At 41.2% G+C, this 72089-nt stretch overlaps 4 protein-coding genes across 6 annotated transcripts; all 4 read left to right on the plus strand.

Moving 5' to 3' along the window:
- The first annotated feature begins 51923 nt into the window (after window positions 1–51923).
- Window positions 51924–52571, plus strand: LOC127694311 (keratin-associated protein 4-3-like). 2 transcript variants are annotated; one of them, XM_052195858.1, is made up of 2 exons: window positions 51924–52060; window positions 52121–52571. In XM_052195858.1, exons 1-2 carry the CDS (start codon window positions 51924–51926, stop codon window positions 52569–52571), a joined length of 588 nt encoding a protein of 195 aa, XP_052051818.1. The 2 variants fall into 2 exon arrangements, with proteins under 2 accessions (XP_052051818.1, XP_052051817.1); XM_052195857.1 differs by having other exon boundaries at window positions 51924–52571.
- A 6263-nt stretch (window positions 52572–58834) lies between these two features.
- On the plus strand, window positions 58835–59350 carry LOC127694587 (keratin-associated protein 4-11-like). Its single transcript, XM_052196100.1, has one exon. The coding sequence runs from the start codon at window positions 58835–58837 to the stop codon at window positions 59348–59350; it is 516 nt and encodes a 171-aa protein (XP_052052060.1).
- Window positions 59351–65561: 6211 nt separating this feature from the next.
- On the plus strand, window positions 65562–66008 carry LOC127693875 (keratin-associated protein 4-6-like). The gene has a single exon (XM_052195113.1). The coding sequence runs from the start codon at window positions 65562–65564 to the stop codon at window positions 66006–66008; it is 447 nt and encodes a 148-aa protein (XP_052051073.1).
- A 5482-nt stretch (window positions 66009–71490) lies between these two features.
- LOC127693873 (keratin-associated protein 4-6-like) lies at window positions 71491–72009 on the plus strand. 2 transcript variants are annotated; one of them, XM_052195109.1, is made up of 2 exons: window positions 71491–71782; window positions 71912–72009. In XM_052195109.1, exons 1-2 carry the CDS (start codon window positions 71491–71493, stop codon window positions 72007–72009), a joined length of 390 nt encoding a protein of 129 aa, XP_052051069.1. The 2 variants fall into 2 exon arrangements, with proteins under 2 accessions (XP_052051069.1, XP_052051068.1); XM_052195108.1 differs by having other exon boundaries at window positions 71491–72009.
- Window positions 72010–72089: the final 80 nt, after the last annotated feature.

Genomic DNA, 72089 nt, shown 5'->3' on the forward strand with positions numbered 1-72089 from the left:
ATTGATTCCTCACCCATCACGAGTAGCAACACAGAATTTGTGGTCACCTAGAATACTGACTCAAGGGGAGAATCTGGCCTCTTTTGATAATTTATTTACTAACAATCCATCAGGGGGAAGGAATGCTCCACATGAGGAGAGTGGACCATCAGCAGGGTATAAAAGCAAACTGAGCAGGGCGGCTTCCAAAGAATACAAACCTTAAAAACCAGACCTACGCTCCAGACTTTGACACCATGCAGTGTTGTTGTGGCCCATGCTGCTGCCAGCCATGTTGCTGCCAGCCATGCTGCTGCCAGACTACCTGCTGCAGGACCACCTGCTGCCACCCCTGCTGCTGCCAGCCCTGCTGCTGTGGGTCCAACTGCTGCCAGTCTGGGTGCTGCTAGACTTCCAACTGCAACAAGAGCTGCCATTGACACACCTGTTCCTGCCCAATCTGATCTCATAGGTCTCGGTCTGGAGCATGTTCAACCACTCTTGTCCCCTAGAGCATCAAATAGACCTCATGAATGTCACTTGTACCCCTGACTCAGAAATCACCTTTTACAGTCTGCTCCAAATGAAATTGCCTTGTTCCAAAAATGTTTTCATCGATTCTCTGAAATGTCTACATTTTCCAACCTTTCTCTGTACTCAGGAAATGCTAATCTGGAAGCTATAAATCATTGGGACAGTTGCCATGGCTTTCAAAACTGAGGATCTCTCCCTATATAAATAAATGTGAACTCAGTACTAACACCCAACTACATGTGTCATGAATCTTCATTTCGCCTTTATGTTAATACTGGGTCCTACATCTGATCAACAGTTACACCATCTCTGCACTATGAAAAGTACTGCAGCAGACTTTGTCAAAATGCCACTTCTGTTTGTTTAAAAGCACAAACATATTTGAATAAACAGATATATTGGAGTAACTTGAACTACAGTGATTGAATCATGTAAGAGGATTTGGAGGCAGATTATTTTTGGAGAGGTGCACAAGCAAAGCAGGCTTTAGTGTTTTGGATTTCCAGGACTTCTCAGTTGGCTTTCTTTTCTCATTGAGGTAGCTCCAGACTTTCCACCTCAACTCTGCAGCAGATCAGTGCATCCACTGCAACCAGCTTGAGTTACAAGCCATCCAATCCCCCCAAAGTGAATGTCATATACAATACATTCTTCTCTTAAGTGCTTTGATTATGACGCCTCAAATGAAGAATTATACAGTGATCGAGACCCCAGATATTCATGCTCTATTCTTCTTGAAGCCATGTGTGACATCAGGACCAGGCACACAATCACTCCTTGATTCCATTCCTGTACTATAGTGGAATACTTTAGGGTATAGTTGCAACTACTAGAAAGTGAAACTTAAGTTGAGAGAGGAGAGAAGGAGCAGCCATACTCGTCCCACTACTTGAATCCATTCTTGATCCCATGAACTTTCCTCACTCTTTTAATTAGCTCAAAGCACTGCTGAGCCTAGGGATGCCATGTTTCTCATTTCCCTCTCCTGTGGAGAACCTTCACCACTCCAGCCCTTATTTATCTCTCTACAAGTGTTTCTAAGTACTTTTCCCACTGTAGTAGATTTGATATCAACCCTAAGTGGCTGACTCCACACAGGAGGAGCTAACACTGTGTTCTGACACAGTGTTATTGGGCAATGAAACACATTTTCTGGCTTTAGTCTTTCATGATGAATTCCTGGGTATTGGTCCATCTAATTGGCCAAACATCCTGCTGATCAACAGGAAGATTAAATTTCGTGAAATAATGCTGGTGAATGAGTTACTGCTAGTATAGTCTCCAATAGTGATATTACATATTCCTGATTTGATTAAAATAAGTTTGTGACTTCAAAGAGTTGAGAGAACATTCTATGCTAAAATATAAAATAAAATGTTCCTCTTCCAGAAAAATAATAAAGATTGCATAGATTGAAACTTGGCTATAGTGAACTTTTAAGGTTTACAATCACATAAATTACATTAACAAGAAAAATTGCCTTGGGAAAATGAATAATCAAGGAAAACATTCATTCAAGTTTTGGTCTAAGGATGAGGCCACAGATCTCCATGTTCAACATGATATGAAGGGACATGAAAGAAGTACATGTTTCTGTTATGAATGTAAGAACCAAAAATGGGTGATTTGCTAGACTTCAAAAACAAAATGTATGATATGTGACTTGTTTCTTAGTAAGAATTTGTTAACATACAAGAAAAAGTACTGTTTTTAACTTACAATTAATACAAGATTCAAAAGATAGATAAAAGTATTGCTTTGGATTCAAAATGAGCATATAGAATAAAATAGAAAAAACTATTGTGTTGAATTTATACTGAACTTGTAAAATGAACGATACATTAAAAAACTAGTTAGGTAGGAGTTTAATAGGATAGAGTATACCATAAATTGTGCTCTACTTCCCTTCTGTGAAACCAGAATGAGGTGAACTTGTGAATGATATCACTGATAGTATATATACAAAGTTTTATAGAGTTTATAAATGGGATAAAAGAAAAAATAAGCCGGGTGGTTGTGGCACATGCCTGTAATCCCAGTACTCTGGGAAGCAGAGGCAGATTTCTGAGTTTGAAGCCAGCCTGGTCTACACAGGAGTCAGTGTCCTGAGTTCCAGGACAGCCAGGGCCATACAGAGAAATCCTGTCTCGAAAAAAGAAAACAAATCCCAAAAACCAAAAAACCAAAAAGAAAAGAAAAGAAAGGAAAGGAAAGGAAAAGAAAAGAGAAGAAAAGAAAAGAAAGGAAAGGAAAAGAAAGGAAAGGAAAAGAAAAGAAAAGAAAAGAAAAGAAAAAGAAAAAGAAAAAGAAAAAGAAAAAGAAAAAGAAAAAGAAAAAGAAAAAGAAAAAGAAAAAATAAACTTGGTAAGCCATTTAAATTACATCTTTGCTTTATTCACCATATGCATGTATATGTACAAATATAAAATGGTAAGAGATTGGTCACTAAACTTTTGTTCTTTCCACCCAATTTTTGAATGTCTATAAGTTTGCTGGTATGTCTTCTGTCTGTCTATTTTTCTGTTTCTATGTATGTGCATATGAATGTATTTAAGTGCCTATGTACCTATGCATGTATACATGTATGTATGCCTTATGTATGTGTGTATGTGTACATCCTGTAAATGAAGCTGTTGGAGCTTGTTCATGGGAGTTGGCTTCTATGAGAGTGCATTGCCTCATCCAGTAACTTTGTATGTGAATTTTTTCTCCTTGTTTTCTTCTCGGCATCTCTCAAAGATTTTAAGGAGTTCAGAGCTTATTGTCAGTCACAGAGAGATAATTAAGTTTGTTCATGTCAACATTACCAGCTCTGTCTTGGTAAATCCCTTCCACTATCAGAGGGGCATATGTAGTTTCCACCCAGCATTGACTCAAATTGCTTATTCCAACCTGGTTTCCCCTCAGTTTATCCTATAGAGATCCTGACCTTTGAGGCTCTCTCACAAAGATCAGAGCCAAGCATATAGATGATTCCAAAGACAAATGTCATCTGGTGGAAAAACAGATTTCATGGAAAAGAGAAGTCTTTAGAGATCCAGTCTTGATTCACTGAGGGCAGCTACTGCAGTCCACAGAGAACCTGCTAGTTTCCCCTAAGCTGGAATCTTTGCCAAAACACACTTAGAGCAAACTTGAGATTCTTTTACAGATTTTCCTGCTCTCTTTCAGTAACTGCACTTTGGGGACAACACTCCAGCATCTTGTTTAATAGAACTGAAGTAAATCATGTGCTTAGGGTCATTTGGCAAGAAGGGACGTTTCTTATTTTTCTGAAGTTAGGTCCCAATGAATTTCACATCCCTCAGAGGAACTAGAAGATATGTGGCACATCTCCATGAGAAGTCATAAAGTTTATAATTATGCATAAAAACACTCTAGATACACTGCCTCCAAATAATGACCAGAGATAAGAAAGAGTTATTTTAGGATTTCACTTGCCACACTCAACAGACTGATACTTAGGTATAAGACCAGAATGTTTGTCATTCACATAGGTGAGGAGATTAATAACAGTAGTATTTCAGTCTAGTCTATTATGTTCCTTGGAGTTTTGTTGGAAAGAATCCCAGTTATTCATAGTTCTGCCATATAGATTTTGTTTTAATGTATCCTTCTCATAACCATCATGCAAAGAAAGCTCTGCAGACCATCATAGATGTTACCCACAGCCATCCAGGACATAGCAAGTTCCTAAAGGTCTCTGTGTCCTCATGCTAACATCCTCATGGACGTTATACTCACATGGTTCACACTCTCTGAACCACCATGACCCATTATGTGTGAGCCATCAGACCCATGAGACCTTATAGTCCTGAAAGGATGCAAATTATTCTGCAAGCCAAAGTGCAAACATAGGATGTGAATACCAAGAATATCAGGTGTCATTTCCCATGGAAGCAAGAACAGGTCAAATCACTTCCCATAGTCTTCAACAACCATTGACACTGATTCCTGTCCCCTCCCAAGTAGCAACCCATGATTTGCATGATACTGACTCAGGAGCAGAATCTGGCCACTTTTGATAATTTATTCACTCACAATCCATCAGAAGGAAGAAATGCTGCACATGAAGACAGTGGACCCTCTGCAGGGTATAAAAGCACACCTGGGCAGAGAGACTTCCAAAGCATCCAAGCCACCTTCTTACAAGCCAGACTCACCATCCAGCCTCTGACACCATGCAGTGCTGTTGTGGCCCATGCTGCTGCCAGCCATGCTGCTGCCAGCCATGCTGCTGCCAGACCACCTGCTGCAGGACCACCTGCTGCCGCCCCTGCTGCTGCCAGCCCTGCTGCTGTGGGTCCAAGTGCTGCCAGTCTTGTAGCTGCTAGACCACCTGCTGCAACAACAGCTGCCATTTACACACCTGTTCCTGCCCAACCTGATCTAATAGTTCTTGCTCATGAGCATGCTCACCCACTCTTGTCCCCTAGAGCATCAAATAGACCTCATGTAGATCACTCAGACCAAGAACGTCCATTCCACAGAGTCTTATTCAACTGATTCTGCTTTGCTCCAACGAATATGCTGTCCCACTCTTTGCTTCTCTAAAACTTACATCCTTTCTCTGCACTTTGGAAACTCTCATTTGGGAATAAAGGAAATTTTCGGGACTTTTAACCTGGCCTGATACCTCAGGATTTCCCACTATATAAATAAATGTGACCTCAGGACAAACACCCAGCTTCCTGTGTCATGAATCTTCATTTCTTTTTTATGTCAATATTTGATCATAAATTTGAAAAACACTTACATCATCTCTCCACTTTGAAAAGAGCTGCAGCTGCATTTGCCATAAAGTCCATTCTTTTTCTTTGAATGCACAAATATATAGGTATGAATAGACCTATATGAATAGCTGTGACGTCCAGTGGAGGAATCATTTGGGAAAGATTATGAGGTAGGACCTTGTGAGAGAAGTGTACTTGAGGGACTGGTTTGGGTGTTTCAGGGACCCTAGACTTCCTCTGTTGGCTCTCTGTGGTTGCCTCAGATGTATGACTTCACCCTCCTACGCCAGAACTATACTCAGCTGCCTGCATCTATGGCCACTGCCATGAGGAGCGAGCAAACCATCCCTCCAAAGTATAAGTCACAATAAACAAATGTTCTCTTGGGTTTTTTGCAAAGAGTCTTCATTTCAGATGGAGAAAAGTGCTTGAATCACCAGATATAACTCCTGTATTCCTTTCTTTCTTCTTTTTTTCTTTTTTAGCTCCAGTGACATGAGGATCAGGCAAACAATCCATCCTTGATAAAATTCCTTTTCCATAGAAAATAATTTCAGGATAGATTTGGAACTACTAGGAAGTGAAACTCAGGCTGAGGTGGTTGGAGATGAAGAGCATTCACTCACCTTTCTCTACTATAACTCAATTGTGTCACCCAGCACTTTCCTCAACCTATTGAACTGCTGAAGCAGTGCTGGACCCAGGAAGGTCCTCTTTGGTATTTCCCTCTTCAATGGAGTACCTTCTTGCTTTCAAGACTTTATTCATCTTTCTAAAACCCTTTGCAAGTTGTTTCCCCTCATAATAGATTTGATATTAACGTTCATGGCAGAATCCATGCAAGAGAAGCTACAGTTTGCAAGTGACCTTCTTGGAGACTACAAATAGTTTACATGGCTGAAAAAGATGTGCACAGAAGAGGCACAGTCCAGTAGTTTCATCTTAGGATTGATTCTTTTTCTTTTTTTGCTTTTTAAAAAAGATTTATTTCTTTATTTATGTGAGTACACTGCAGCTGTCTTCAAACACAGCATAAGAGGGCATCAGATCCCATTACAGGTGGTTGTGAGCCACCATGTGGTTGCTGGAAATTGAACTCATGACCTTCGCAAGTACAGACAGTGTTCTTCACTGCTGAGCCATCTCTCCAGCCACTGCTAGGATTGATTCTTGCTGTTGGTGTGCCTGCTCATGTTTGTCATTGCTATATTCCTCTTTGTTCTGACATAATTTGATTGGGAAAAGGAGTATCCTTCCTTTTAATAGTCTGTTTTATTTTTCTGGGCACTGTCTCAACCTGTTTGACATATTTTTCTGCAATAAAACATGAAGATGAAATTTATGAAAAAATATTTTAATGGTATTGTGGAATTTATAGTTTCTCATAATGATTTCACTTAATTCCTGATTAGATTCAAGTGATTCTAAGACATTAACATAGTTGATAGAATAGGCTAATTTAAAAGCAAATACAGATCGTGCCTTCCCCTAAAAAAAAAAAAAATAACGTTTGCATAGGTTAGACAGGGGTGCAGTGAAGTCTATTTGGTATATGCACGTAAATTTTAATAAAAAGGAAATAGGCTTGGAACAATGAATAATCAAAGAATACATTTATTCAGCGCTAGGTAAAAGGGATGAGGCCACTGATCTTCATGTGCACCATGATAAATGAGGTCATAAACCAGAACTGGGCAACTCTTTTACTAGACTAAAGATAACACTTGAAGGATGAACTAGACATCAATAGGACATAAGAGAGATGACCTGTTTCTTGGTATGAACTTTGTTACCATATGATATACAAAAATATCTTGCATATCTTGCCATTGTCTAAACTGAGGGTGTTTTCCCAAAAAAATTGAGATCTAATAATGTGGAGAGCATGTCCACTGATGCTGAGCAGAATGTATGTCATTCATATAGGTAAGGAGAAAAAGGACTGTAGTGCTCCGGTCTACCTGTCATATTCTTTGTGCTTTGTTTGGGATGATTTGCTGTAATTACCAAGGCTCACATGGATTCTGTTTTAGTATACTTTTCTCATAACCATCAACCCTGAAAAGCTACAAAAAACAGCACTGGCGTTACCCACAGTCATCTGGGACAGAGCAAGCTACTAAAGACCTCTGTGTGCTTATACCAATGGCCTTTCACATTCCCACTCTCTGTACCGACCTGAGCCATTACACGTGAGCCATCAGACTAATGAGGCCTCGCACTTCTAAAGGGAGATAGTTATGCCATGAACTAAATTGGAAACACAGGGTGTGAATACCAAGAACATCAAGTGTCTGTCACTTCCCTTGGTAGCAATGATAGGCAAAATAACTTAGGCGTAACCGCTTTCCTCATCCCTGAGTTGCGTTATCCTTGTATACTGACTCAGGAGGAAAGATGGACCTCTTCTGATAATGTATTTACTCACAAACCTTAAGTAGGAAGGAATGCTGCACATGAGGACAATGGACTCTTGGCAGGGTATAAAAGCACACCTGGGCAGAGAGACTTCCAAAGCATCCAAGCCACCTTCTTACAAACCAGACCCACCCTTCAGCCTCTGACACCATGCAGTGTTGTTGTGGCCCATGCTGCTGCCAGCCATGCTGCTGCCAGCCATGGTGCTGCCAGACCACCTGCTGCAGAACCACCTGCTGCCGCCCCTGCTGCTGCCAGCCCTGCTGCTGTGGGTCCAACTGCTGCCAGTCCAGCTGCTGCTAGACCACCTACTGCAACAATGGCTGCAATTGACACACTTGTTCCTGCCCAACCTGTTCTCATAGGTCTTGGTCTGGACCATGCCCACCCACTCTTGTCCCCTAGAGCATCAAATAGACCTCGAGTAGGTTGCTTCTATCCCAGACCCAGAAATGCTGTTCCACAGAGTCTGTGCCAACTGATATACAATTAACACTGCTTTGGTCCAAGATATATTATATCCAACTCTTTGTCTGTCATCACTGAAACCTACACATCACTGAAATTTTCTGTGTACTGGGGAATCTCTGTTGTAATTATGAAACCTTACGAGTTTTGCTGATTTTGTGAACTGGGGATTTATCTTTTAATAAATAAATGTGACCTTGATACAGACACCCTACTATAAGTGTCTTGAATCTTCATTTCTCCTTTTGTCAAGTTGCCCTAAATTTGAGAAACAGTTACATCCCCATTCACTCACTGCTGAACCCAGGCATGTCCAGGTTGTCATTTCCCTCTCCTGTGGAGAATGTTCTTGCTCTCATGCCCTTATTTACCTCTCTACAACACTTTCCAAGACCTTTTCCCACCATGGTAGATTTGATATCAACCCTAAGTGGTTGACTTCATGCAGGAGGAGCTGCAGTGGGCAACTGGCCCCCTTGGACAATACCTACCATTTTCCCTGCTTGTGATGGGTGTGTCTTATATAGGCACAACCCCAGGGCTCTTGTCCTGGGACCACTTCTGTTTGCTGATGTACCTTCTCATGTTCATCATTGCTGTATTCCTCGTTCTTCTGACATGGTGTGATTGAGCAATGAAAGACTTTCTACCTTTCGTCTTTTATGGTTGATTCCTGGGTATTGGTCCACCATATTCGGCATCTTCATAGAGATCAATAGGAAGTGTCAATTCCGTGAAATAATTCTGGTTGCAAGAAATGTTGATTTTATAGTCTTTTGGACTGACAATACATAAATCTTATTTGATTCAAATAGTTTTATGACTTCAGATAGTTGAAAGAACTTTTTAGGTTAAAATCCAAAATGTGCCTCCCCCTGCAATATAGTAAAGATTGCATAGATTTTTAACTAGGGTTCACTAAACTTTTATGTTTTCTAACATGTAAATTGAATTAAAATTGAACATAAGATGTTGTAGAATAAAAGATGTATTAAAAAGTTCTCATAAGGTAGGAGTTTAAAGAAAACCATTTAACCAAAAGTTGTTCTGTACTTCATCTGGTAGGATAACATTATCTGTTTTTGAATGAAGTGATTTTGCTTGTTATGTAGAGAACTATTTCTTTTTTTTTTCATTAAAATAGCTTTATTGTTTTGGAAGACAAATAACAAATTATAAATTTAAACCAACACACAAACAAACATATCACTTAATTAGAAAGCTTTTTTTTTCTTTTTTTTATTCGATATAATTTTTTATTTACATTTCAAATGATTTCCCCTTTTCTAGCCTCCCACTCCCTGAAAGTCCCATGAGCCCCTTTCTCTTCCCCTGTCCTCCCACCCACCCTTTCCCACTTCCCCGTTCTGGTTTTGCCGAATACTGCTTCACTGAGTCTTTCCAGAACAAGGGGCCACTCCTCCGTTTTCTTGTACCTCATTTGATGTGTGGATTATGTTTTGGGTATTCCAGTTTTCTAGGTTAATATCCACTTATTAGTGAATGCATACCATGATTGATCTTTTGAGTCTGGGTTACCTCACTCAGTATGATGTTCTCCAGCTCCATCCATTTGCCTAAGAATTTCATGAATTCATTGTTTCTAATGGCTGAATAGCACTCCATTCTGTAGATATGCCACATTTTTTGCATCCACTCTTCTGTTGAGGGATACCTGAGTGATTTCCAGCATCTGGCAATTATAAATAGGGCTGCTATGAACATAGTAGAGCATGTAACCTTATTACATTTTGGGGAATCCTCTGGGTATATGCCCAGGAGTGGTATAGCAGGATCTTCTGGAAGTGAGGTGCCCAGTTTTCCGAGGAACCGCCAGACTGATTTCCAGAGTGGTTGTAACAATTTGCAACCCCACCAGCAGTGGAGGAGTATTCCTCTTTCTCCACACCCTCTCCAACACCTGCTGTCTCCTGAATTTTTAATCTTAGCCATTCTGTTGTAAGGTGAAATCTCAGGGTTGTTTTGATTTGCATTTCCCTAATGACTAATGAAGTTGAGCATTTTTTAAGATGCTTCTCTGCCATCCGAAGTTCTTCAGGTAAGAATTCTTCCTTTAACTCCATACCCCATTTTTTAATAGGGTTGTTTGGTTTTCTGGAGTCTAACTTCTTGATTTCTTTATATATATTGGATATTAGCCCTCTATCTGATGTAGGATTGGTGAAGATCTTTTCCCAATTTGTTGGTTGCCAATTTGTCTTCTTGATGGTGTCCTTTGCCTTACAGAAACTTTGTAATTTTATGAGGTCCCATTTGTCAATTCTTGATCTTAGAGCATATGCTATTGGTGTTCTGTTCATAAACTTTCTCCCTGTACCGATGTCCTCAAGGGTCGTCCCCAGTTTCTTTTCTATTAGCTTCAGAGTGTCTGGCTTTATGTGGAGGTCCTTGATCCATTTGGATTTCAGCTTAGTACAAGGAGACAAGGATGGATCAATTTGCATTCTTCTGTATGCTGACCTCCAGCTGAACCAGCACCATTTGTTGAAAAGGCTATCTTTTTTCCATTGGATGTTTTCAGCCTCATTGTCGAGGATCAAGTGGCCATAGGTGTGTGGGTTCATTTCTGGATCTTCAATCCTGTTCCATTGATCCTCCTGCCTGTCACTGTACCAATACCATGCAGTTTTTAACACTATTGCTCTGTAGTATAGCTTGAGGTCAGGGATACTGATTACCCCAGAATTTCTTTTGTTGCTGAGAATAGTCTTAGCTATCCTGGGTTTTTTGTTGTTCCAGATGAATTTGATAATTGCTCTTTCTAACTCTGTGAAGAATTGAGTTGGGATTTTGATGGGTATTGCATTGAATCTGTATGTTGCTTTTGGCAAAATGGCCATTTTAACTATATTGATTCTACCGATCCATGAGCATGGGAGGTTTTCCCATTTTTTGAGGTCTTCTTCCATTTCCTTCTTCAGAGTCTTGAAGTTCTTGTCATACAGATCTTTCACATGTTTGGTAAGAGTCACCCCAAGATACTTTATACTGTTTGTGGCTATTGTGAAGGGGGTCATTTCCCTAATTTCTTTCTCAGCCTGCTTATCCTTTGAGTATAGGAAGGCCACTGATTTGCTTGAGTTGATTTTATAACCTGCCACTTTGCTGAAGTTGTTTATCAGCTGTAGGAGCTCTCTAGTGGAGTTTTTTGGGTCACTTAGGTAGACTATCATGTCGTCTGCAAATAATGATAGTTTGACTTCTTCCTTTCCAATTTGTATCCCTTTGACCTCCTTATGTTGTCGAATTGCCCGAGCTAGTACCTCAAGTACAATATTGAAAAGATAAGGAGAAAGGGGGCAACCTTGTCTGGTCCCTGATTTCAGTGGGATTGCTTCAAGTTTCTCTCCATTTAGTTTGATGCTGGCTACCGGTTTGCTGTATTGCTTTTACTATGTTTAGGTATGGGCCTTGAATTCCTGTTCTCTCCAAGACTTTAAGCATGAAAGGATGCTGAATTTTGTCAAATGCTTTTTCAGTATCCAATGAAATGACCATGCGGTTTTTTTCTTTGAGTTTGTTTATGTATTGGATTGCATTGATGGATTTCCATATATTGAACCAACCCTGCATTCCTGGGATAAAGCCTCCTTGATCATGGTGGATGATCGTTTTGATGTGTTCTTGGATTTGGTTGGCAAGAATTTTATTGAGTATTTTTGCATCGATGTTCATAAGGGAGATTAGTCTGAAGTTCTCTTTCTTTGTTGGATCTTTGTGTGGTTTTGGTATCAGCGTAATTGTGGCTTCGTAGAAAGAATTGGGTAGTGTTCCTTCTGTTTCTATCTTGTGGAATAGTTTGAAGAGTATTGGTGTTAACTCTTCTTTGAAGGTCTGATAGAATTCTGCACTGAAACCATCTGGTCCTGTGCTCTTTTTGGTTGGAAGACTTTCTATGACTCCTTCTATTTCTTTAGGCATTATGGGACTGTTTAGATGGTCTAGTTGGTCCTGATTTAATTTTGGTATTTGGTATCTGTCAAGGAAATTGTCCATTTTCTCCAGATTCTCCAGTTGTGTTGAGTACAGGCTCTTGTAGTAGGATCTGATGATTTTTTGGATTTCCTCAGTTTCCGTTGTTATATCTCCCTTTTCATTTCTAAGTTTGTTAATTTGGATACTTTCTCTGTGCCCTTTGGTCAGTCTGGCTAAGGGTTTATCTATCTTGTTGATTTTCTCAAAGAACCAGCTCCTGGTTTTGTTGATTCTTTGTATGGTTCTCTTTGTTTCTACTTGATTGATTTCAGCCCTGAGTTTGATGATTTCCTGCCTTCTTCTCCTCCTGGGTGAAATAGCTTCTTTTTGTTCCAGGGCTTTCAGGTGTGTCATTAAGCTGGTAATGTATGCTCTCTCCATTTTCTTTTTGGAGGCACTCAGGGCTATGAGTTTTCCTATTAGGATGGCTTTCATTGTGTCCCATAGATTTGGGTATGTTGTGGCTTCATTTTCATTGTGTTCTAAAAAGTCTTTAATTTCTTTCCTTATTTCTTCCTTGACCAAGGTATCATTGAGTGTAATATTGTTCAGTTTCCACGTGTATGTGGATTTTCTGTTGTTTTTGTTGCTATTGAAGACCACTTTTACTCCATAGTGATCTGATAGGAGGCATGGGATTAGTTAGATCTTCTTATATTTGTTGAGGTCTGTCTTGTGACCAATTATATGGTCGATTTTGGAGAAGGTACCATGAGGTGCTGAGAAAAAGGTATATTCTTTTGCTTTAGGATAGAATGTTCTATATATATATATATCTGTTAAATCTAATTGGTCCAAAGCTTCAATTAGTTTCATTGTGTCCCTGTTTAGTTTCTGTTTTCCTGATCGGTCCATTGTGGAAAGTGCAGTGTTGAAGTCACCCACAATTAATGTGTTAAGTGCAATGTGTGCTTTGAGTTTCAATAAAGTTTCTTTTACGAAAGAGGGTGCCCTTGCATTTGGAGCATAGATGTTCAGGATTGAGAGTTCTTCTTGTTGTATTTTTCCTTTGACCAGCAAGAAGTGCCCCTCAGAGTCTCTTTTGATGACTTTGGGTTGAAAGTCAATTTTATCTGATATTAAAATGGCTACTCCAGCTTGTTTCCTGAGACCATTTGCTTGTAAAATTGTCTTCTAGCCTTTTACTCTAAGGTAGTGTTTGTCTTTGACCCTGAGGTGTGTTTCCTGTAAGCAGCAAAATGTAGGGTCCTGTTTACGTATCCAGTCAGTCTGTGTCTTTTTATTGGGGCATTAAGTCCATTGATGTTAAGAGATATTAAGGAATAGTGATTGTTACTACCTATCATTTTTGACGTTATTTTTAAAATTTGATTGCTTAACTTCTTTTGGGTTTGATGAAAGGTTACTATCTTGCTTTTTCCAGGGTGAAGTTTCCCTCCTTGTATTGGTGTTTTCCTCCTATTATCCTTTGTAGGGCTGGGTTTGTGGATAGATATTGGGTAAACTTGGTTTTGTCATGAAATATCTTAGTTTCTCCATCTACGGTGATTGAGAGTTTTGCTGGATATAGTAGTTTTGGCTGGCATTTGTGTTCTCTTAGAGTCTGCATGGGATCTGCCCAGGACCTTCTAGCCTTCATAGTCTCAGGTGAAAAGTCTGTTGTGATTCTGAAAGGTCTTCCTTTATATGTTACTTGGCCTTTTTCTCTTCCTGCCTTTAATATTCTTTCTTTGTTTAAAACATTTGGTGTTTTGATTATTATGTGACGGGAAGTATTTCTGTTCTGGTCCAGTCTGTTTGGAGTTCTGTAGGCTTCTTGTATATTCATGGGCATCTCTCCCTTTAGGTTAGGGAAGTTTTCTTCCATAATTTTATGGAAGATATTTGCTGGCCCTTTAATTTGTAAATCTTCACTCTCATCTATGCCTATAATCCTTAGGTTTGGTCTTCTCATTGTGTCCTGGATTTCCTGGATATTTTGGGTTACAAGCTTTTTGCATTTTGCATTTTCTTTAACTGTTGAGTCCATGGTTTCTAAGGAATCTTCAGCATCTGAGATTCTTTCTTCTATCTCTTGTATTCTGTTGTTGATATTTGCATCTCTGTCCCCTGATTTCTTCCCAAGGCTTTCTATCTCCAAAGTTGTCTCCCTTTGAGTTTTCTTAGTTGTTTCTACTTCTGATTTTAGATCCTGGATGGTTTTGCTTAGCTCCTTCACTTGCTTGTTTGTGCTTTCCTCTAATTCTTTAAGAGATTTTTGTGTTTCCTCTTTCATGACCTCAGCCTGTTGACCAAAGTTCTCCTGTATTTCTTTAAGTGTTTTTTGCGTTTCCTCATTATTGGCTTTTGTATTCTCCTGGATTTCTTTCAATGATTTTTGTGTTTCCCTTGCAAGGGCTTCTAACTTTTGATCCATTTTCTCCTGAATTTCTTTTTTTTTTTTCCCTAATGACAATTTGTTTTCTGAATTTCTTTAAGTATGTCCTTCATGTGTTCCTGTACCAGCATCATGACCAGTGATTTTAAATCCAAATCTTGTTTTACTGGTGTGATGGGGTATCCAGGACATGCTGGTAGAGGAGAATTGGGTTCAGATGTTGCCATATTGCCTTGGTTTCTGTTAGTGACATTCCTGCGTTTGCCTTTTGCCATCTAGTTCTCACTGGTGTTAGTTGGTCTTGTCAGTGCTGGACTCACCAGTGCCAGCTGCCCCTTCCCAGGTGGCCTCTGGTGCACAGCTTACCTCCTGCACTGCCTGGAGACAGGGTGCTGTTGCCCAGGCTGTTCAGATCCCGAAGCAGACACCCGAAGGCTCCCACTGGTGCCCACTGGATTCACCGGAGCACACCGACTTCTCCCATGCTGGATTCACCGGAGCACACCGACTTCTCCCATCTGGCCGCCCAGAAGCCCTTCCTGCCTCTTGCAGGACCTGGAGAGGACCTGGGTGTTGCCACCCAGGCTGATCTGGATCCGGAAGCTGAGAGAGTTGAGCTGAGGGCTCCCGCCAGAGGCCTCAGGACTGGGACCCAAGCTCTGGGCCGCAAGAGCAAGCTGCGCTGAGAGCTCCCAGACTGTCTCTGGGTGTACACCGGGTCTCCCGCACTTCCTGGAGATCGAGCACTGTGGCCCTGGTCGTTCAGATCCCAAAGCAGGCACCCGAAGGCTCCCGCTGTGGCCCGCTGGATTCACCGGAGCACACCGACTTCTCCCCGCTGACCTGCTGATGTGTTCTTGGGTGCCCTTGCAGCTCTAGTGTGCTTTGCTCCAGATTGTGTCTGTGAACCAGATGGAGCCCGTGTGCACCCCCAGGGAGTGCAGACGGTGTATGCTGCCAGGACCTCACCTGTGTGCTGATCACTCCACTGGGCAGCTGATCCCCCAAACGGGCTGGTGCACACAAGGTTAGTCTGGCCGCCCAGGCCCTGAGTCCATGCAGAAGCCTGGGAGGCCAAGGTCCGAGCAAAGTTCCCCTCGGGCTATGACTGTCAACGGGGTCCGCCAGGTGACCAGGATGGCGGGCATGCGCGTTTGCGTTCCCCGAAAGCGCTGGGAGAGTCTGCTGGGCTAACAACCTCCTGGGCAGGTTGACACACAGATGGCTCACCAAGCCGCCCAGTTCTTGGGGTCAGTCCAGGGCCTGTTGGGGCCTAGACCCCCACTTTGTTAGCCTCAGGCTATGCTTGTTAGCCGTCTCTGCCCTCCCGAGCTCTCTGGGTCCTGTAGGCAAAATGGCGGCGCGCGCGCCGGCCAGGGCAAAAAAAAAAAAAAAACCCTCCTGGCTGGGTTGGCACCCAGGACCTGGGTGCAGGCCAACACTCGTCGGGCTCAGACCCCCGCGATGTTGGCCTCGGGTTATGTTTGTTTACCTCAGTCTGTCCAATCTCTCTGGAGTCCGAAACCAAGATTGAGGTGAGCCTCTCCTGACTGGCGGGAGGCCGAGTTCTGAAGTGGCTTCCGTGCAGCAAAAGGCACCACAAATCCACAGCTGCTTGTAGCCCGGCTGGCCAGAGAAGGTCAGTGGTCGTGGGCACCAGGCCTAACTGGACCCTGTGTTGCCTTGGTTCCACTGCTAATGGCCCTTCAGCTGGACCAGCCACTGCTGCACTGCCGCGAGAACTATTTCTTATGGTATATAAACAGTCTAAGAGAAAAGAAAATTTTTCCGAGCTTACTCAATAGAGTTTTGTACTATCACCCAAGATGTGAGTGTCTATATGTCTGCTACTTGGTATGTAGGTGTGTTGGTCTGCCAGTATGTATGAATATATGTATGTATGTCTGTATGTATGTATGTATGCATATATGTAAGTATGCATGTGTGTATGTGTGTGACGTTATTGGAATTGGCTTGTGGTAGCTTGCTTGCATGTGCCTACTTTGCTGTGTGTCTTAAGTGTATGTGTGTGAGTGTGTGATTTTTCTATCTCTTTTCCTTCTATCCCAAAGAGCTTAAAGGGTTCAGGGTCTCCTGCCATTCACAGAGAATACAGATCCCAGATAATTAACTTTGCTCATGTCAGCACTGTCAGTGCCGTTCCCATACATCCAGTGCAACTCTCAGACTGGCCCTTGTAAGTTGCTATCAGCCCTGGCCCTAATCGCTGAATCAGTTCTCAGTTCTTCTCAGATTAACCTGTGGTGTCTGAGCGGGCCTTTCACACGTTAATCCTGTGCATAGTCCCCAGGATGACAGAATCCATGATGCCATGATACTCATTTTATTATTGATGCCATTCAAATCATTATCTTTCTTTTTTTATTAGATGCATTTTTTATGTACATTTCAAATTATTTCCCCTTTCCTGGATCCCCACTCCCCAACTCCTTCCCACTTCCCTCTCCTGGTATTCCCCTACTCTGCTGCACTGAGCTTTTCCAGGACCAGGGGCCTCTCCTTCCTTCTTCTTGGGCATCATTTGATATGTGAATTGTTTCTTAGGTGTTCCCTACTTCTGGGCTAATATCCACTTATCAGTGAGTGCTTACCATGTCTGTTCTTTTGTGATTGGGTCACCTCACTCAGGATGACATTCTACAGTTCCACCCACTTGCCTAAGAATTTCATGAATTCATTGTTTTTAATAACTGAATAGTATTCCATAGTGTAAATATACCATATTTTCTGTATCCATTCCTCCGTTGAGGGACATCTGGGTTCTCTCCAGCTTCTAACTATTATAAATAGGGCTGCTATGAACATAGTGGAGCATGTGTCCTTATTACATGTTGGGAATACTGTGGGTATATGCCCAGGAGTTATATAACGGGGTCCTCCAATAGTATCATGCCCTGTTTTCTGAGGAACCACTAGACTGATATCCAGACTGGTTGTACCAGCTTGCAACCCCACCAGCAGTGGAGGAGTGTTCCTATTTCTCCACATACTCACTAGCACCTGTTTTCTCCTGAGTTTTTGATCTTAGCCATTCTGCCTGGTGTGAGGTGAAATCTGAGGGTTGCTTGATTTGCATTTCCATGATGACTAAGGATGTTGAACATTTCTTTTTTTTTCTTTTGTTTTTAATATTTTTATTTTCTATATTCTTTGTTTACATTCCAAATGATTTCCCCTTTCCCGGACCCCCCCTCCCCATATGTCCCATAAACCTTCTTCTCTCCATCCCTTCTCCAATCACCTCCCTCCTTTTTCTCTGTCCTTATATTCCCTTCCCATGCTAGATCCTACTACATAGAGTGTTATGCATCGCTTCTATGTGTGTAATTTTTTACTTGTTAATGTGTTTGTGTGCGTGTATGTGTGTGTGTGTGTGGGTGTGTGTGTGTGTGTGAGAGAGAGAGAGAGAGAGAGAGAGAGAGAGTTAGAGAGAGAGAGAAAGAGAGAGTTAGAGAGAGAGAGACACGGATAGACAGATGTTCAGACTGGCAGAGAGACAGACAGGCACATAGATAAATAGACAGATATTGTGTGTCAAATTCATATAGAAGTCCATAGATTGTTGATGTGAGGATCCTAAGAGTTTGAGTGAGAGATATAGGCATCTTAGAGGAAAATATCTGGTGTCTGTGAGCACGCCTCATGCCTTCAGGGAGATGAGCATAGACTTGGATATATTCAGTCCACCCTCCAGCACCAACACATATCCTGTCCAAGCCTACCATCTTCTAAAGCTCCAAGACAATATGACAAGACACTTTTGCATCACTTGTGTATGGAATGCAGGATCTGAGGTTGTCCATCACATACCATGGACACATTTTGCATGTCTTGCCATTGTCAACAGTGAGGGTTTTTTTTTTCCAAAATTGAGATCTAATAATGTAGAGAGCATGTCCACTGATGCTGACTGGCAGAGTACAGAATTAAGTGAACAGATGCTTCTAGAGAAATAATGTCATCTCCTGGTAAAGCAGCTCTTTGGTAAACACTCTTGGGAAAGACAAGTCTATGGATATCCACTGTTTGTTCATTGAAGGAAGATACTCCAGTCCAAAAAGAATGTCCTAGTGTCCCTGTCTTAAGATTAGTGTCCCTATGAAATGCAGGTTATTCAGAGTAAGAAGAGGAGATGTGGCACATCTTCAGGAGGAAATGGTCAGTTTATATTTCTTCACAAAGAAAACACAATAAATAAACTTCCTCCAAAGAGTGATCAGAGGGAGATAGTTTGAGATTTCATTTTCTACATCTCATTCAACTGACTGACAATCAGGCCTAAGAGCAGATTGTGTGTCATCCATATAAGTAAGGAGAAAAAGGAGTGTAGTGCTTCATTCTATCCTGTCATATTCTTTGGGATTTTGATTGGGATGAGCTGCTATAATTAGCAAGTCTCACATGGATTCTCTTTTAGTATAATCTTCTTATAACCATCAAACCTGAAAAGCTACACAAAACAGAACTGGCATTACCCACAGTCATCTGGGACAGGGAAAGTTACTAAAGACCTCTGTGTGCTCATACCAATGGCCTTTCACATTCCCACTCTCTGTACCGACCTGAGCCATTACACGTGAGCCATCAGACTAATGAGGCCTGACACTTCTAAAGGGAGGCAAGTTATGCCACAAACTAAATTGGAAAAACGGGGTGCGAATACCAAGATCATCAGGTGTCACTTCCCTTAGAAGCAACAAGAGGCGAAAGAACTCAGGTTTAAACTATTTTGAAACTGATTCCTCATCCATCACAAGGAGCAATCCCTGGGTTGCATTCTCCCTGAATACTGACTCAGAAGAAAAGATGGACCTCTTCTGATAATTTATTTACTCACAATCCATCAGGAGGAAGGAATGCTGCACGTGAGGACAGTGGACCCTCAGCAGGGTATAAAAGCACACATGGGCAGGGAGACTCCCAAAGCATCCAAGCCAGCTTCTTACAAACCAGACCCACCCTCCAGCCTCTGACACCATGCAGTGCTGTTGTAGCCCATGCTGCTGCCAGTCTTGCTGCTGCCAGCCATGCTGTTGCCAGACCACCTGCTGCAGGACCACCTGCTGCCGCCCCTGCTGCTGCCAGCCCTGCTGCTGTGGGTCCAACTGCTGTCAGTCTGGCTGCTGTTAGACCACCTACTGCAACAACAGCTGCATTGACACACCTATTTCTGCCCAACCTTATCTCATAGGTCTTTATCTGGAGCATGTTCACACACTCTTGTCCCCTACAGCTTCAAATAGACCTCATATAGGTTACTGTACCCCAGACCCAGAAAGGATGTTCCACAGAGTCTGTTCCAACTGATATCCAATTAACACTGCTTTGGTCCAACTTATTTTCTGTCCAACTGTTTGCTTGACATCACTGAAACCTACACATCACTGAATGTTACTTTGTACTGGGGAATCTCTCTCCCAATTATGAAACCTTATGAATATTGCTGATTTTGCAAACTGGGGATTTATCTGTTAATAAATAAATGTGACCTTGATACAAACACCCGACTATAAGTGCCTTGAATCTTCATTTCTCCTTTTGTCAAGTTGCCCTAAATTTGAGAAACAGTTATATCCCCATTCACTTTCCTCCACCTTATGAGTAGCTTGGAGCACTGCTGAACCCAGGCATGTCCAGGTTGTCATTTCCCTCTCCTGTGGATAATCTTCTTGCTCTCATACCGTTATTTACCTCTCTACAACACTTTCCAAGACCTTTTCCCACCATAGTAAATTTGATATCAACCGTAAGTGGCTGATTTCAAGCAGGAGAATCTACAGTGGGCAAGTGACCCTCTTGGAAAATGTCCACCATTTTTCCTGCCTGTGATGGGTGTGTCTTAGATAGGCACAGCTCCAGAGCTCTGGTCATGGCACCACTTCCTGCTGGTGATGTACCTTCTCATGTTCATCACTGGTGTATTCTTCATTCTTCTGACATGTTGTGATTGGGCAATGAAAGATTTTCTACCTTTAGTCTTTTATGTTTGATTCCTGGTATTGGTCCACCATATTCGACATCTTCATAGAGATGAACAGGAAGTGTAAATTTCATGAAATAATGCTGGTTGCAGGAAATATTGATTTTATAGTCTCACATAGTCACATTGCATAATGCTAATTTGATTAAAATAATTCTATCACTTCAGATAGTTGAAAGAACTTTTTACATTAAAATCTAAAATAAAATGTGCCTCCCCCAGCAATACAGTAAAGAAAGCATAGTTTTAACTAGGATTGACTAAACTTTCATGTTTTCTAACACATAAATTGAACTAAAAAAAAAAATGGCCGTGTGAAAATGAATGATCAAGTAAATCAGACATTCAAGGTTAAGACCAAGGGTCAGGCCACAGATCCCCCGGTGCACCATAACAAGGAACACGAAGAAGAAAGGAGTAATGCTATTTTGAGTGTAAGAACAGAAAATGGGTGATCAAAAATAAAATGTATGATAGGCAACCTATCTCTTGGTAAGAACTTTGTTAACCTAAATTACAATTTTTTTTGCGTTCAACTTATAATTAATACAAGGAACAAGAAGAAATAAAAACTATTGCGTTGGATTCATAATGAGAATATAGAATAAAAGATAGATAAAACCCCTGCTTTGAACTCATACTGAACTTGCAAAATAAAAGATACCTAAAAAACAGTAAGATAGGAGTTTTACTACAAAAATATTTAACCAAAAACAGTATTGGACCTCCCTACTGTGTAACTATTTTACCTTTTTTGTGAATGAGGCAATACTTCTTAGTATGTAGAAAACTTTGTCTTAGGCTTTATGTATAGGCTAAGAGAAAAAAATAAAGTTGGTAGAGCATGCTCACTACAGCTTTGCTTTATCCACCAACTGCATGTATGTATGCAAAATTGTAAGAGCTTTGTCACTAAAGCTTTGATTTATCCACCCAGTGTGTGAATGTCTGTAAGTCTGATGGTCTGTCTGTTTTTCTGTTTTTATATATGGATAAATATCAATATATATATATACATATGTATCTATGTATATATGCATGTATGTCTGTATAAATGTATGCATGTATATATGTATGGATTCTGTATGTGTATATGCAAGTAAGTGAAAAATTTAGAGATGATCATAGAAGCAAGCTTTTATGAGAGCACATTGTTTCATCCAATTTGTTTGTGTTTGGGAGTGTGTGAATTTGCTTTCTTTTTCTTTGTAGCAACTCCCAAAGATTTTTAAGGAGTTCAGAGCTTATTGCCAGTCACAGAGAGCACCAACCCCTGATAAGTAAGTCATGTCAACATTAACAGTGCTGTCCCTGTAAACCAGCTGCCACTACCAGAGGGGCACAGGTAGGTTGCTCTTAGCATTGGCCCAAATCACTTACTCAAAACTGGTTTCCTCTCAGCTCGTCCTATGGTATTTGGGGTGGCCTTTCTTACCTTAGTCTTTTGTGTTCTGCCCAAAATAGAAAAATCCATGTTGTCATGTTCCTTGTTTCATCATTACTCCCATTCAAACTTAACTTATGAGGTTCAGAGACCTCCATGTTTTGCTGACAACTCTGAATCTTCTGCCCACCTTTGTGGAAAAAGATCACTGGCCACATTTCTGTCTTCAAATGTATGCACAAGAGTGTTTCAGGAAATTGTTTTCCTACCTTACACATTTTAATAGGAATACTGGTGTCAGATGTATTAATTGAAAGGAAATGTAAATAAATTCAACATCATATATCAGACCCAATGAAACAGGATTTAAAAAAAAAACCTCATTTATCTTTATACTTTAAAGATTGTCCCTATGAACATCCAATATGTGGTGTGAGGATAGCAAATAAAATATCTACTCACTATTCATATGAGAAATACCAGAAGAAATTTCTCACATGCAATACAAGGCAGCCATGGCCACAGAAACATATTCATATTCGGGAATATTTGGACAGTAGCTCACTTGAAAACATTTTGTGCCCATTTTGATATGCATATCAATAGATTTCTGATGCGAGGTTCTAACAAGATTCAGTGAGACTTAAGACAATTTTGACAACCAGACATGGGTTCTGTGAGCATACATCAGGGAGACCAGCATAAACTTGATTGAGTTCAGCCCACTCTCCATCACCCAAACATGATCCTTCTTATACCTCTGTCCCCAAAAGCTCAAAACTAGAGGACAACTCACTGTTGAATCACCATGGATTGGAATGCAGGATTTGACATTGTCCATCTCATGATGTGTCCAAATTTTGCTTGTTTCAAACTTCTCTGCACTGAGCTCTTTGCAATATTGAGATCTAATACTGAAGAGAGCTTGTCCATTGAGGTTGACCAGCAGACTTTAGAGCTAAGTATACATATGATTAGAAAGATGTAATGTCATCTGATAGAAAAGCAGATGTCTTAGGAAAGAGAAGTCTTGGAGATTCCACTTTGGGTCATTGATGGCAGGTACTGCAATCCACAGAGAATGTCCTAGGTTTCCAAAGCTTTAATCTTTGTCAAAACATATTTCAATCATTCTTGAGATTCTCTTATAGATTTGCCTGCTTTCAATTTCAGAAACTGCACTATTGAGATAACACTCAAGGACCTTGTTTAAGAGATTGAAGTAAATCATGTGCTTTGGATCATTAGTCAAGCAGAGATAATATTCCTTAGTTACAGGAAGTTAGGGTTCAAAGGAAGGTAGGTCACCCAGAGAAACTAAAAGATTTGTGGCACATCTGCTGGAAAAAACATCTAGCTCCTTCTAATTCTGCAAGAAGGAAACACTTTCTATACACTTCCACAAAAGACTGACCAGGAATAAGAAGGAGTTAATTTGCAATTTCATTTACCACCCTTCACTCAACTGACTGATAATTGGGTCCAAGACCAGACTATATGTCATTCTCATAGGTAAAGAAATTAATTGGCAAGAGGCCTGCTATGTGCCCAGATGCAGGCTGGGAGGACACAGCATGCTCCGGTGGGTCCAGTCCCACAGAGCTTAGGTTCCAGTCCTGAGGTCTCTGGCGGGAGCCTTCAGGTCTCCACTCCGAGATCCAGATGAGCTATAACACCACATCTTCAGGCCCTGCAAGAGGCCAGAGGGGCACCCGGGAGGCCAGCTGGGAGGAGTCAGTGTGCTCTGGTGAGTCCAGCAGGCCCCAGGCGGGAGCCTTCAAGTCTCTGCTTCAGGATTTGAACAGCCTGGGCCACAGCACTCAGTCTCAAGGAAGTGCAAGAGGCCTCTGCTTCAGGATCCAGAACAGCCTGGGCTACAACACCACATCTCTAGGCCCTATAGGAGACCAGCTGTGCACCCAGAAGGCCGGATGAAAGGAGGCAGTGTGCTCTGGTGAGTCCGGGCCTGCAGAGCAGAGGATCCAGTCCTGAGGCCTCTGGTGGGAGCCTTCAGGGCTCTGCTCTGGTTCTGGAACAGCCTGGGCCACAGCACCCTGTCTCCAGGCAGTGCAGAAGGTCAGCTGTGCACCAGAGGCCATCTGGGAAGAGGCAGCGTGCACTGGTGAGTCCAGCATTGACAACAAAACCAAATAACACAAGTGAGAACTAGAAGGCAAAAGGCAACTGCAGGAACATCACTAACAGAAATCAAGGCAATATGGGAGCATCTGAACCTAATTCTCCATTAACAGCATGTCCTAGATACCCCATCACACCAGAAAAACAAGATTTGGATTTAAAATCACTGGTCATGATGCTGGGACAGGAACACATGATGGACATACTTAAAGAAATTCAGGAGAAAATGGATCAAAAGTTAGAAGCCCTTACAAGGGAAACACAAAAATTATTGAAAGAAATTCAGGAGAATACAAAAGCCAATAAGGAGGAAACACAAAAATCACTTTAAAAAAAATACAGGAGAACTTTGGTCAACAGGATGAAATCTTAAAAGAGGAAACATAAAAATCTCTTAAAGAATTACAGGAAAACACAAACAAGCAAGTGAAGGAGCTAAGCAAAACCATCCAGGATCTAAAATCAGAAGTAGAAGCAACTAAGAAAACTCAAAGGGAGACAATTTGGAGATAGAAAACCTTGGGAAGAAATAAGGGGAGATAGATACAAATATCAACAACAGAATTCAACAGATAGAAGAAACAATCTCAGATCCTGAAGATACCATAGAAATCATGGAATCAACAGTTAAAGAAAATGCAAAATTCAAAAATCTTGTAACACAAAACATCCAGGAAATCCAGGACACAATGAGAAGACCAAACCTAAGGATTACAGGCATAGATGAGAGTGAAGATTTACAACTTAAAGGGCCAACAAATATCTTCAATAAAATTATGGAAGAAAACTTCCCTAACCTAAAGAGAGAGATGCCCATGAATATACAGGAAGCCTACAGAAATCCAAACAGACTGGACCAGAACAGAAATAACTACCATCACATAATAATCAAAACCACAAATGTACTAAACAAAGAAAGAATATTAAAGTCAGTAAGAGAAAAAGGCCAAGTAACATATAAAGTAAGACCTATCAGAATCACACCAGACTTCTCACCTGAGACTATGAAAGCTAGAAGATCCTGGGCAGATCTCATGCAGACTCTAAGAGAACACAAATGCCAGCCAAAACTACTAGACCCAGCAAAACTCTCAATCACCATAGATGGAGAAACTAAGATATTCCATGACAAAACCAAGTTTACCCAATATCTTTCCACAAACCCAGCCCTACAAAGGATAATAAGAGGAAAACACCAATACAAGGAGAGAAACTTCACTCTGGAAAAAGCAAGATAGTAACCTTCTTTCATCAAACCCAAAAGAAGATAACCAATCAAACTTAAAAAATAACATAAAAAATGACAGAAAGTAATAATCACTATTCCTTAATATCTCTTAACATCAATGGTCTCAATGCCCCAATAAAAAGACATAGACTAACTGACTGGATACATAAACAGGACACTACATTTTGCTGCATACAGGAAACACACCTCAGTGTCAAAGACAAACACTACCTTAGAGTAAAAGGCTGGAAGACAATTTTACAAGCAAATGGTCTCAGGAAACAAGCTGGAGTAGGTATTATAATATCAGATAAAATTGACTTTCAATCCAAAGTCATCAAAAGATACTCTGAGGGACACTTCGGGCTAGTCAAAGAAAAAATACACCAAGAAGAACTCTCAATTATGAACATCTATGCTCCAAATGCAAGGGCACCCTCATTTATAAAAGAAACTTTATTAAAGCTCAAAGAACACATTGCACCTAACACAATAATTGTGGGTGACTTCAACACTGCACTTTCCTCAATGGACCAATCAGGAAAACAGAAACTGAACAAGGACACAGTGAAACTAATTGAAGCTTTGGACCAATTAGATGTAACAGATATATATAGAACCTTCTATCCTAAAACAAAAGAATATACCTTTTTCTCAGCACCTCATGGGACCTTCTGCAAAATCGATCATATTATTGGTCACAAGACAGACCTCAACAAATATAAGAAGATAGAAATAATCCCATGCCTCCTATCAGATCACTATGGAGTAAAAGTGGTCTTCAATAGCAACAAAAGCAACAGAAAACCCACATACACGTGGAAACTGAACAATATTCTACTCAGTGATACCTTGGTCAAGGAAGAAATAAAGAAAGAAATTAAAGACTTTTTAGAATTTAATGAAAATGAAGACACAACATACCCAAATCTATGGGACACAATGAAAGCAGTGCTAAGAGGAAAACTCATAGCCCTGAGTGCCTCCAAAAAGAAAATGGAGAGAGCATACACTAACAGCTTTATGACATACCTGAAAGCCCTGGAACAAAAAGAAGCTATTTCACCCAAGAGGAGTAGAAGACAGGAAATCATCAAACTCAGGGTCAAAATCAATCAAGTAGAAACAAAGAGAACCATACAAAGAATCAACAAAACCAGGAGCTGGTTCTTTGAGAAAATCAACAAGATAGATAAACCCTTAGCCAGACTGACCAAAGGGCACAGAGAAAGTATCCAAATTAACAAACTTAGAAATGAAAAGGGAGATATAACAACGGAAACTGCAGAAATCCAAAAAATCATCAGATCCTACTACAAGAGCCTGTACTCAACACAACTGGAGAATCTTGAGGAAATGGACAGTTTCCTAGACAGATATCAGACACCAAAACTAAATCAGGATCAAATAGATCATCTCAACAGTCCCATAACACCTGAAGAAATGAAAAGGGTCATAGAAAGTCTCCCAACCAAAAAAAGCACGAAACCAGGTGGCTTCAGTGCAGAATGCTATCAGACCTTCATAGAAGACCTAACACCTATACTCTTCAAACTATTCCACAAAATAGAAACAGAAGGAACTCTACCAAACTTGTTCTATGAAACCACGATTACGCTGATACCAAAACCACACAAAGATCCAACAAAGAAAGAGAACTTCAGGCCAATTTCCCTTATTAATATTGATGCAAAAATACTTAATAAATCCAAGAACACATCAAAACGATCATCCACCATGATCAAGTGGGCTTCATCCCAGGGATGCAGGGATGGTTCAATATAAGGTAATCCATCAATGCTATCCACTACATAAACAAACTCAAAGAAAAAAAAACCATATGATCATCTCATTAGATGCAGAAAAAGCATTTGACAAAATTCAGCATCCTTTCATGCTAAAAGTCTTGGAAAGAACAGGAATTCAAGGCCCATACCTAAACATTGTTAAAGCAATATACAGCAAACCGGTAGCCAACATCAAACTAAACCGAGAGAAACTTGAAACAATCCCACTAAAATCAGGGACTAGACAAGGCTGTCCTCTCTCTCCATATCTTTTCAATATAGTACTTGAAGTTCTAGCTAGAGCATTTAGACAACATAAGGAGGTCAATGGAATACAAATTGCAAAGGAAGAAGTCAAATTATCACTATTTGCAGATGACATGATAATCTACCTAAGTGACCTGAATACCTCCACCAGAGAATTCCTACAGCTGATAAACAACTTCAGCAAAGTGGCTGGTTATAAAACCAACTCAAGCAAATCAGTTGCCTTCCTATACTCAAAGGTTAAGCAGACTGAGAAAGAAATTAGGAAAACGACACCCTTAACAATAGCCACAAACAGCATAAAGTATCCTGGATGACTCTAACCAAACAAGTGAAAGATCTATACGAAAAGAACTTCAGGTCTCTGAAGAAGGAAATCGAAGAAGACCTCAGAAAATGGAAAAATCTGCCATGCTCATGGATTGGCAGGATTAATATAGTTAAAATGGCCATCTTGCCAAAAGCAATCTACGGATCCAACGCAATCCCCATCAAAATCCCAACTCAGTTCTTCACAGAGTTAGAAAAAGCAATTCTCAAATTCATCTGGAATAACAAAAAACCCAGGATAGCTAAAACTATTCTAAACAACAAAAGAAATTCTGGGGGAATCAGTATCCCTGACTTCAAGCAATACTACAGAGCAATAGTGTTATAAACTGGATGGTATTGGCACAGTGACAGACAAGTGGACCAATGGAATAGAAATGAAGACCCAGAAATGAATCCACACACCTATGGTCCCTTGATCTTCGACAAAGGAGCCAAAAACATCCAGTGGAAAAAAAGATAGCCTTTTCAACAAATGGTGCTGGTTCAATTGGAGGTCAACATGCAGAAGAATGCAAATTGATCCATTCTTATCTCTATGTACTAAACTCCACTCCAAGTGGATCAAGAACCTCCATGTAAAACCAGACACACTGAAACTAATAGAAAAGAAACTGGGGAAAACCCTTGAGGACATGGGCACAGGGGGAAAGTTCCTGAACAGAAAACTAATAGCTTATGCTCTAAGATCAAGAATTGACAAATGGGACCTCATAAAATTACAAAGTTTCTGTAAGGCAAAGGACACTGTTAAAAGGACAAAACGGCAACCAAAAAATTGGGAAAGAATATTCACCAACCCTACATCTGATACAGGGCTAATATCCAATATATACAAAGAACTCAAGAAGTTAGATCCCAGGGAACCAAATAACCCTATTAAAAAAATGGGGTACAGATCTAAACAAAGAATTTTCACCTGAAGAAATTCGGATGGCCGAGAGGCACCTTAAGAAGTGTTCAACATCATTAGTCATTAGGGAAATGCAAATCAAAACAACCCTGAGTTTTCACCTTATACCAGTCAGAATGGCTAAGGTCAAAAACTCGGGAGACAGCAGGTGTTGGCAAGGATGTGGAGAAAGAGGAACACTCCTCCAATGCTGGTCGGGCTGTAAGATGGTACAACCACTTTGGAAATCAGTCTGGCGGTTCCTCAGAAAACTGAACATGACACTTCTTGGGGACCCTGATATACCTCTCCTGGGCATATACCCAAAGGATTCCCCAGCATTCAATAAAGGCACATGCTACATTATGTTCGTAGCAGCCTTATTTATAATAGCCAGAAGTTGGAAAGAACTCAGATGTCCCTCAAAGGAGGAATAGATACAGAAAATGTGGTATATTTACACAATGGAATACTACTCAGAAATTAGAAGCAATGAATTTACAAAATTTTTAGGCAAATGGTTTGATCTGGAAAATATCATCCAAAGTGAGGTAACCCAATTACAAAAGAATACACATGGAATGCAATCTCTGATAAGTGGATATTAATTAGCCCAGAAGCTCTGAATACCCAAGGCACATATAGCATAACAAATGACTCCCATGAAGAAGTATGGAGAGGGTCCTGATTATGGAAAGGATTGATCTAGTGTTGGAGGGGATTACGACGACAGAGAAAATGGAGAGAGGTGATTGGAGAATGGGTGGAGAGAAGAAGGTTTATGGGACATATGGGGAGGGAGGATCTGGGAAAGGGGAAATCATTTGGAATGTAAACAAAAAATATAGAAAATAAAAATATAAAAAAAAAGAAATGAACTAAGGTAGTCGCCCACTCTAGCCATTCATATTCCTTGGACTTTTGTTGCGATGAGTTACAGTAATGAACAGTTCTGACAAATAAATTCTGTTTCTATATACTCTTTTCATAACAACAATTCAAGCAAAGGAAAAAACACAGAATAATCTTGGTGTTACACACACCCATCCAAAAGAGGGCAATTTCCTAAAAGACTCTGTGTCCTCATGCTAATGGACTTTCATAGTCATTCTCTCTGTACCTAAATGACACATTATCGGTGAGCCATCAGACTAATGTGGCCAGACAGTCCTGAAGGGAGGCAAGGTATGCCATAAACCAAAGTGGATGTGATTACAGAGAATATCAGCTGTCACTTCACATGGCAGCAAAATCAGGGCAAATCACTTCTCATAGGCTTCAGTCACCATTGAAATTGATTCCTCACGCATCACAGGTAGAAAACCATAATTTGTGTCCACCTTGAATACTACTGACTCAGGAGGAGAAATGGACCTCTTTTGATAATTTATTTACTCACAATCCATCAGGAGGAAGGAATGCTGCACATAAGAACAGTGAACCCTCAGCAGGGTATAAAAGCACTCCTGAGCAGAGAGGCTTCTAAAGCACCCAAACCACCCTCTCACAAACCAGACCCACACTCCAGCCTCTGACACCATGCAGTGTTGTGTGGCCCATGCTGCTGCCAGCCAAGCTGCTGCCAGCCATGCTGCTGCCAGACCACCTGCTGTAAGACCACCTGCTGCCGTCATTGTTGCTGCCAACTATGTTGCTGTGGGTCCAACTGCTGCCAGTCTGGCTGCTGCTAGACCACCTGCTGCAACAACAGCTGCCATTGGCACACCTGTTCCTGACCAAGATGTAATCATAGGTCTTGCTCTGGAGCATGCTCACCCACTCTTGTCCCCTAAAGCACCAAAGAGACCTCATGAAGGTCACTGTACCCAAATCCCAGAAAGGCCCTTCCATATAACCTGCTCCAATCAATAATGTTTTGGTCCAAAAAAATGCTTCCCACACTTTACTTCCCTTCTCTGAAACATACACATTCCCCTTGCTTTCTCTGTACTTGGGAAACTCTTATCTGGAAACTATAAAACCTTGGGACTTTTGCCATGCTTTGAAAACTGTGGATTTACACCTATATAAATAAAGGTAATCTTGGTACCAATATCCAACTACATGTGTCATGAATCTTCATTTACATTTATGTCCATATTTGGTCTGATCTTTGAGAAATAGTTATATTATCTTTTATTATGAAAAGAACTGCAGCAGCCTTTGTCATTATGCCACTTCTGTTTTTTTTAGAGTACAAACCTATTTCAATAAACGTATATACATGAATAACTTAAAATCTAATGGTCGAATCATCTGGTAAGGAATTGGTGTCAGAACATTTTTGGAGAGGTATACAAGTAGAGCCAGCTTTAGTGTTTCAGAGGCTCTGGACTTCTGAGTTGACTCATTTGTCTAATTGTGGTAGCCTCAGTTCTTCCACCTAAAGTCTTGCAGCCTATCTATGCTCAGGTGCTGGCATCCATTGCCACAGCCTTGAACATGCCATCCAATCCTCCAAAGAGAAAGTCACATAAAATGCATTCTTCCCTTGGGTTCTTTTGGTTAGCATTCCTGGCCTCAACTCAGGAATGCTACGGGGCTTGAGTCCCCAGATAGTGCTCCTGTGTTCTTGAAGCTATGGGTGACATGAGGACCTGGTACACAATAACTCCTCAATGCCATTCCTGGATCATAGAGGAGCACTTCAGGGTAGTGATGCAACTACTAGGATGTGAAACTCAAGCTGAGAGAGGAAAAGAAGAAATATCCATTCTTTTCCTTTCTACTTTAATGTGACCATGTCCCAATGCAATTTCTTTAAACTTCTGAGCTTCTTGGAGCACTGCTGAACCTAGGAAAGGGATGTCCTCTTGTCATCTCCCTCTCCTGTGGAGAACCTTCTTGCTCTAAAGCCCTTATCTCTTTCTCTACAAGACTTTCCAAGTTCATTTCCTGCCATAGCAGATTTGATATCAACCCTAATTGTCAGAGCCATGCAGGAGAAGCAGCAGTAGGGAAGTGACCTTCTTGGACACTACCCAACAATTTTTGAGCCTGTGACGGGCATCCCTTAGATAAGCACAGCTCCAGGTCTCTTGTCTTGGGACTGCTTCTTGCTGCTGATCTGCATTCTCATGTTCATCAATGATGTATTCCTTACCTTTCTGTCATGTTGTGATTGGGCAATGAAAGATACTTTCTGACATTTGTCTTTTATGGCTGATTCCTGCACATTGGTCCACCATATTATATAATCTTCCTACAAATCAGTAGGAAGTTTAAATTTCATGAAATAATGCGGATTGTAAGAAGTGTTGATTTTATAGTCTCATGGTGACATTACATAATTTCTCATTTTATTCAAATAATTTTATGATTGCAGATAGTTGAGAGAACTTTTTAGGTTAAAATATAAAAGAAAATATGCTTCCTCGTGCACTATATTAAAGACTACGTAGTTTTTAACTAGGGTTCACTGAATGTTCATGCTTTCCAATACATAAATTGTATTAAAAAGAAAAATAGCCTAATAGGGGAAAGGCCCTTGGTCCTGGAAAGACTTGATACCATAGTGTAGAGGAATACCAGGACATGGAAGTGGGGGTGGGTTGATTGGAAAGGGGAGATGGCTTATGGTATTTTCAGTATTTTCAGGGGAGAAGGATCCAGGAAAGGGGACAATATTTGAAGTATAAATAAAGAATATACCAAATTAAAAAAGAAAAATATAAGAAAATGAATGATCATAAAAACCATTCATTAGGGTTAGGGCCAAAGATGATGCCACAGATTCCCATGTGCACCATGATAAGAAGTGTTAAAAAGAAGGAGTGGGTGATTCTGTTATGAGTGTAGAAGAGAAAATGGGTGATTTCTATACTTCAAAACTGATATATATGATAGAAGACCTATTTCTCAGTAAGAATTTTGTTAACCTACAACAAAAAGTATTGCTTTTAACTTATAATTAGCATAATGAACAAAACATTGATATATCTATTGCTTTGGACTCATAATTAGGAGCATATAGAATAGAAGATAAAAGATCAGGCTTTGAATGTATACTGCATTGTAAAATGAAAGATACATAAAAGCTATTTATTTAGGTAGGAATTTAATTGAAAAACATATAATCAAAACTTGTGCTCTACTTCCCTCCTGTGTAACAATTTGACCTCCTTTTGAAGGAGGTAATGCTTCTTAGTATGTAGGGCACTTTGTTCTGGGGGTAGAAATAGGCTAAGAGAAAAATAAAGCTGGTATGGCATGCTCACTATAACTTTGCTTTATCTACCAAATGCATGTATTTGTATGTATATAAAATAGTAAGAGTTTGAGCCCTAAAACATTGGCCTATCCACTCGATGTGTGAGTGACTATAAGTCTGCTGGTCTGTCTATTTATCTGTTTCTACATTTGTATATATGAATATATTTATGTATCTTCATAAATGTATGTGTGTACATATGTATGTATGTGTGCATGCCTGTAACTGAAGTTGTTGGAGATTGTTCATAGGAGCTTGCTTCTATGAGAGTGCTCATAGAAGTAATTTGCCTCATCCAGTAATTTGTGTTCATGAGTATAAGAATTTTCTCTCCTATTCTTGTTGGCATCTTCCAAAGATTTTAAGGAGTTCAGAGATTATTGCTGTTTACAGAGAACACCAAGCCCAGATATTGAAGATTGTTCATGTCAACATTACCCGCTCTGTCCCTGTAAATCACCTGCTACTATCAGAAGGGAACACATAGGCTGCTCTCAGCAATGGCCCAAATCACTTACTCCAAACTGGTTTCTCCTCAGTTTATGGTATGCTGTTTGAGTTTGCCTTTCTGACTTAAGTCCTTTGGGTTTTCCCATAGATACAAAACTCCATGTTTGCATGACCCTCATTTCATTACTTGTTATTCGAACTTAATTTGTGAGGTTCAGAGACCTCCATGTTTTTCTGACAACTCTGAATTTTCTGCCCACTCGTGTGGAGAAAGATCACTGGCCACTGTTGTCTTGAAACGTATGCACAAAAATGTTAGAGAAAATTAGCTTCCTACCTTACACATTTTGATAGGAATGTTAGTGTCAAATGTATTAATTGAATGAAAATATAAACCAATTCAACATTATAGATCAGAATCCAATGGAACTATTTATCCTCATATTTTAAAAATTGTACCTATCATTATCCAATACCTGGTGTGAGGGTAGCTAGGAAATTATCTCCTCAGTGTTCATATGAGAAATACCAGCAGAGATTCCAAGGGTGGAATACAGAGCAGCCATGACATCACAAATTTATTAAAATTCTAGAAATAGTTGAGCAGTAGCTCAGAATTTTCCCTCACATTGAAAACCTAAGTGCCCACTTTGATAAAGATGTCCAGAGATTTTTGACAGGAGGCCCTAAAGAAGTCGAGTAAGACTTAAGGCATTTTAAGAACCAGACTTTGGTTCTGTGACCATGCTTTGGGTCCAGAGGGAGACCATAATCATCTTGAATGGTTTCAGCCCACCCACCATCACCAAAACATAACCCTCTTTACCCCTCCTTCCCAAAAGTCTAAAGACTAGATGACACTGTTGAATCACCATGGAATGGAATGCAGGTTTTGACATCGTCTATCATTTACCATGGACAAAACTTGCATGCTTGCATCTTGTCTGTACTGAGTTCATTCCAAAATTGAGATCTAATACTGTAGAGAGCCTGTACACGTAGACTGACTACCAACATTCAGAGTGATGCATGTAGAAGATTCCAAAGACATGATATCATATAGTGGAAGAGCAGATGTCTTAGGAAAGAAAAGTCTTTGGAGATCCATTGTTGGTTCACTCATGTCAGGGACAGCAGTCCACAGGGAATGTCCTAGTTTCCCAAAGCTGGAATCTTTGAAGAAACACATTTAGAGCAATCCTTAGACTCTCTAAAATATTTGCCTGCTCTCATTATATAACCACACTTTAGAGACAATACTACAGCATCTTATTTAAGAGAATTGAAATAAATCATGCACTTAGGGTCATTTGGCAAGCAGGAAAAATATCCCTTGGTCATCTGAAGTTTAAGTCCCACTGAAGTACAGGTCACGCAGAGGAAATAGAACATAGGTGACATATCTCCAGGAGAAAACTTCCAGATCACAATTCTGCAAGAAGGAAACACTCTAGATGCTTTTCCTCCAAAGACTGACCATGGATAAGAGGGAGGTAGTTTGCAATTTCATTTATGACACTTCAGTAAACTGACTGATAAATGTGTCTAAGAATAGATTCATTTCATTCACATAGGTAAGGAGATTAACTATGGGAGACTACCAGCAGATATGTAAAACAGTTCTTTCATTTTATTATAATTTTCTGAATAGATGATAGATAAAACTATTGGTTTGAATTTTGAATGATCTTATAGAATAAAATAAAGATTAAACTACTATGTTGAGCATATGATATTGTAGAATAAAAGATGTATAAAAGCTTCATATAAGGTAGGAGTTTAAAGGAAAAACATTCATCTTGTATGAAGTACAGTAAACAAATTTTTCTGTACTTCTTAAACAGTTGTTCTGTACTTCATCTTGTATGATGACTTTATCTGTTTTTGAGTGAGGTAATTCTTCTTGTTATATAGAGAACTATTTCTTAGGGTTATCTGTTTTTGAGTGAAGTAATTCTTCTTGTTATATAGAGAACTATTTCTTAGGGTGTATAAACAGGCTAAGAGAAAAGAAAACTTTTCAGAGCTTACTCAATAGAGCTTTGAACTATCAACCAAGGTGTGAGTGTCTGTATGTCTGTTAGTTGGTATATAGGTCTGTTTGTCTGCCAATTAGCATGTATGAATGTATGTATGTAAGTATGCATGTATGTATGTGCATATGTGTGTTTGTATGTTCTTACATATGCATATATGTAAGTATGCATGTGTATGTGTGTGAAGTTGTTGGAGATGGTTTGTGGTAGCTCATTTGCATGTGCCTACTTTGCTGCGGGCCTTAAGTGTATGTATATGAGTGTGTGAATTTTCTATCTCTTTTCCTTCTATCCCAAAGAGCTTAAAGGGTTTAGGGTCTCCTGCCATTCACAGAGAGTACAGGCCCCAGATAATTAACTTTGCTCATGTCAGCACTGTCAGTGCTGCTCCCATAAATCCAGTGCAACTCTCAGACTGGCCCTTGTAAGTTGCTATCAGCCCTGGCCCAAATCACTAAATCAATTCTCAATTATTCTCAGATTAACCTGTGGTGTCTAAGATGGCCTTTTACAGCTTAGTCCTGTGTGTACTCCCAAAGATTACAGAATCCATGATGCCATGATACTTGTTTCATTATCATATGGTATTATGCCATTCAAAACATTATTTTTACTGTTCAGAGAGCTCCATGCTAGGTTGACTCCTCTGAATTTTCTGCCCACCCATTTGATGAAAAATCACCAGCCAATTTTCTACCTTGAAATGTATGCAAGAGAGTGTTTCAGCAGCTCATTGCAAATGCCATGCACAATTTAATTTTAATGAGAAATACTGCTGTTAGAAGTATTCATTTGAATGAAAACATAAACTCCCTCCACAACATATATCAGACAGCACTGAAAGGGATCTTTTTGGTCATTTACCCACACATTTTAAGCATTGCCCTTCTGATCATCCAACACCAAGTATGATGACAGCAAGGAAAATATCTGTTTAGGGTATATATGAAGAATACCAAAAGAGATTCCTCAAATGGGATGCAATTCAGCCATGACTACAGAAACCTTACTTACATGTTGGACTGATTCAAAAATGCCTAAAATTTTTCCCTTACCTTTCTTTAGAAACCTTACTTTCTACTATGAGATAATCGTACTGGTGGGAGAAAAAGAGAATTCAAAGCTTAGTGGTATAAATTACAGTTGCCTGATTTCTTTACTTGATCCGACTACATAGAGTGTCATACATCACTTCTCTGTGTGTAATTTGTGTGTGTGTGTGTGTGTGTGGTTGTGTGGGTGTAAGAGAAGGAGTTACAGATAGATAGATAGACTGACAGACAGACAGATATTGTGTGTCAAATTCATATAGATGTCCATAGATTTCTGATATGAGCATCCAAAGAGTTTGAGTGAAAGGCATCTTAGAGAAACATATGTGGTGTCTGTGAGCACACCTCAGGTCATCAGGGAGACAAGCATAATTTTGCATATATTCAGCCCACCCTCCAGCAACAACACATATCCTGTCCAAGACTTCCATCCTCTAAAGCTCCAAGACTATATGACAAGACACTGTTGTATCATCTGTGTAGGGAATGCGGGATCTTAGGTTGTCTATCACATACCATGGACACATCTTACTTGTCTTGCCATTGTCTATACAGAGTTTTTTTTTTTAAATTGAGATCTAATAATGTAGAGCATATCCACTGATGCTGACGAACAGACTACAGAGTTAAGTGGACAGATGCTTTTAGAGACATAATGTCATCTCCCGGTAAAGCCACTGTTTGGTAAATGCTCATGAAAAGGCAAGTCTATGGATATCCAGTGTTTGTTTATTGAAGGAAGATACCACAGTCCAAAAAGAATATCCATGTGTCCTTATCTTAAGATTAGAGTCCCTATGAAATGCAGGTTACTAAGAGTAAGAAGAGGCGATGTGGCACATCTTTAGGGGGAAATGGCCAGTTTATATTTCTTCACAAACAAAACGCAATATATAAACTTCCTCCAAAGAGTGACCAGGGATCAGATGGAGATAGTTTAAGATTTCATTGTCTACACCTCATTCAACTGACTGACAATCAGGCCTAAGAGCAGGCTGTGTGTCATTCATATAAGTAAGGAGAAAAAGGACTGTAGTGCTCCAGTCTAACCTGTCACATTCTTTGTGCTTTGGATAGGATGAGTTGCTGTAATTAGCAAGTCTCACATTGATTCTCATAACCATCAATCCTGCAAAGCTACACAAAACAGCATTGGAATTACTGACAGTCATCTGGGACAGGGCAAGTCACTAAAGACCTCTGTGTGCTCATACCAATGGCCTTTGACATTCCCACTCTCTGTACCGACCTGACCCATTACACATCTGATTACCTGATTACCTGAGCCATCAGAATAATGAGGCCTGACACTTCTAAAGGGAGGCAAGTTATGCAACAAACTAAATTGGAAACAGAGGGTGCGAATACCAACAACATCAGGTATCACTTCCCTTAGAAGCAACAACAGGCGAAAGAACTCAGGTTTAACCTATTTTGTAATTGATTCCTCATCCATCATGAGAAGTAATCTGTGAGTTGCATTCTCCTTGAATACCGACTCAGAAGAAAAGATGGACCTCTTCTGATAATTTATTTACTCACACTCCATCAGGAGGAAGGAATGCTTCACGTGAGGACAGTGGACTCTCAGCAGGGTATAAAAGCACACCTGGGCAGGGAGACTCCCAAATCATCCAAGCCACCTTCTTACAAACCAGACCCACCCTCCATCCTCTGACACCATGCAGTGTTGCTGTAGCCCTTGCTGTTGCCAGCCATGCTGTTGCCAGCCATGCTGCTGTCAGACCACCTGCTGCAGGACCACCTGCTGCCGCCCCTGCTGCTGCCAGCCCTGCAGCTGTGGGTCCAACTGCTGCCAGTCTGGCTGCTGCTAGACCACCTGCTGCAACAACAGCTGACATTGACACACTTGTTACTGCCCAACCTGATCTCATAGGTCTTGGTCTAGGGCATGCTCATCCACTCTTGTCCCCTAGAGCATCAAATCGACCTCATGTAGATAACTGTACCCCAAACCCAGAAAGGCCATTCCATATACCTGCTCCATCTGATAAGTCTTAGGTACAAAAATATATGTGCCTCACCACACCTTGCCTCCTTTTACTGAAGCATACACAGTCCCCTTGCTTTCTCTGTACTTGGGAAACTCTTATCTGGAAACTCTAAAACCTTGGGACTTTTGCCATGGCTTTGAAAATTTGGGATTTTCATCTATATAAATAAATGTAACCTTGGTACCAATATCCAACTACATGTGTCATGAATCTTCATTTACCTTTATGTCCATATTTGGTCTGAATTTTGAGAAATAATTATATCATCTTTTCTTATGAAAAGAACTGCAGCAGCCTTTGTCACTATGTCACTTGTGGGTTTTTTTTTTGAGAGTACAAACATATTTCAATAAACATATATAAATGAATTACTTGAACTCTAATAGCCGAATCATCTGGGAAGGACTTGGTGATAGAACATTTTTGGAGAGGTGTACAAGTAGGGCAGGCTTTAGTGTTTCAGAGGTTCTGGACTTCTCACTTGACTCATTTGTCTCATTGTTGTAGCTGCAGTTGTTCCCCCTGAAGTCTTGCAGCCTATCTATGCTCATCCGTTGCCACTGCCTTGAGATACAAGCCATCCAGTCCCCCAAAGTGAAAGTCACATAAAATGCATTATTCTCTTTGGTTCTTTGGTTATGAGGCCTCAATTCTGGAATTGTACAGGGCTTGAGTCCTCAGATATTGCTCCTGTGTTCTTGAAGCTGTGGGTGACATGAGAACCATGTACACAATAACTCCTCGATGCCATTCCTGGATCATAGAGGAACACTTTTGGGTAGAGATGCAACTACTAGGGTGAGAAACTCAAGCTAAGAGAGAAAAAGAAGAAGTACCTACTCTTCTTTCTACATTAATGTGACCGTGTCTCCTTGTACTTTCTTTAAACTTCTGAGCTCCTTGGAGCACTACTGAACTGAGGAACGGGATGACCTCTTGTCATCTCCCTCTCCTGTGGAGAACCTTCTTGCTATCAAGCCCTTATCTCTTTCTCTACAAAACTTTCCAAGTTCTTTTCCTGCCATAGTAGATTTGATATCAACCCTAAATATCAGATTCCATGCACGAGAAGCAGCCGTGCAGTGGAGAACCGACCTTCTTGGACACCACCCACCATCTTTCGAGCCTGTGATAGGCATCTCTTAGGTAGGCACAGCTCCAGTGCTCTTGTCCTGGGACTGCTTCTTGTTGCTAATCTGCATTCTCATGTTCATCATTGCTATCTATATTCCTCATTTTTCCGACATGTTGTGATTGAGCAATGAAAGATACTTTCTGACATTTGTCTTTTATGGATGATTCTTGGGTATTGATCCACCCTATTGGGCAATCTCCCTACAGGTGAACAGGAAGTTTAGATTTCAGAAAATAATACTGGTGGCAAGTAATGTTGATTTTATAGTGACCTTACACAATTCTTCATTTTATTCAAATAATTTTATGATTTCAGATAGTTGAGAGAACTTTTTAGGTTAAAATATAAAATAAAATGTGCCTCCTCCTTCAATATAGTAAAGATTGCACAGTTTTAAAATAGGGTTCACTGAACATTCATGCTTTCCAACACATAAACTGCATTAAAAAGAAAAATTGCCTTGTGAAAATGAATGATCAAGAAAAACATTCATTCAATGTTAGGTCCAAAGATGATGCCACAGATTCCCGTGTGCACCATGCTAAGAAGTGTTAAAAAGAAGTGTGGGTGATTCTGTTATGAGTGTAGAAGAGAAAATGGGTCATTGCTATACTTCAAAAATGATATATATGATAGAAGACCTGTTTCTTAGTAAGAAATTTGTTAACCTACAACATAAAAATTATTGTTTTTGACTTATAATTAATACAATGAGCAAAGCATTTATATATTGCTTCGGACTCATATTCAGGAGCATATAGAATAAAATATAGAAAAATTCTGGCTTTGAACTTATACTGAACTTGTAAAATGAAAGATACATAAAAACTATTTATTTAGGTAGGAACTTAATTGTAAAACACATAATCAAAACTTTCGCTATGCCTCCCTCCTGTGTAACAATTTGACCTCCTTTTGAAGGAGGTAATGCTTCTTAGTATGTAGAGAACTTTGTTTTAGGGGGTAGAAATAGGCTAAGAGAAAAATAAAGTTGGTAGAGCATGCTCACTATAACTTTGCTTTAGCCACCAAATGCATGTATTTGTATGTATATAAAATATTGGTCTAATAAAACATTGGTCTATCTACCCAACATGTGAATGTCTATTAGTCTGCAGGTCTGTCTCTTTATTTATCTGTTCTATATTTGTATATATAAATGTATTTATGTGCCTACATAAATATATGTATGTACATATGTACATACATATGCATGCATGCATGTATGTATGTATGTATGCATGTATGTTTGTATGCATGCCTATAAGTGAAGTTCTTGGAGCTTGTTCCTGGGAACTTGCTCTATGAGGATGCATTGCTTCATCCAGTAAATTTGTGTTTGTGTGTATGTGCATTTTCTCTTCTTCTTTTTGGCATCTCCCAAAGATTTTAAGGACTTCTGAGATTATTGCTAGTCACGGAGAGCACGAAACCCAAATAATTAAGGTTGTTCATGTCAACATTACTAGCACTTTCCCTGTAAATCACCTGCCACTCTCAGAGGGGAACCCATAGGTTGTTCTCAGCAGTGACCCAAATCATAACTCCAAACTGGTTTCTCCGGTGCTGTGCTGTTTGAGCCGGCCTTTCTGGCCTAGGTCCTTTCTGATCTCCCACAGATAACCAACTCCATGTTGGCATGGTCCTCACTTCATAACTGTGGCCATTCAAACTTATTTTGTGAGGTTCAGAGAGCTCCATGGTTTGCTGACGACTCTGAATCTTCTGCCCACTCATGTGGAGAAAGATCACTGGCTATCTTTTTCTTAAATTGTATGCACAAGGATGTTATAGAAAATTTTTTCCCTACCTTACATGTTTTGATAGGAACACTGGTGTTAAATGTATTAATTGAGTGAAAATATAACGCAATTCAACATTTTATATCAGAGACCAATAGAACTATTTATCCTCATATTTTAAAGATTGTGCCTATGATCATCCAATAAATGGTGTGAGGATAGCAAGGAAATTATCTACTCAGTGTTCATATGAGAAATACCAGCAGAGATTCCTCGGGTGCAATACAGAGCATCCATGTCCTCATAAATTTATTCAGATTCCAGAATAATTGAGCAGCAGCTCAGAATTTTCCCTCATTTGAAAACTTTAGGTACCCACTTTGATACAGATGTCCAGAGATTTGTGACAGGAGGCTCTAAGGAGATTGAGTGACTTACTGCACTTTTAAGAACCAGACTTTGGTTCTGTGAGCATACTTGGAGTCATCAGAGAGACTAACATAAACTTGAATTGGTTCAGCCCACCTCTATCACCAAAACATAACCCTTCTTAAGTCTGCTTCCTCAAAGGTTCAAGACTAGATGATAACACACAGTTAAATCACCATGGATAGGAATGCAGGATTCGCCATCATCCATCACATAGTATGGCCAAATTTTGCATGCTTGGATCTGGTCTGTATTGAGCTCATTCCAAAATTGAGATCTAATACTGTAGAGAGTCTGTCCGCTTAGGCTGACTAGCAAATTTCAAAGACAAGCATATAGATGATTCCAAAGACATAATGTGATATAGTGGAAAAGCAGATGTATTGGGAAAAAAGTCTTTGGAGATGCAGTGTGGGTTCACTGTTGGCAGGTACTGCAGTCCAGGAAATGTTCTAGGTTCTCAAAGTGGGAGTCTTTGACAAAACACATTTAGAGCAATCCTGAAATTCTCAACAGATTTGTCTGCTCTCTTTGAGTAACTGTACTTTAGAGACAGTACTACAGCATCCTGTTTAAGAGAATTAAAATAAATCATATGCTGAAGGTCATTTGGCAAGTGGGAACAATGTGCCTTAGTCATCTGAATTTAAAGTCCCAATGGAGTGCAGGTCACACAAGGGAAATAGAAGATAGGTGGCTTATCTCCAAGAGAAAACATCCAGTTTATAATTCCCTAAGAAGGAAAGACTCTAGATACATTTCCTCCAAAGATTGATGATGGATAAGAAGCAGTTTGAGATTTTATTTACCACCCTACAGTCAAGTGACTGATAAATGTGTCTTAGAATAGGTTTGTTTCATCCACATAGGTAAGGAGATTATGGTAGTCGACCAGTTTAGCTTGTTATGTTCCTTTGATTTGGCTGACCTGCATTCCAGTAATTTACAGGTCTGACATTTAGATTCTGTTTCAATGAACTCTTTGCATAATCATAATCCCAGGAAAACCACACAGCACAGCATTGGTATTACCCACAGCCATGCAGTACAGGGCAAGTTCCTTAAGGCCTCTGTGTCCTCATGCCAATAGACTTTCATACACCATAGTCTCAGTAGCAACATGACCCCATTATGTGTGAGCCATGAAAATAATGAGTTCTCACAGTCCATAAGAGAGGCAAGTTATGCTACAAACCAAAGTGGAAATACAAAGTGTGCATACCGAGAACATCAAGTGCCACTTGGCTTCAAAGCAAAAACAGACCAAAGTACTTCCCCTAGGATTCAGCTGCCATTGAGATTGATTCTTCACCCATCACGAGTAGCAACCCATGATTTGCCTTGACCTTGAATACTGACTCAGGAGGAGAATCTGGACTCTTTTGATCATTATTTTACTTGCAATCCATCAGGAGGAAGGAATGCTGCACATGAGGACAGCGAACTCTCCGCAGGGTATAAAAGCACACCTGGACAGAGAGTCTTCCAAAGCATCCAAGCCATCATCCTAAAAACCAGACCTACCCTCCATCCTCTGACACCATGCAGTGCTGCTGTAGCCCATGCTGCTGCCAGCCATGCTGCTGCCAGCCATGCTGCTGCAAGACCACCTGCTGCAGGACCACCTGTTACCGCCCCTGCTGCTGCCAGCCCTGCTGCTGTGGCTCCAACTGCTGCCAGTCTGGCTGCTGCTAGACCACCTGCTGCAACAACAGCTGCCATTGACACACCTGTTCCTGCCCAACCTGGTCTCATAGGTCTTGGTCTAGAGCATGCTCACCCACTCTTGTCCCCAACAGAACCAAATAGACCTCATGAAGGTCACTGTACCCCAGATTCAGAAAGGCTGTTCCATATAACCTGCTCCAACTGATAATGCATTGCTCAAAAGAAAAAAAAAATGCTTCCCACACCTCGCTTCCCTTCTCTGAAACATACACATTCCCACTCTTTCTCTACACTTGGGAAACTCACATCTGGCAACTATAAAATTTTGGAACTTGTGTCATGGCTTTGAAAAACTGTGTATTTCCCCCTATATAAATAAATGTGACCTTGGTACCAACACCCAACTCTATGTGCCATGAATTTTCATTTTTCTTTATGTCAATACTTGGCCCTAAATTTGGTAAATAGGTTCATCATTTCTGCACTTTGAAATGAACTGCAGCAGACTTTTTTCACAATGTCTCTTCTGTTTGTTTGAGAGTACAGACATATTTGAATAAACATATAGCTATATATGAGTAACTTGACCTCCAGGTGTGAAATCATCTGGGAAAGATTCATAGTCAGAACATTTTTGGAGAGGTATACACGTTGAGCAGGCTTCGGGGTTGGAGAGTCCCAGGACTTTCTCAGTTAGCTCTCTGCCTCATTGTGTAGTCTCCAGCTTTAAGACCTTAGCTCTGGCACTAGAGTCAGGCTCAGCTGCCTTGATCTTTCGCCACTGCCTGGAAATACAAGCCATCTAATTCCCCAAAAGTGTAAGTCCCAATAATCATTCTTCTCTTAAGTGCCTGCTAATGAGGCCTCATCTCCAGAATAGAATCATACTTAAGTCTCTAGGTATTATTTATGTATTCTTCCCCTTGTTAGAATGGATGACATGAGAACCAACAACATGATGTCTCCTCGATGCCATTCCTGGATCATAGAGGAAAACTTGAGAAAATGAGTTGCAACTACTAGGAAGTGACACTAACATTGAGATAGGAGGAGAAGGAGCACCCACTCTTCTTCCCTCTACTTGAATATGATTGTATTCCCATGAACTTTCCTCAGCCTTGTGTGTAGCTTGGAGCACTGGTGAACCCAGGGATGTCCACTTTGTCATTTCCCTCTCCTGTGGAGAACCTTCTTGCTCTCAATTCCTTATTTATCTCTCTACAAGTCTTTCTAAGTTTCTTCCTTAGAGTTTAATGTCAACTCTCTTTGGCAGGCTTCATGCAGGAGGAGCTGCTATGGGTAAGTGAACTTCCTGAAGTCTGCCCTCTCCTTTGCATAGACACTTTTGTGCATATCATGGAGAGGCACAGCCCCAGGAGTTTCATCCCAGGATTGCTTCTTGTGACTTATGGGATTTCTCATGTTTGTCATTGCTGTATTTCTCATTGTTCTGACATAGTGTGTTTGGGCAAGGAAAGAACCCTTCTGCTTTTAGTCTGTCATAGATTCCTGGGTATTGTGTAGGTTTGTATGTACATATGTCTGGATGTATACTTGTTAGATCTTGCTTGTGGGAACTTGTTTGTATAAGCCTGCCTTGCTTTGTCTGCTAAGTGAGTGTGTGGGTGTATTGATTTTATCTTTCTTTTCTTTCTCTCCATCCCCCAAAGAGTTCTGATTTCTTGCCAGTCACAGATAATACAGGCCCCAGATAATTAAGTTTCATCCCATTGGCACTACCAGTGCTGTCCCAGTAAATCACCTGCCACTATCAGAGCACCTCCATGGATTTTCATGAGCACTAACCCAAATCACCAAATCTACCCCTGGTTCTCTTCTGTTTATACTACGATGTTGGTGCTGGCCTTCCTAACCTCAATCCTGTATATACTTCCAAGAATACAAAAATCCATGATGCAATTATCTTCATTTCATTTTATGGTCATTCAAATCATTGTTTTTATTGTTCAGTGGGCCCCATATTTAGTTGGCACCTCTGAATTTTCTGCGCACCCATGTGGTGAAAGATCCCTGGCAATTTTCTATCTTGAAATGTATGTGTGACACTGTTTCTACTACTTCTTTACACTACCTTGCATGTTTCAATTAGAAATATTGGTGTCAGAAATATTAATCACAATGAAAATAAAAACCTTTTCAACAACATATATCAGCCAACAGTGAAAGGGTTTTTTGTCATTTATTTACATAATTTAAAAACTGTCCCTCTGATCATCTGATGCCTAGTGTGAGGGTACTGAGAAAAATATCTACTCAGAGTTCTTATGAAGAATTATGGATTATAGTTATTTAAATAAATTTAAATGTTTGGTAATAATTTTGATGTTTGTCCTCATTCGTGGAGTTTTGTCACTTGAGGTAGGTTTTGATGTTTCAGTATCCCATGGAATTTTCATTCATGTATATGTTAATGTTAAGGTATATGCACATATGAGTCCATATCAGAATGCCCTATCTAATGGGTCTAGAGTTACATGGAATAGGAACAATCACACATGAACTGGGTGTTCTGTAACTTCAGTTGGTGATTACCTGAAAGTATGCTAGAGCAGAAAAAGGAAAAAAAAAACACTGAGTTTTTGGTAACATAATACAGTATGCCTGTTGAGCATTGTAGGAGGATATTGACACAGAATAGCTACTTGGGACATTGTATAGGCACCATTCACCATGAATCTTAATGGAATATTCATTTTCTTCTACCTACCTAGAATATCTAATCTGGAAAAGAAAAGTGCCTAATTTTACAACTTGTCAACACAAACAATAACAAGGAAAGAGAGCTACATGTGAGGAGAGCAGCCCATCAGCAGGGGATAAAGGAGATGTGGTCAGGGAGATTCCCAGCATTCCAAGCCATCTTCTTCAAAGCCAATCTAGAACCTCCAACCTATAAAACCAAGGTCAATTCCTGCAGCGACTCATGCTTTGACCACGATTACTGTCAGAGCACATGCTGCCCACAGAATTCTCTAGTTCTAGTGGTTCCTGCTGCTGGGTATCTCACCCAAGGTCTTCTGCTCTTCATCAGCCAGCATTCCTGACATAGACCACCTGTGAGGCAAATCCTTCGAGGCCTGCTCTGAAGATTCTGAGATAATTGGCATTAATTGGGACATCAATTATACTGCCTACACTCCTGCTTACTCTCTCTAAAGTGTACATGAGTGTCAGTCTTCTCTGGAACTTTCATAACCTCACTGCACACTCATGGAACAATTTGCTCTTTGCCATGTTTTCAAAACTGAAACATTTGCCATTCACAAGGAAATCTGAATTTTCAAGTATATAAGTAATAAACAATCATGTCTTCTGCTCAAATTGTTGCTCAATGTTTTTATTCCCTCTTTACCCAGTCTCTTGGCAGTTGACTACTGAAACACCACTTTTGTATCTTCTATATCTTCCTCCTAATACAGAAAGGTGGTTTCATGGTCCTGAGGCATGAAACTGACTCCCTGAGGATTCTCTTTGACTGAGGGTGAAGCTTAAATAGGAGGGATGAACTCTCCAGGGCAGAGATGCCACACAGTGAGAGGGTCAGCGCATACATGCTCTTGCTCCCTTGTCCTTAAATGCAGAAGTTTCCTCCCAGTGTCCCAGAGGAAGTGTAAATTGCTTGTAATCCTGATGCCTCCAGAGCAGTTCACCTCATTATAGCCCTCTCTGCTGGCTTCTCTCTCTGACCTTAATAACTCTCTAATCTCTCTAATTATGTCCTCTAATTATTCCTACATGGACCTATTTACTGAAATCTTCAGAATCATGTCTACTCCTGTGGCCATACATTTCCCAGAAGCTCTTGGCCCTAATTTTAGTATTGCTACCAATGAAGACATTTTCCAGACTATAAGGGGATTGCCATGTGATAGCCCTTCATTTTGGATTCGCTGTCCCCTGAATGGCAGGTTTGTAGCACATGTTCTTGTATTTTTGTTCCACTTTCTGCAAAATTTTGGTTATTTTTATTGTCATCAATATCTTGGTGATGTAACTTTCAAAAAAGTTGGTACTGTCTGTTCATATTATGAACATTAGGAATTTGCATCACATATGTGATACATGTGTGATGGATCACACATCCTTACATGTGTAGAGGACATTTTGCATCCATCCTATATATGACCTATACCTGTCTCCCTTCTGCTTGTTTAGTTCCTCTCCTCTACTTTCACATATTTTCCTTCTCATTTCTTAACTCTTTCTGTGTATGATGTGTATATGTATGTGTGTGTATTTGTGTGTGTGTGAGCAAGTATGTGGCAATGTGTGTATGTGAAACATATCTGAGAAAAGTTTAATACTTCTATGTCTGACTTTGGCTGATTTTGCTTAATGTGACAATTTTACTCCTTGATCCATTTGCTTACATTTAGTATGGTAAATAGCATTGCAATTTTCTTAATATGCAAATAATTCTCCACTGTATAAAAGCTTGAGCATGTATATCCATGCATACATGAGACCCATTTAGTCTGTCTCCATTATTGCATATTGAGTAGTCCTAAGGTGTACATGGATGTATAGAAGTCCCTCTTGTATTCTATATATTTTTTTATTCCTTTGGACATAATATCTGAAGCAGTGTAGCTAGATCTGACAGTTTGTTTTTTGTTTTGTTTTGTTTTGAGGAAATTCTGTTTCCTCTGGCCATTGATTGTCTGAGATCCTGGATGCTAGGGAGCAAACTGGATGTAGGTTAGTGGGTGGGGTCCTGCGTCCAGCCCAGGCTAGGGCGGCAAGACGAGGTGGACACAGGTACTTGGACTGAGTGCATTCTCACAGAACCTCCGGGTGGGCATCAGGCTATGAGAAGTCTCAGGACCTCGCTCCAGGGATAGGGAAGTGCGTCCATGGGGTCGACCGGGGATCCAGCAGGGCAGAGCTCATAGGATGACAGGTTCTCACTCCTGGACACCACAGACACCACTAGATGTCAAGGAATTGCTGAGAACAGGCTGTAGGCCCACAGGCAGGTTCTGGCCTAGGGCCAAAGGGAAAGGGGCAGGGGGAGCTCAGCTGGCTCCTGCAGGGACGGCAGGGAAGAGTGTCCTTGGCTAGCTTGGGGGGCTTGCTTGGTAGGCAGCTTGGGTTGGTGGCAGCCATGGCTGGAAACACTGGGAGGCCTTCCAGCAAGAGACTAGATGCATGGCTCTTTAGAGGAAGACCTGCCCCATTGTTCCAGCACTGCAAGTCCAGATGCAAGGAGGCAGTCCACAGTTTTAGAGAGATTATTGTAGAGAAGGAGAGAGAGAGAGAGAGAGAGAGAGAGAGAGAGAGAGAGAGAGAGAGAGAGAGAAGGTAAAGAAGTAGAGGCCAGCCATGGCTATGTGGAGAGAGGGGGAAGGGAATACAGAGAGAGGAAAAGCAAGGGTCCAAGAAAGAGGGGAAAAAGTAAGAGAACAAGAGAGAGAATAAGAGAGAGAGGAGGGGCCAAGCATCCCCTTTTATAGTGGTCTGGGCCTACCTGTTGTTGCCAGGTGACTATGGGGGTGGAGTCCAGACAGAATACCAGGACCTTGGGGCATTGCCCTATGTGACTGATGGCCACAGAATTATGGGGTTGGGGACCTCTTATCAGCTGCCTGGTGTCTGAGAGCATTGCTAACTGAACTTCTGTCCCTTCCAGAATTGTCTGGTGGGGCTCCGGGGTTTAAATCTAACTCAATCAGAACACAGGCTGCCTTCCACAGTCCCACAGCTAGACACTAGGATTCATTGCTCTCTGGTTCCACACTGTAACTTGACCAGCTTCTTTAATCTCCTCCTGTCTTGACTGCTTCCCTGTGATTGACTACCTCAGAACAAACTGTCTGTTCTGTCAGGGTTATTTTTTCTGGTTATTTTATTACAGGATGGGAAGCACAAATCTAGAAACTTCCAAAGTCTTGATTTCTCTGTTCTTACTGGATTATCTATATACAGTTAGCATATCTATACTTAAGAACTTCAAAAGTGCCACGATGTGTCATTTAATGTTTAATGTGTTCCTCTCACTTCTACTACTAGTGCTGCTCCAACTCTCAACTTTTAGGATTGTCCACTGACATTTGAAGTATAGAAAGATGGTAGCAATGGTAGCTTTCAATCCAAGGGAGCATGAATGTCTCTCTCTTGAAGTCCCCTCACCTATGGAAAAACAACTTTGATATATACAGAGGTTGAATTTACATCAAGAAAAACACATCTTCCCAAATGATCACTGAGCATGTCCAGGTAATTTAGCTCATCCTTTGATGTAGTCATTTCCTGTATTCGAATTCTGTGGTGGTGGCATCATGATAATTTTCTATTCATTTCTTGATGATACAGTATGGAATACAATAGAACAGTGGGCCCCATGTCTGTATCCATGTTTTCAGTGCTCCACAGCCATTGCTATCTTATATATGGTTATTTAGGATTCCATGTGCCAGTTCTAAGACTTTGTTCTAAGAACACTAGGACACTGCAAGTTTGAGGGGCAGGCTCTTTAACAGGCAGAACGTGTACTCATTGAGAAATAATCAGTCTGTTAAAGTTCTCAAGAGGTTGTACTTGTCTAGAAGTTTCACATTAGTCTCTTTCTTGTAGAGAATATATTTTACAGAGAATGCTCCAAAATCTTTGTCTGATTTTCCTACATCTCCTGAAGCACATATGTCTTACTGAGATGTCTTGAATATCCAGCTTCTTGTTCATTATACCCGACTAAATTGATGTCGTTAATATCATGAGACAATGATGAGTTCTGTAGATGTCCAGAGGTTCATATCTCACTGAAATGTGTTGTGATGGAGAGGAGATTTAACAACATTGAGGTGAGTCAGTAAATGTATATGTCTGCAGTTGGATGTAAGCTTGCCTCTCCTTGCTTGGGTATTTTAAGAAGTTGAGTTGCCAGCCCACTTTTTACTTCTCAGTGTAGACACCAAGAATTTGTTCTAAGGCACATGGCACCATCCCATCAACTTCTCTTGCTAGGCCATGTGGTCATCCACTGTTGTTTGTCTTCAGCCATCTTACATGGGTCTTAACATACAGAGACAGAGGACAAATTAACAGTCTATATTTCCATACCTTTGAAAGTAGCTTTGGTATCTGATTATTTACTTTCTACCTTGCTTATAGTATCATGATGAGGGTTAGGTGGTTGCAATGGTTTCATGTGACTTTGTATTATATAGTTTTTAAATCCATGGCTCAAGGGAAAAATGCTGGATTTCATATGTGTAAACTGAATGTTTCACATGTATGACCTTCAGGAATACCTATTGACACACTGGACAGATCATGAGTTTAACATGGAAAAGACACATTTGTTTTCTGAGTGTCACTGACATATTCTAATGGGGACCATGTTGACATATTCATACCAAGTTGTCTGTGTCATCTATGATCTACTGTCTAACCACATCCAAACACACACGTGTTATTTCCCTGGAGATGTGTATGAGAAAGAAGAGAAGAAGTTATTGGTGTATACACTAGCTGAGGTCTTTTAACTTGGAGAACTGGCCCATTTTATACCTGATGTCATGCAGATATAGGTACTATGCCAGGCCTGTATTCTAGAGGAAGGAAAGAAGCACTTTCTATTGTAACAACTCATATCATCCCTTCCCGATTTACTATTAAGGTCCTGTTTTCTGTTTTTAAATTATTTCCTTTACTTTTTTAAGATTGTAGTATTAGTACAGAATCCCCCATTCTCTTTTTTCCTTCCAACCCTCTCCTATACCAGTCCCTTCTCCTTTTCAAATTCATGGCCTCTTGTTTTCATTATTGTTGCTACATGTCTGCTGTATGTATGTATGCATACACACACACACACACATATACATATACATATATATATATACACATAGCTATGATCTGCTCAGTCTGTATGTTACTTGTATATATGTTTTCAGGGCAACATAATTACCTAATGTTTCTATTGATATCCATGGGCGCCTCAGAGTTACATACCACTCTGTCTCAGTTGCCATTCCTAACTTGTTCTTCATAAGTCATTATACCCACATCCATTCTTCCAGTTAAATATGTCATCTGGACTGTGATTTTTCTACTATCTTATCACTGCCATCATCCCTAGAGAGCTAAGGTATATAACAACATTCACATAAACAAGAGCCAATTAAGGACAGAGACTCCTCTTAATGCATTCCTGTTCCTGAGCCAGTAGTCTTTCACAATCAGACTTTCCATGCTCACCTGACCTATCCTGCATGAGCCATCAGCCTAAAACATCTGTATCTTCTAGGGTCACCAGAGAAATCATATAAGTAAACAAGAATGTGACTACTTACGGGAAGGAAAGAAATGCCACAAGAATGGCACTCAGATGTGTGGCACTGGGACACAGAATGTCAGGTGACAGGTCTCTTGGAAGAAATTTTTTAAAAAGCTACTTAGGAGATGCATCAGCAAGAACTGACAATGAGCCCCAACACATGAGGAAAAAAATCACATTTTCCATTCACCTTGAAAGTGTAATCAGGAAAAAAAGTTTGCCTAATGTGATAATCACCTAATTATTAATACAAACAATAACAAGGGAAGAATGCTGCCTGTGAGGACATCAGCCCCTCATCAGGGTATAAAAAGGGATGTGGGCAGGGAGACTCCCACTTCCAAACCTTCCAACCCACCTTCTTGTAAACCCACCCAGAACCTCCACCTCTGAACCATGGTCAGCTCCTGTTGTGGCTCTGTCTGCTCTGAGGAGGGCTGTGGCCAAGGCTGCTGCCAGCCCAGCTGCTGCCAGCCCAGCTGCTGCCGCCCCAGCTGTTGTGTGTCCAGCTGCTGCAGACCCCAGTGCTGCCAGTCTGTGTGCTGCCAGCCCACCTGCTGCAGACCCAGCTGCTGCATTTCTAGCTGCTGCAGGCCTTCCTGCTGCAGACCCAGCTGCTGCATTTCCAGCTGCTGCAGGCCTTCCTGCTGCCGCCCCAGCTGCTGCATTTCTAGCTGCTGCAGGCCTTCCTGCTGCAGGCCCAGCTGCTGCATTTCTAGCTGCTGCAGACCTTCCTGCTGCCGCCCCAGCTGCTGCATTTCTAGCTGCTGCAGGCCTTCCTGCTGCAGGCCCAGCTGTTGCATTTCTAGCTGCTGCAGACCTTCCTGCTGCCGCCCCAGCTGCTGCATTTCTAGCTGCTGCAGACCTTCCTGCTGCAGGCCCAGCTGTTGCATTTCTAGCTGCTGCCGCCCCAGCTGCTGTTTGTCCAGCTGCTGCAGGCCCCAGTGCTGCATCTCTAGCTGCTGCCGCCCCATCTGTTGCCAGACCACCTGCTGCAGGACCACCTGCTGCCGCCCAGCATGCTCTAGTTGCTCTTGCTGCTGAGCACTGTCACCCAGAGTCTCCTGTTCTTCATCACCCACCTTCCTAATGTAAACCATGAGTGAGCCAAATCCCAAGAGGCCAATCAAAGCCTTTGTTTGAACTTGATTTAGGCCCCAAATGCACTTAGTTTCTTCCCCAACCAGGTCTCAAATAAAAGAAAATTTGCGTTCTCTTTGTAATCTATCATGTTGCTCCCACAGTGATGTTTATGTCGTATTTGCATAAGTATTTCTATACATCAAATAAACCTGAATTTTAGACATCTGAAAGTAAATGCATCGTATCTCCTTATTTTTCCTTTAATTGCACTTGGCTCTCAAATTTTTTTAGTGCCTCTCAGAATAATGCAAATTCAGAGATGAATTTAGCTGTGCCCTGTGTCCTCTGTGCTCCTGCTGTAATACAAGAAGGTGTTTCCTTGGAGCAGTCACACCCTTCTCTCCACTGGGGCTTTCTCAGACAGAGGGAGAAGCTCTGGGCAGGAGAGTTGAAGTCGGGAACCCAGGGCAAGCAGAGGAAGGAAGGGGACACAAGCTCCTGTCTGTGTCCACTCACTGAACATGTCTCAGTCCCACGGTGGGAATGGAAGTCAGCCCCAGCCAGGGTGTCCTGTTCCCGTCAGCTCCACACTGGCTTTCTTCCCATCCCGGACCATTTCTCAAGTGATCCACCTCCTCCCGGGTCCCGTGGTCTCAGGAGGAGTCTCAGTCTCAGTGCAGCTGTCACTCTGCAGTTTTCACCCTGCATGGTTGGTCACCCTGGATGGAGTCGCCTCTGGATTGCCTCCCATGTAGCTGCAGCTCTTCTGTCATGTTTCTCTTTCCTCCTGCAAGTTTTGCACAATTATTTTTATCTACTAATCTTCAGTTGTCCATTGTTGTCCCTTTACTGGACCTGAGCCCCAGAGAGCAATGCTCATGCCAGTTTCACTCTACAAGAGGCTTAAAGGGATGCCACCTTATGATGTGTGAGTTAAGTGGGATTCACTAACAGCACAACCAGACACAGGAATTTTCTGCCAAAAGGAAAGTCTAATAAGCAAATCCCCTCTAACGCGATCTGGAAGAGAGTTATGAACGCAAGACAGAATCCTAGAAACCACTAAGCCCAAATCACTTTAATAAAACTCACTTTTCCAACGTCTACAAGGCGCTGGAGTATGATTGACTTTCCTGGAGACAAGGTAGCTGGGGTTTTGCTTTGCTGCTCAGAGTCCCGACCTTAGGCCTCCACGGTGTGTGGGGAGGGAGAGATACAGCATGTTCCTCCACTCCACTGAGGACAGCATTCCATCCACTGAGGACAGTTACTGAGAGAACAGAAAGCCAGTTGCATTGGGCCTCATGCTAGCAAGCGGACAAAGCATCTTTGGGGGTTCTTTGCACCTGCCAGAGCACATGTAGAGAAAGAGAATGAAGCTGGATGTGCAGGGAGATAGAAAATAATCAGGGAAGACTTGCGGGGAGGACAATGTGCTTAAATTATATTACATGAAAATATTTTTAAATGAAAACCAAACATCAAATAATAATATTTGAAAGAAAGAGAAATAGGACATTTCCATAGCACTATATGGATAGGATAAATTGCGTGCCAGAATTTAAGGATATAGAAGATGATACAAAATCTGCAACATCTAGTCAAATCTATTTCAGTGTCACGGGTGTCATTAACATTGCATATGCATACATCATCATGGTAATTACTAATTAGTATATATACGTATGCTAATCAGATGACCTGAAAAGACCTTTTCCTCTTGCCCTACAAAATGCCACAATGAACATCATTCCCATTGGTTAGTGAAAAAAATTACATAATAAGGAATACGTCCACATAATCATCATTATGGTAAAAGATACAGATAGAGAGGCTGTGATCTCAAATGCAGAAACTCATATGACAGCCCTTTGAGAGGGAGAGTAAAAACAGTTCACATCAGAATCAAATGTGAGTCAGAAGGCAACCAGACCAACAGAATTTATTATGATTTAAGAAGAAAATTTTGTCTCTAATAAGTTAAGCCATTAAGTGGGTAAACACCATTACTCAAACTGATAATTACTCATCTAAGTTGCAAATAAAAATAAGGAAAGCATGCTCACACAGTGTGTAAGAGGCTGCCTGTGGTGCAGGAGACTTCTAAACCCCAGAACCTCATTCTCTGGATTCAGAAACCCTGCCAGGTCCCAGCATCGGACGCTGAGGTCAGCTCCTGTTGTGGTTGTGTGTGCTCTGTGCAGAGCTGTAGTAGGGGAGCTGCTGCCAGGAGAGGGGGCTGCAACTCCAGCTGCTGTCAAACCTCCTGTGGTGGTTCCAGTGGCTCTGGCTCAGCTGTTGCTGCCCTGCTGCTATGCCCAGCATATGGCTGAGTCTTCTGTTATACCACTTACCATGGCCCAACCTACATCATCTGCCCCCATCAAGAAATCTCCTTGCTGTTGATTTCTGCTTGAAACATTTATGACACCATGGATGTTCGCGGTAGCCATATAAAATGCATTATACCTACCCAATGACTGGAAAAATACACTCGGCTGCTAAGTCCTCTTTGATGGACTAATATTCAGAGATGAATTTGATACCCTTGGGAAATAAAGTAAATACAAATGTCGAGATATTTTAACCCATTATCTATTTTTAGGTAGGTCATGTCTGCATTCTCAGTGCTAATTATGATGATCCCACAAAGCATTGTTTCCACGAGTTCTCAGTTAAGAGCTTTACCCCATCTTACTAAAATCTCGTGATGCATTAAATATTTGTGTGTATGTGTGCACTTGTGCACAAGCACACACACATGCACACACATACATGTATTCATTTGTTTTTCACTTTATACCAAGACCACTTTTCTCACCACCAATGTGGAACATTCTTAAGAGCAAGGGTTCTTTGTTCTTCTCACATGGACGGAAGTCAGGACAGCCTGAGACATCTGCAGTGTGCCATAGAGAGAGCTATTGACTTCTTCAGGTCTCAAACTATCTATAAAATATAAATGATGCATTATACCTTTCAAAGATCTAAAAATCTAATCCATGTAATATGCCTATTTCAGGGGATGGCATGTAATATAGTCTCTCTGTACGTGAGATATATTTGTGTTTGTTTGTTTGTTTGTTTGTTATAGAAATACTACTGTAGTGACTTGAATATGCTTGGTTCATAGGGAGTGGTACTTGTCGGATGTGTGACATTGTTGGAGGAAGCATGTCATTGTGGGAATGGACTTTGAAGCTTCACCAGTGTGGAAGGTCAGTTTTCTCCTGGCTCCAGTCAGATCAAGATGGAGAACTCTCAGTTCCTCCTGTGTCATGCCTGCCTGGAAGCTGCCATGCCCCCACCTTGATGATAATGGACTGAACTTTGAATCTGTAAGCCTCTCCAATTAAATATTGTCCTTTGTAAGAGTTGTCTTGGTCGTGGTGCCTCCTCACAGCAATGGAAACCCTAAGACAGAAGTTGGTACCAGGGACTGTGGTATTGCTGTGACAGGCCTGACTATGTTTTTGTTTGGAAGAATGTTGGTATTATATTTACAAACAAAAAATAAAACTTAATTTTATTTCATTTTTCAATTTTATTTTAATTTTAAAATTTTAACTTTAGTTAAAATGTAATTGCATCATTCCCCCCTCCCTTTTTTTCTCTCGCTCCAAATTCTTTTCTGCCCTTCCACCCTTTCTTAAATTAATGGCCTCTTTTTCTTTGATTACTATTGTCACATGTATATAAGAGCATAACTATATAAATACCACCTGCTGGTTCCATTTATTGTTTACTATTGACCACATAACCTTTGCCTAAAAGTATAGCTATGTTTCATAAATTAATAAAATGTTAACTAACTCCTGGCTCTCATTTTGTTTAACTTGTAGTTCTAAACATATAATTTTGAGGTTGTTCAGGTTCACCTAGATAATAAACAGTAAGTTATAAAGAATTGCAAAGTAGCAAAAAAAAGATGCTCTATTCAATAGCTGAAAAGAGATTTTTAATCCTCCTCAAAACTATTTCCATTGGAGGGGCCAGAATGTAAGGAAGATAGTTCCTGAAGATTAATAGACAATTCTTCCTGAATAAACAAGGTTGTTTCTACAGTTACCTCACTGGAACTAATATGTAATACTTTACAAGAATCATAAGTCTAAAGAAACTGCTGTGTCAGTAGAGTCTGGCCAGGGGCCAGTCACATTCTCAGGGCAAGGACCTTACTGTGCTAATTATATTATTTTGATATGATATATCATATGCAAATATGATATATCATCCACTGTATATTGCCATAGCAGTAGGCTAGATTTAGGAACCATTACAAGCAAATTAATTCCATACATTAATTGCTGTGACACTGGTACATGGAGAATAATTCATGGATTGAAAATCAAATCCGGAGATATACCAGATTACATAGGGTTAGGGTTAGGGTTAGGGTTAGAGTTAGGGCTAGGGTTAGGGTTAGGGTTAGGATTAGGGTTAGGAAGTTGCTTTTATGTAATGCTTTTATTTTATGCTTAAATAAGAAGTTTTTAATGGTGGCTGTAATGATTGGTTTTAATTGTCAACTTTATACAATCTAGAATCATGTAGGAAGACAGTCTCTATGCAGAACTGCCTAGATCGGGTTAGCCTTTGGGCTTGTCTGTGGGAGAGTCTCTTGATTCTTTTAACTGATGTAGGAAAACCCACCTGTTGTAGTCCGTTAATTAATCTCCTGGCTCCCTTAAGTAATTTTCAAACATGAGTTCTTATAGCACTAAAAGAGATCACATCATTATGTGAAGCTTTGCTGTGAACACCAATCATTTTGTTTTTTTTCTTCTCTCATATATTTATCCAGACTACAGTTTCTGTTTTCTCCTCTCCTCCCAGTCCCTCATCACCATCTCTACCTCCCGGTCCCCCACCCCTACCCTGGATCCTCTTCTTCATTTCCCTTCATAAAAGAGAAGGCCACATGGCATAACAAGTTACAATAAGACTAGGTAGACATCTTTATATCAAGGTTAGACAAAGCAAGCCAGTACGAAAGGGGTCTCAAGAGCAGGTAAAAGAGTCACAGACACCCCCGACTCCACTGCTGGGAGTACTATAAGAACACCCAGCTACAAAACAATAACATGTATTCAGACCTAGGTCAGATCCACAGGCAACAGAAGAAGACTGTGCACCACACTGGGTGTAACTTGAGAACAGGAGACCTCAAATCCCACCCTCAATGACACCTTTCCTCTAACAAGGCCATATCTACTTTAATAAGGCTACCCCTCCTGATATTGCCACTCCCTATGGGCCAAGCATTCACACACATGAATCTACGTAGGCCATTCCTATTCAAACCACCACACCACCATTGAAAGCAGTATTCTCTAGAATCCTGGTGTCTGATGTAAACCCTATGGATGTAATCTCTGTGTAAGCACATGTAAGATTGAAAATAGATCTTGTATTTATCTTAATGTCTCTAAAAATTGAACATAAACCAGATTACAAAAACTTCTAGAACATATGAAAATATTTAAGTTAAATGTCAATAAAGCATGATAATGAGATATTTTAATGTACCAGAAGAATGTATTAAAAACTATTAGGTATATTACTCTAGCTCAGCCTAGAAGGCAACTCTAAAGCCAGATCTTAGTCCCAGAGATCTGTGGGACATTAAAATACTGATTCATGAGTCATGCTTAATCATCTCACAATGCAGAGACAGACCCATCTTGGAAGGCCTTTGGAATTTCATGAGTTCAGTAGGCTCCTACAGTGTATGCATGGGTTACAAGCATCCTGAATTCTCACTTTTGAAAAGGGTAACTTCACTTCCTGTTTCATTCCAGCAGTGCACTTGACTGCAACCAGAATTTATCCACTGCAGATTCCAACTCCATCTGAAGCTCCTCTGAATACATGTCTGGGTGAGAACTGCTGCACAGACAGTGACTCTCTCATGCCACATGACAAGCAGGGGCTGAGGTCATGGAATACTGCAGTTTGGGAGAAAATGCAAGAGGTGATTCATAGAGAATACCAGGAAACATGAGAAAAGTGAAGTCATTATTTTCTACATATTGGTAGATTTTACTAGAAAACTACAACCTATTAAGTTGCTTTTGTATCATACAAACAAAAACAAGGAAATAGTATTTTCATAATTACAGAAACAACTCAGCTGAGTATAAAAGGGGACCTGCAACAAGGAGACTCCAAAACATAAAACTCACTCACTTGTAAACCCACCTAGAACCTCCGCCTCCAACACCATGGTTAGCTCCCGTTGTGGCTCTGTCTGCTCTGAGGAGGGCTGTGGCCAAGGCTGCTGCCAGCCCAGCTGCTGCCAGACCACCTGCTGCCGCCCCAGCTGTTGTGTGTCCAGCTGCTGCAGACCCAGCTGCTGTGTGTCCAGCTGCTGCAGGCCCCAGTGCTGCCAGTCTGTGTGCTGCCAGCCCACCTGCTGCCGCCCCAGCTGCTGCATCTCCAGCTGCTGTCAGCCCTGCTGTGGTAGCTCCAGCTGCTGTGGCTCCAGCTGCTGCCGTCCCTGCTGCCGCCCCAGCTGCTGCATCTCCAGCTGCTGTCAGCCCTGCTGTGGTGGTTCTAGTTGCTGCAGCCCCTGCTGCCGTCCCTGCTGCCGCCCCTGTTGCCGCCCCTGCTGCCGCCCCTGCTGCTGTCTGAGACCAGTCTGTGGTCAGGTCTGCTGCCAAAGCACTTGCTACCGCCCCACCTGTGTCATCTCCACCTGTCCTCGCCCCATGTGCTGTGCCACCCCCTGCTGCTGCTGAGAACTTTCTTGAACACAGCCGCTCTTTTCTGCCGCCTTTATTTGAAAATAGACCTGTGTGCCTCATAACAATCTTGAGCGAGCCCTTTCCTGTCAATTATGTATTCATACCCCAGACTCAGTAAAGCTGCCTCTGGTGACTTCTGTCATTTCAGGCTAAAACATGGAATTGGAAGTTAGGAAATTATTATAGAAGGAGATGAAAGTGGATCCTGAAAGGGTTACAGAGATGAATAGAAATATTGTGATCAAAACCCATTGTATGCATTAGGAAGCTCTTAAATAATTAATATACAATATTGTATTTTGAAAAGAAATTATTAAGAGTGCAGGTCTTCTCAGCTCAAATGTTTGCTCAAACCTTTAGAGCTGAATGTCTCATGGTGCTGTCTTGGTTTCCTTCAACTGTGACATTTCTGTATCTTGCTGCTTTTATTTCTAAATAAAATTCATTTAATTGGTATAGAAATACAAGGTTTGTGTGTGTGTGTTGCTTTAGAACTATTGTCTTTGACTAATGAAAACTATATACAAAGCACAACTACCCCAAACTTCTGATCCTGTGGTCACTTGAGAAAATTTCCAACATGGTTAGTTAAAAATTTGCAAAAAGGAAGTAACTTGTCAGTCAAAATGAGTTCATGAGCACACCAACCTGTCATGTTCAGAAGACACTTTTAGTCTTTCCATTCTCTTTTGTGTGATGCTTCCTGAGCAGTGTGTGTATGTGTATGGATGTACATGTGCATGTGTGTTTATATGTATGCATGCCTGTGCATGTGTGTGTGTGTGCCTCCACACATGCATGTATGATAAAATGCCCTGAATTCTCTGCAGTCCCATATCCTCTACTTTGATATTTTTGAGTATGCATTAATTGCACACATCAACTGCAAAGAGAACCTTCTTTGAAGGCCTGAGAGATGTCTGCTTTCTTCAAGGGCGCAGGCACTGATAAGTTGCCCATGTTCCAAGAAATCACTTCCTAGGCATGCTCAGGCAGGCAGCCCTGCTTACACTCAGTAGGTCACACCCACCCACAGACAAGGGCATGACAGAAGGAAGGGGGCTGGCTAGTCAGGAGGGAATTCTGGGTCTGGGAGGGAATAACACTGGGTGACATGGGATAAGAAACACTAAAACACACAGAAATGAAACTGTGGAAGAATAAGAAATAAACAAAAATAACCAACAAAGAGAATGTGTACCTATTAGTAGAAACCCAGCCAGTGTTGTTTTGATTTGCATTTCTCTGACGATTAAGGATGTTGAACATTTCCTTAAATGCTTCTCAAACATTAGAGATTCCTTTGTTGAGAATTTTCCTTTTAGAACAGTACTCCATTTTTTTTAACTTGGGTTGCTTTGTCGATGTTCAGTTTCTTGAGTTCTTTATATACATTGGATCTCAGCTCTCTGTCGCATGTGGAGCTGGTGATCTTTTTCGTTTTGTAGGCTGCCATTGTGTCCTTTGTCTCACAGGAGCTTTTCAGTTTTATAAGGACCCATCTATTAACCGTTGATCTCAGTGCCTGAGCTGTTGGTGTTCTGTTCAGGAAGTTGTCTCCTCGCCAATGTGTTCAAGGCTATTCCTCCCTTACTCTCCTATAAGAATTAGTGTATCTGGTCTCATGCTAAGGTCTTTGATCCACTTGGACTTGAGTTTTGTACAGTATAGTAGATATTGTTCTATCTACATTCTTCTACATGTGGATGGCTACCCAGCAAGACCAGCAAAGTTTGTCAATGATGCTTTTTTTCCTATTGTATAGTTTTGGCTTTGTCAGAAATCAAGTGTGTATAGTTGTGTGGATTTATTTCTGGTTCTTCAATTCAATTCCATTGATCAAACTTTCTGTTTATATGCCAATATCATGCAATTTTTATTATTGGGCATGATGATACCTCAAGATGTTCTTTTACTGCACGGGATTGCTTCAGCTATTCTGGATTTTTTTGTTTTTCCATATAACATCAAGTATTGTTCTTTCAAGTATAAAGTATTGCGGTAGAATTCTAATGAAAATTGTGTTGAATCTGTAGATTGATTTGAACAGGATACCCATTTTTACTGTGTTAAACCTACTGATCTATGAGCATGGGAGATTATTCTGTGTTCTGATAGCTTTTTCAATTTCTGAATCTATGAGGGTGACTCAGACTCCTAGCAATGGGGAATACAGAGCCTGAACAGGCCATCTCCTGTAATCAAGCAAGACTTCCAATGGAGGAATTGGGACACCAACCCAGCCATAAAACCTTAGATCCACAATTTGTCTTGCTTATAAGACATGCAGGGGTAAAAGATGAAGCAAAATTTGAGGGAAGATCCATCCGATGCCTGGCCCAGCTTGAGACCCATGCCATGAGAGGGAGCCCACTCCTGACACTATTAATAATATTTACTCTATTTGCAGACAGGAACCTCACATAACTGACATCAAAGGTGCTACACCCATAAACTGATGGAAACTAATGCAGAGACCCACAATCAAGTATTAAGTAGTGCTTGGGGAATCCTATGGAAGAGGAGGAAGATGGATTGGTGGCCCCAGAGGGATCAAGACACCACAAGAACACCTACAGAATCAACTAACCTGAACCCATAGCAGCTCATAGACATTAAACGGCCAATCAGAGAGTATGTATGCATGGGATGGACCCAGGACCTCTGCACATATGTAACAGTTATGTAGTCTGAATCTTTTTGTGGAGCTCCTAAAGAGGGAACAGGGTCTATCTCTGTCTACATTGCCTGTGTCTGGAACCCATCCCCCTTACAGGGCTGCCTTGTCTAGCCTCAATAGAAGTAGATGCAAGATGCACCTAGTCTTACTGCAACTTGACATGTCAAGGCTGATTCATATCCATGGGATGCCTCCCCTTTTTGGAGGAGAAGGGAAGGAGGGGTGGGTGTGGGGCAGGGGAGGTGAGGGAACAAACTGGAAGGAGAGGAGGGCAAAGAAGCTGAGATCAAGATGTAAAGTAAAAAAAAAAAACTTAATTAAAAAAAAAAAACCCTAATATCCAGCTTTTCAGAATAGTCCACATAGTCCACTAAAATACTTTCAAGCCTGTTGATACTCACTTTGAGTATCAAAAATATCAACATGAACTTCAAAATGAGTGAAGCACAACACATATACACACATATGTACACACACATATACACATACACACATATACACCCGTATACAAACATTTATACACACACACACACATACACACATAAATGCATACACACACACACATGAAGAGAAAACATTTTAAAATGCCAATGTACGATGTTTCTATAAGCATGAAAAAATGTGAAGATTAATTTGTGGGTACAAAGAAACAGAGGTATAGACTGAAACTTCCTCAAAGTATATCTTTCCCACATTCCCCCACTCAGTTTCTAGCTATCATTTCCATCCATTTATAGGAAACATTATCTTCTCTGGAGGACAAACACATCATTCTAAGATGTTTCCAGAAAACATAAAATGGAAAACACCCATGCAGTGAGTACAGCGCCAGTCCCTCAGAGCCCTGCACACTCTACCCTTAGCTTGCTCACTCGAAGGCTTTCCTTCTCCCACTCCTTTCTCCTCATGGCCTATTCCCTTACTAATTAACATAAAATTTGCCTTCTACCTCAACAACAGCTCCAAACACACCCCTAATCCTTCCTTTTCCTTTCCACAGCTCCCATTTGTATACTCTGACTCTCCCAAATCCCAAAACCATCTCTTTCCCTTTCTGAACATCATAAAACCCTATTATACTCAAAGACACTTCTACACCTACATCTCCATACCCCATATCCTCTAACCTAAATCAACTTCAGAGGCCTCAAACCCATCATTCAGTCCCTTTTATCCAAGTGGTTTCTATACCCTACCTCTTCACCCTACAATACTCTCATATTGACAATCAAAAAACAAATCCCAATAAAACCTTTTACCTAGTCAAAGACCTTTACTCTACTAACACTCCTGTTGTCCCATCCCACCCTGTGGTGCCCAACCCTTGCATTATCCTATCTGATATCCCCCAGTAATACTACTCACTTTTAAGTCCTAGATATTAAAGATACCTTTTTCTCACTATCCCAGATATACATTCTCAACATCTTTTTGCCTTCACTTGGACAGACCCCAATACACAGCAATCCCGATGACGACTCACCTGGACTGTCCTTCCCCAGGGATTCAGCCAGGCACTCGCCATGGACCTGGCCTGGCTTCCTGCTTTTGCCCTTCAGCCTGCTTCAGTATGCAGATGACCTCCTCCTTTAAGATTCTTCCCTCAGTGTTAGAGTCAATCTAACACTGCCTCATTCCTCAGCTTCCTTACCTCCAAAGGTTATACAATCTCACCTTCCAAAGCTCAACTATGCTCTCAAATAATCTATCTTGGATTCTCTCTCATCCCAATAAATTTCACTTTAGACCACCTTGTCCATCTCTGCTCCTTATCTCCACCCTCAACAAAATCCAAATTTTAGGGGGGAGACAGCCAATTTCCTCTGTTCAGAGAGACCTCAATTTTCACTGCTCTATACCACTAATTCTGGATCTGCCCATGAACCTTGCCTTCCCAATGACAAACAATCTTTAAATATATAAACTGAACAAAAATAAACAACAAAAATAAAAACCACCCTCATTTGAGCCCCAGTCCTCTGCCTCCAAAACCTATGTAGACTTTTCTATAATTATACTTCAAAGAACAAAACAAAAACAAATAAACAAACCCAAGATTATCCCTGTGGGTCTTTGAACACTTTCTAGGACTGACTTTGGACCCTGTCGCTTAACTCTTCAAAACTCTAGACAACACCAGTCTGTGGCTGACCACCCTGGCTACACGTTTTTGCTGCAGCCTTTCCTGCTCATGTTTTAATCTAACAAATTCTCTCTCTCTCTCTCTCTCTCTCTCTCTCTCTCTCTCTCTCTCTCTCTCTCTCTCTCTCTCCATCTCCCCCTCTCTCTTTCTCTCTCCTAAGTTGCAACTACAATCCTTTTCTCTTATCAAATCTCATCACTCATATTTCTTACCTGCCCTTCCCTCAATCCCTCCACAGGTATCTCTTCACCGCACCATCCTCCAGACCCTCTTCACTCCTGTCCAGAGATTCTCAAGATCTCCTGCCCAGTTCTCCTCATATACAAGAGTGTCCTCTAGCTACTTTTGTCAATGCTTTGTATTCAGATGGCAGCTATGCCCTGTCAGATGACCACCATGTTACCGGATATGCATGGGTCTAAAATGATGCCATTGTGAAGATGACTTCCTTACCCCCAGATACTACAAATCAACAGACACAATTAATAACCCTCACTACAGTTACAAATCATTATCAGTGTATACAGACTCCAAATATGCTTTGTTTGTCTTGATAATATACTCAGCCATCTGGGAGGAGTGAGGATTTCTAAATACAAGAGACAACTGAATTACTAACTCTGTGTATGTCTATAATTTCCTCAAGGCCTCTCATTCTTCCTCTCTTGTTGGGATTGGTTCATTGCAAGGCACAGCAGACTGACCCCTCCATTGTAACTAAAGACAATAATCCAAATCCACCTCTACAATGTCCTGTCACTAGTGACAATTTGAAACAGGGTAAAAAGGAAGTATTGTTTCTGCTGCATACCTTAGAGTACTTTGGACAGCCTACCATCTAATGAGCATCTTCGACTCAGAGGCAAGATTCACTTCCTCATAGCTCACAGGGAGCTATCTCACAAAGATAAGCTTTTCCCCCTATTTCCCAACTACAATTATGCTTCTCTTTGGACATCAAAAGAGATGTGAGTGTAATGACACAAATTGGCTTAAATAGCGTCATGAGTGATACACCAAGCACACACCAGTGACCCCGTCCATGGGATGAACCCACCCACGAAGCAGGGTCAGCAAATGAGGAAGCAGAAAAGGTAATTCTGTGACAAAGACCAGATAAAATAATCTTAATGCATTAAATAATCGTAATGCACCCGGAAAAGGAAATCTTACACACTTTATCTTCAAGTATCTAAAAAGGAAAACCAATGGTCTGATTTAATGATGACTAAGTTCTTCAGGGAAAAGAAAAGCAACTAGGAAATCCTCTAGGCCAGGGTCACAGGACCCTTAGCAGGGTATAAAAGAGAGCATAGAGCACTGGGACTTTCAGATTCACTACACTCTCTCAAGTACTACTCAGACCCTCCACCTCTGACACCATGGTCAGCTCCTGTTGTGGCTCTATCTGCTCTGAGGAGGGCTGTGGCCAAGGCTGCTGCCAGCCCAGCTGCTGCCAGACCACCTGCTGTAGGACCACCTGCTGCCGCCCCAGCTGCTGTGTGTCCAGCTGCTGCAGACCCAGCTGCTGTGTGTCCAGCTGCTGCAGACCCAGCTGCTGTGTGTCCAGCTGCTGCAGACCCCAGTGCTGCCAGTCTGTGTGCTGCCAACCCACCTGCTGCCGCCCCAGCTGCTGCATTTCCAGCTGCTGCCAACCCTGTTGTGGCTCTAGCTGCTGTGGCTCCAGCTGCTGCCGCCCCTGCTGCCGCCCCTGCTGCTGTCTGAGACCAGTCTGTGGTCAGGTCTGCTGCCAAACCAGTTGCTACCGCCCCACCTGTGTCATCTCCACCTGTCCCCGCCCCATGTGCTGTGCCACCCCCTGCTGCTGAGGTCCTTGCATGGATCCAGTTCCCTCTCTATAGATTCAGATCTTTTGTGTATGCCTTACAACTTGAAAAACACCGAGTGTTTTGATGCTGTGTAATTCATCTTTATGAGTCTGATGAGAAGCCAGACCATGGATGGTGTCTGGAACCTGGGTAACACCTGGAAACAGATTTTACTCAACCAGCTGATAACTTAAAAAATACTTCTCTTCACACCCTATCCATGGGACTTAGCAGTTGCAGTAAATTATTTTTGTATCGGAGGAAACTTCACACTTCTCTGCAATAAAAATTCAGTGTGAATGTTGCTCTTCTAAGATGGTGTCTGCTCTTCTTAAAAACAAGTGCATTGTGTGTGTGTGTGGGGGGGGGGTTGTAAGATAGTTCTGTCAATAAAGCACTTGCACCACAAGCATAAGGACCTGAGTTCTATCATCAGAATCCATGTAAAAAGCCATGTGTGGTGGTACATGCTTATAAATTTGATGTTGGGGAGGCAGAGCAAGAGAGTCCCTTGGGCTCCTGAGATAGCCAGGTTAGGCCAACTAGTGAACCCCAGATTCCAGGGAGAGACTCTGTTTCAAAAACTAAGGTGGACAGATCCTGCCAAATGACATTAGAATTTGACCTCTGGTCTACTAGTACACACACACACACACACACACACACACACACACACACACGGCAAATGTATTTTACCTACAGAACACACAGGGAAATGTTCTTGCTTTTCAGGTTCTACTGGTCGCTGCCTGGATTTGCTATTTCACAGGCAAACTACTGCTTGTAAATCCAGCTACAAGAAATGCAATGCCACCTTCTGGCCTATTGTGAGCACTACGTACATACATGCTACACAATCATAAGTGCAGGCAAAACACCCATATGCAGAAAAATAAAATGAAATAATTAATAAAACAAATAAAAACACAACCCTTGTCTTCTTCTGTACATTTGCACCTAGTACTTTTTGCTTATAATTTTATTCAGAGGAATGAAATTGAACTTTAGAGTTCTACTTTAGATTTAAAAAGGGAAATATTGCCCCCAAAGGATATATTTATTAATGACATTTTCATAATGACTATCTTTCCATTCTAGAGCACATCTGAAATCTTGAGTTTGGAGAGGAAACCAGAAGTGCGTGCCCATGGACGAGGCACAAAATGGAGTTAAATCCTCAGCTATTTGCTTTGGTATAAAGCTAAATGAGCTGAATTTAACTCAAAAGGCATTGCAGTAGACAATTGTGATTTATCATTACACTGACGGTGGTATAAATACATAAGTATAGAGCAAATTCTACAATTGGAAACTAGGACAGTGTTTCTCAACCTGTGTGTTGCAACCCCTTTAAGAGTTGGATGACTTTTTCACAGGGGTCCCCTAATATCATTGGAAGCACAAACATTTACACTCAGATTTCTGACAGTAGATTACAGTTATGAAGTAGCAACGAAAATAATTTGGGGGTCATGACAATATGAGGAACTGTGTTAAAGGGTTACAGTATCAGGAAGACTGAGAACCATTGCTCTAGGAGATGCAAGAATCAGAATGAAAGTCAATATACTGTACAACTAAAGAGCACACAAGAAAATTGATTGAATAACAATCTGTAAGGCAGAGCCTATACTTGGCCATCTCCAAACCAGAACAAAGTAAAACATGCCCCCCTCACCATGAAAACTTATTTTCAAATACAAAGTTTCGTTGTTACAACAAAAAAAATTTTTTCAGGAAAAGACTAGCTAAATGAACTATGTTATGTCCACAAATTTGAGTATTGCATATCTGAAATGCAATAAGGAATATCTGAAGCCATTACTGTAGGATAGTAATAAGTCATTGCTGTGCTGCAGCAATGATAACTAAGTGTGCATAGTATAAGAAGAGTTATCCATGCCAAAAGTAAATATGAACTTGTGTTAAAGCAAATGATAACTAAGTGTGCATAGTATAAGAAGAGTTATCCATGCCAAAAGTAAATATGAACTTGTGTTAAAACAATAATGTGAAGACAACTTTAAATTAAAAAAGGAAAACTAATCAGTCTGAGTTAATCATTACCTAATATACACAGGAGCACTGTACCTCATAAATATGTACAAATAACATCTGTTAATCAAAAGCAAGTTCTATGCATAGGGGAGAAAAAGTGTGCATGCGGAGAAGAAAGAGAAGCAAGACTTCCTTGCTTCTCCTAAAATCTGGTTTCCTAATTGTTTCTTGATTATGTCAATAAAGACAGCAGAAGCCAATTGCAGGATGAAGAGAAAAAAGATGGGATTTCTGGGTCCCAGGAGGAAGAGAAAGGGACACAGAGAGGTTTGGGGATTCGGACCAGGCTGTGGAGCAGATAGGAAGCAGCAGAAATGTAGGTATCTTGGAGGCATATACTTCTACCACTAGCGGAAGCCAAGGAAGATGGAAAAGGCTACTATTTTAAGATTATGGTAGGCAATTCTTCACCCAGACATTGAGTTATCTGGTCAGGTTTTTATATATATATATATATATATAATTTATTTACATTTCAAATAGTCTCTAGTGTTTTAGCCTTGGGGCTAAAGGGGGCAGGAGAAGGCAGCAGGCAGCTGGGGCAGTGAGCCCAGAGCAAGCTAACAACAGCAGCTCCTCACTTTCCCCCCACCCCACCCCCAAGGGTGGTTGTTGGTAGCTAGAGAAAGCCAGCCACCAGAGAAATGGGAGGCATTCTCCGGGGGAAAAAGCCAGCTGACAACTGGCAAGGCTGGGTGAGACAGCAGCACGGCAGTGGCTGTTCTGAGAGCATAGCTGGGAGCTCGAGGAGCATGCCCAAGAAAGAGCAGGCGTGTTTCTAAAATTACACTCAGCAGATATATCTCACTTTGTGAAAATTATTTTGGAACCCAAAAATAGTTTACATAGTTATAAAATAATTGAATTTTAAAGTAAATTTTAGGACTATGAGAAGCAAACGTGAACTATGTAGCCGATTCCAAGTAGCTCTTGAAGTATTTCATCATTTAGGGCTATGAGAAGCAAACATGAGGTGTGGAGCCAATTCATGATCAAATACCTGGCAAACACAACGCAAGGAAGAAGCTTTAAGGACAAGGGTAAGCTTTTTACCCTTTTAAGATGGAAAAGGTGGGCACTGGGGGGATGGTTGGGCACACTGCATTTGTAGTCAGGAAGCAAAGAGAGGCGATGGAACAGGACAACTCAAGGTATAAAAGTTAATACCATTTCTGCTCAGTGGACTACTAAAGGCTATAACAACTTTAACTGGTTTCTGCGTGAGCTGTGGTGACATGATGCCTTGTGGGTTCTTTGGGAAGCAAACTCACTACAGAGACCACAAAGCACTAACAGATTCGGAGTGTGGCCAGCGCTCACTAACAGTGATGATCTCTGTGATCTCACTTTTCACTGAAAAGTACATTGTTGCAAGATATCTCCTATCCATTCACATTGATGCAGTGAGAGGTCAGTGATTGGAAGGGACAGAGGAGGAGGAGCTAAGAGAAGTGAGGGGCAGAGAGAGGTATGGTGGATGAGTTGACTAGTCCCTAGCAGAGCAAGGAAGGAGGCCCGGATATCCAAATGGCTTCAGACATATTTCTGGTGTTTTGGAGGCACTAAAGAACTTCGGATGGCGGAGAAGCATCTTAAAAAATGCTCAACTTCATTAGTCATTAGGGAAATGCAAATCAAAACAATCCTGAGATTTCACCTTACACCAGTCAGAATGGCTAAGATTAAAAATTCAGGAGACAGCAGGTGTTGGAGAGGATGTGGAGAAAGAGGAACACTCCTTCACTGCTGGTGGGGTTGCAAATTGGTACAACCACTCTGGAAATCAGTCTGGCGGTTCCTCCGAAAACTGGGCACCTCACTTCCAGAAGATCCTGCTATACCACTCCTGGGCATATACCCAGAGGATTCCCCACCATGTAATAAGGATACATGCTCTACTATGTTCATAGCAGCCCTATTTATAATTGCCAGATGCTGGAAAGAACCCAGGTATCCCTCAACAGAAGAGTGGATGCAAAAAATGTGGTATATCTACACAATAGAATACTATTCAGCCATTAGAAACAATGAATTCATGAAATTCTTAGGCAAATGGATGGAGTTAGAAAACATCATACTAAGTGAGGTAACCCAGACTCAAAAGGTGAATCACGGTATGCACTCACTAATAAGTGGATATTAACCTAGAAAACTGGAATACCCAAAACATAATCCATACATCAAATGAGGTACAAGAAGAAAGGAGGAGTGGCCCCTTGTTCTGGAAAGACTCAGTGAAGCAGTATTCGGCAAAACCAGAACGGAAAAGTGGGAAGGGGTGGGTGGGACGACAGGGGGAGAGAAGGGGGCTTATGGGACTTTCAGGGAGTGGGGGGCTAGAAAAGGGGAAATCATTTGAAATGTAAATAAAAAATATATCGAATAAAAAAATACAGAAAAAAAAGAAATATTGGAGTAAGTCCTTATTATTGTAAATTGGCTTTAATGAAATTGGGAGTTTCTTATACATAAATATATTTGGTTAACTATTCAAGTTTAAGAGTCATGCTTTACAGGCTACTTGGAAGGAGTGGTGCAGAGGCCTGGCGGGGAGAAACTCATTATTCTTACCCACTACAGTACAGTACAGTACATGAGTGTCAGAATTCCCTTTGCAATAGTGTTTATAGGACAACAAGGAAAGCCTACTATGTGCTCATTATCCTGGAAGAGTATCTCAAATCCATAATTATTGAAAGAGTCGCTGGGAAGGATGATTTTCATGGAGCTTTTATTTTTATAAAAAGCAGAATATGCTTTTCTCAGAATATGCTGTCTTCTCAGGAGACAGATTAAACCCATACACATTTCATATGCCACACACAGAGATGGTCCCTAGGGGGATAAGTTGACTCCTTAAACGAGAGTCTTTGGCATTGAAAAATGCTCATAAAATGCTAACCATCTGGGTACAATCATTACAAGCTATGGAGACACTTGGCCCTGATTGTATACAAGTAACTGCACAGACGAATCTTTCATCCTGTCTCTTTATCGATGATGCTCTACCAGACAATAGCTTATGCTTATCCAAAGAAAAAGAGACAACATTTTGTGAGCCATTCTCAAAATATTATCAGGCAAGCATAAGTGACACATGTATCGTGTGCTAGTCCCAGTTTAGAAGGTATACAGGCAGAAATAAAAGCATGAATGTCACTTCACATGCCTTACTTCAATGAATCATAGCAATGTGGAAAGAGAACATGATGCCTTTTCTAAACGCTAGAATATTTAACCTTGCACACATGATTATGCCTTAATAACACTAATTAATTTCCTGGTTAGCAAAACAAGGAAAGGAGCTTTGTTTATGGTGACACCACTTGCTGAACAGAGTATAAAAGGGGATACCAGCCAGGAGACCTTCAGATTCTCAAAACACTCTCTCAGAAACCCACCCAGAACCTCCACCTCTGACACCATGGTCAGCTCCTGTTGTGGCTCCGTCTGCTCTGAGGAGGGCTGCGGCCAAGGCTGCTGCCAGACCACCTGCTGCAGGCCCACCTGCTGCCGCCCCAGCTGCTGTGTGTCCAGCTGCTGCAGACCCAGCTGCTGTGTGTCCAGCTGCTGCAGACCCAGCTGCTGTGTGTCCAGCTGCTGCAGACCCAGCTGCTGTGTGTCCAGCTGCTGCAGGCCCAGCTGCTGTGTGTCCAGCTGCTGCAGGCCCCAGTGCTGCCAGTCTGTGTGCTGCCAGCCCACCTGCTGCCGCCCCAGCTGCTGCCGCCCCAGCTGCTGCATCTCCAGCTGCTGTCAGCCCTGCTGTGGTGGTTCCAGTTGCTGCAGCCCCTGTTGCCGTCCCTGCTGTCGTCCCTGCTGCCGCCCTTGCTGCTGTCTGAGACCAGTCTGTGGTCAGGTCTGCTGCCAAAGCACTTGCTACCGTCCCACCTGTGTCATCTCCACCTGCCCCCGCCCCATGTGCTGTGCCACCCCCTGCTGCTGAGCCTCCATCTCTTGATCCAGCTTCTATTTCACCCTTGTCCCCATAGTTAGCCACAAGAGCATACAGAGTTATATCAATGG

The sequence above is a fragment of the Apodemus sylvaticus genome, chromosome 10 (assembly GCF_947179515.1).
Source record: "Apodemus sylvaticus chromosome 10, mApoSyl1.1, whole genome shotgun sequence".
NCBI classification, from domain to species: domain Eukaryota; kingdom Metazoa; phylum Chordata; class Mammalia; order Rodentia; family Muridae; genus Apodemus; species Apodemus sylvaticus.

Excerpts from the sequence above, each read along its gene's own strand:
- LOC127694311 (XM_052195857.1), top strand. The coding sequence starts at position 51,924 with ATGGTCAGCTCCTGTTGTGGCTCTGTCTGCTCTGAGGAGGGCTGTGGC.
- LOC127694587 (XM_052196100.1), top strand. The coding sequence starts at position 58,835 with ATGGTTAGCTCCCGTTGTGGCTCTGTCTGCTCTGAGGAGGGCTGTGGC.
- LOC127693875 (XM_052195113.1), top strand. The coding sequence starts at position 65,562 with ATGGTCAGCTCCTGTTGTGGCTCTATCTGCTCTGAGGAGGGCTGTGGC.
- LOC127693873 (XM_052195108.1), top strand. The coding sequence starts at position 71,491 with ATGGTCAGCTCCTGTTGTGGCTCCGTCTGCTCTGAGGAGGGCTGCGGC.